This window comes from Aethalodelphis obliquidens, unplaced genomic scaffold (assembly GCF_003676395.1).
Source record: "Aethalodelphis obliquidens isolate GAN/ISIS:26980383/991018 unplaced genomic scaffold, ASM367639v1 scaffold115, whole genome shotgun sequence".
Classification (NCBI taxonomy): Eukaryota; Metazoa; Chordata; class Mammalia; order Artiodactyla; family Delphinidae; genus Aethalodelphis; species Aethalodelphis obliquidens.
The window spans coordinates 1,176,938-1,249,026 of NW_020838059.1; the positions used below are offsets into that span (position 1 = coordinate 1,176,938).

Here is a 72,089-nt window from a genome sequence, read left to right on the forward strand (position 1 = left end):
GAAATTATCACAATGAGCAACAAGGTCAGAGTAGAAATCTGACCTCTTGAAATCTATGGATTTGGTTAATATAACACAGTATTCCTAGGGTGCAGGAAAGATGGGCAGCCATCAAGCGCACTGCTAAATCTATACAATTAGAAGAAACCAAGGATAGATGATCAGGAGGCTGCAGGAAGCCACCTCAACAAAAGTCACTATCTTTTGTCCAGTTTCTGGATCTGAGCCAGTTTATAGACCCAGAACCCATTGATGGAGAGAGAAGATTAGTTTCCAGGAGAAAGGGCTCTGAAACATTACAGAAAGTGTGTCATAATGATTTACCCAATTCTTCTCCAAAGAGACCTATGGCCATTTGCTCAGGTATCTGTACACTGGGAAAAGAGGGACACCTAGATATTTCAAGGACTGTTAGGTACAAGGTCTGAGTGGAGATTAATACCCAGAGAATTGAAGCATCTTCATGCACGACTTTTAAGTGTGGGAGCATATGGGGACTAAGTATCAAATGAAGTCCATTTCATTTACCAGTTTGGCTTCTACAAAAACACATGGAGGATGAATATGTTTGGACTACTACAAACTCAACCAAATAGTAGCTCCATTTGCAGCTGCTGTGGCAGATATGGTATCTTCACTACAGCAGATCAACACTATTTTGGGCACATGATAAATCTCCAATTATCTGGCTAACATATTCTTTTCTGTCCATATCAGAAGAGAGGATCAGAAGCAGTTTGCATTCACTTGGGGCAGACAACAATATACATTTATAATCCTGCACCAGGGCTAGAGCATCTAGCCATTTCACAAAACATTACATTGGTATTGTATATCTATGAAGTCATGTTGAGATGAGCTGATGAGCAAGGAGTGACTAGTATGTTAGAGACCTTGCATAATACTCATGAACTCCAGAGGCACAAGATTAATCAGGGACAAGGGAAATGGCATTTGGATGTATCAATGAAGTGATGAACATCTTGATTCTACATAATCATTTATTGAAGTTTATTTTCATGCTCCTTTCTTCTTTTCTAATGTAAGCAGTAGAGAGCTCAGAAATAAACCTGTACATATATGGTCAACTAATCTTTGACAAAGGTGCCAAGAATACACAATGGGGATAGGATAGTCTCTTTAATAAATGGTATTGGAAAACTAGATATCCACATGCAAAATAATGAAATTGGACCCTTATCTTACTCCACATAAAAATTCAACTCAATATAGATTAAAGACTTAAATGTAAGACCTGAAACCATAAAACTCCTAGAAGAAAATATAGAGGATAAGCTCCTTGCCATTGGTATTGGCAGTGATTTTTTGGTATATGACACCAAAATCACAGGCAACAAAAGCAAAATGAAACTAGTGGGACTACATCAAACTAAAAAACTTCTGCTCAGCAAAGGAAACAATCAGCAAATGAAAAGGCAACCTATGTGTTGGGAGAAAATATTTGCAAACCATGTATCTGATAAAGGATTAATATCCAAAATATATAAGGAACTCAACTCAATCGCAAAAAAAAAAAGAAAGAAAGAAAGAAAGAAAAAAGGCAACTGACCTAAATAGACATTTCTCCAGAGAAAACATACAAAGCCAACAGGTACGTGAAAGGATGCTCAACATCACTATCAACAAGGAAATGCAAATCAAAACCACAATGAGATATCATCTCACTCCTGTTAGGATGGCTAATATAAAAAAGACAAGAAACAACAAGGTTGGCCAGGATGTGGAGAAAAAGAAAACCTGTACACTGTTGGTGGAGGTGTAAATTGGTACAGTCATTATGAAAAACAGAGTGGAGATTCCTCAGAAAATTAAAAATAGATCTACCATATGATCCAGCAATCCCACTTTTGGGTATATATTCAAAGGAAATAAATACAGTATCTCAAAGACATATTTGCACTCCCAAATTCTTTGCAGCATTGTTTACAATAGCCAAGATATAGAAAAGACCTAAGTGTTCCTCAACAAATGGATGGACAGGGCACTTTCCTGGCTGTCCAGGGGGTAAGACTCTGCGATTCCAGTGAAGGGGGAGCAGGTTTGATCCCTGGTCGGGGAACTAAGATCCCACACGCCGCACGGCGTGACCAAAAAATAAAATTAAATTAAAATTAAAAAAAATCCCAAATGGATGGATAAAGGAATTGTGATATATATATATATATACACACATACATATATAGATATATATATATATATAATGAAATATTCAGCCATAAAAAGAAGGAAATCCTACCTTCTGTGACAATGTGGAAAAACTTGGAGGACATTATGCTTAGAGAAATAAGCCCAACATAGAAAGGCAAATATTGCATGATCTCTCACTTATATGTGGAATCTAAAAAAAAAAGTGGAACCTAGAGAAACAATAGAACATTGGTTGCCAGGGCCTGTGGGATGGGGGAAATGGGGAGATGTTGGTCAAAGGGTATAAACTTTCAATTATAAGACGAATAAGTTCTAGAGATGCAATGTACAGTATGGTATCTTACAGTTAATAATAATAGTAATGTTTTGTATACTTGTAATTTGCAAAGAGAGTAGATTTTAAGTGTTTTCATCTCACACACGATGATAACTATGTCAGGCAATGGATATGTTAATTAGCTTGATTTTGGTAAATATTACGCAAGGTATACTTATATCAAAACACCATGTTGTATACCTTAGATATATACAATTTTTAATTTGTCAATCATACCTAAATAAAGGTAGAAAAAATCATTTAGACATATAACTTTCCCTCCAAACACTGCTTTAGCCACATACAATTTTTAATATATTGTTTTTTTTTAACATCTTTATTGGAGTATAATTGCTTTACAATGGTGTGTTAGTTTCTGATTTAAAACAAAGTGAATCAGCTATACATATACATATATCCCCATATTCCCTCCCTCTTGCATCTCCCTCCCACCCTCCCTATCCCAACCTCTAGATGGTCAGAAAGCACCGAGCTGATCTCCCTGTGCTATGCGGCTGCTTCCCACTAGCTATCTATTTTACATTTGGTAGTGTATATATGTCCATGCCACTCTCTCACTTTGTCCCAGCTTACCCTTCCCCCTCCCCATATCCTCAAGTCCATTCTCTAGTAGGTCTGTGTCTTTATTCCTGTTTCGCCCCTAGGTTCTTGATGACCACATTTTTTTTTTTAGATTTAGCACACAGTATTTGTTTTTCTCTTTCTGACTTACTTCACTCTGTAGGACAGACTCTACGTCCATCCACCTCAGTACAAATAACTCAATTTCATTTCTTTTTATGGCTGAGTAATATTCCATTGTATATATGTGCCACATCTTCTTTATCCATTCATCTGTTGATGGACACTTAGGTTGCTTCCAAGTCCTGGCTATTGTAAATAGTGCTGCAATGAACATTTTGGTACATGACTCTTTTTGAATTATGGTTTTCTCAGGGTATATGCCCAGTAGTGGGATTGCTAGGTCGTATGGTAGTGCTATTTGTAGTTTTTTAAGGAACCTCCATACTATTCTCCATAGTGGCTGAACCAATTCACATTCCCACCAACAGTGCAAGAGGGTTCTCTTTTGCCAGCACCCTCTCCAGAATTTATTGTTTGTAGATTTTTTGATGATGGCCATTCTGACTGGTGTGAGATGATACCTCATTGTAGTTTTGATTTGCATTTCTCTGATAATTAGTGATGTTGAGCATCTTTTCATGTGCTTTTTGGCTATCTGTATGTCTCCTTTTATTTTTAACATCTTTATTGGAGTATAATTGCTTTACAATGGTGTGTTAGTTTGTGCTTTATAACAAAGTGAATCAGTTATACATATATATATGTTCCCATATCTCTTTCCTCTTGCGTCTCCCTCCCTCCCACCCTCCCTATCCCATCCCTCTAGGTGGTCACAAAGCACCGAGCTGATCTCCCTGTGCTATGCGGCTGCTTCCCACTAGCTATCTATTTTACATTTGGTAATGTAGATATGTCCATGCCACTCTCTCACTTTGTCACAGCTTACCCTTCCCCCTCCCCATATCCTCAAGTCCATTCTCTAGTAGATCTGTGTCTTTATTCCCATCTTAACCCCAGGTTCTTCATGACCTTATTTATTTATTTACATCTTTATTGGAGTATAATTGCTTTACAATGGTTTGTTAGTTTCTGCTTTAAAAAAAACTGAATCAGTTATACATATACATATGTTCCCACATCTCTTCCCTCTTGCATCTCCCTCCCTCCCACCCTCCCTATCCCACCCCTCTAGGTGGTCACAAAGGACCTTTTCTTTTTCTTAGATTCCATATATATGTGTTAGCATACGGTATTTGTTTTCTCTTTCTGACTTACTACGCTCTGTATGACAGACTTTGGTCCATCCACCTCACTACAAATAACTCAATTTCGTTCCTTTTTATGGCTGAGTAATATTCCATTGTATATATGTGCCACATCTTCTTTATCCATTCATCTGTTGATGGACACTTAGGTTGCTTCCATTCCCTGGCTATTGTAAATAGACTGCAATGAACATTTTGGTACATGATTCTTTTTGAATTATGGTTTTCTCAGGGCATATGCCCAGCAGTGGGATTGCTGGGTTGTATGGTAGTTCTACTTTTAGTTTTTTAAGGAACCTCCATAGTGTTCTCCATAGTGGCTGTATCAACCTACATTCCCACCAACAGTGCAAGAGGGTTCCCTTTTCTCCACACTCTCGCCAGCATTTATTGTTTGTAGATCTTTTGATGATGGCCATTCTGACCAGTGTGAGATGATATCTCATTGTAGATTTGATTTGCATTTCTCTAATGTTTAATGATGTTGAGCATTCTTTCATGTGTCTGTTGGCAATCTGTATATGCTCTTTGGAGAAATGTCTATTTAGGTCTTTTGCCAATTTTTGGATTGGGTTGTTTGTTTTTTTGATATTCAGCTGCATGAGCTGCTTGTAAATTTTGGAGATTAATCCTTTGTCAGTTGCTTCATTTGCAAATATCTTCTCCCATTCTGAGGGTTGTCTTTTGGCCTTGTTTACGAATTCCTTTGCTGTGGAAAAGCTTTTAATTTTCATTAGGTCCCATTTGTTTATTTTTGTTTTTATTTCCATTTCTCTAGGAGGTGGGTCAAAAAGGATCTTGCTGTGATTGATGTCATAGAGTGTTCTGCCTATGTTTTCCTCTAAGAGTTTGATAGTGTCTGGCCTTACATTTAGGTCTTTAATCCATTTTGAGTTTATTTTTGTGTATGGTGTTAGGGAGTGTTCTAATTTCATGCTTTTACATGTACCTATCCAGTTTTCCCAGCACCGCTTATTGAAGAGGCTGTCTTTTCTCCACTGTATATTCTTTCCTCCTTTATCAAAGATAAGGTGACCATATGTGCGTGGGTTTATCTCTGGGCTTTCTATCCTGTTCCATTGACCTATATTTCTGTTTTTGTGCCAGTACCATACTGTCTTGATTACTGTAGCTTTGTAGTATAGTCTGAAGTCAGGGAGCCTGAATCCTCCAGCTCCGTTTTTTCGTTCTCAAGATTGCTTTGGCTATTCGGGATCTTTTGTGTTTCCATACAACTTGTGAAATTTTTTGTTCTAGTTTTGTGAAAAATGCCAGTGGTAGTTTGATAGGGATTGCATTGAATCTGTAGATTGCTTTGGAGAGTATAGTCATTTTCACAATGTTGATTCTTCCAATCCAAGAACATGGTATATCTCTCCATCTATTTGTATCATCTTTAATTTCTTGCATCAGTGTCTTATAATTTTCTGCATACACGTCTTTTGTCTCCTTAGATAGGTTTATTCCTAGATATTTTGTTCTTTTTGTTGCAATGGTAAATGGGAGTGTTTTGTTAATTTCACTTTTAGATTTTTCATCATTAATGTATAGGAATGCCAGAGATCTGTGCATTAAGTTTGTATCCTGCAACTTTACTAACTTCATTGATTAGCTCTCGTAGTTTTCTGGTGGCATCTTTAGGATTTTCTTTGTATAGTATCATGTCATCTGCAAACAGTGACAGTTTTACTTCTTTTCCAATTTGTATTCCTTTTATTTCTTTTTCTTCTATGACTGCCATGGCTAGGACTTCCAAAATTATGTTGAATAATAGTAGCGAGAGTGCACATCTTTGTCTTGTTCCTTATCTTAGTGGAAATGTTTTCCTTTTTTCACCATTGAGGACGATGTTGGCTGTGGGTTTGTCATATATGGCCTTTATTATGTTGAGAAAAGTTCCCTCTATGCCTACTCTCTGTAGGGTTTTCATCATAAATGGGTGTTGAATTTTGTCAAAAGCTTTCTCTGCATCTATTTAGATGATCGTGTGGTTTTTGTCCTTCAGTTTGTTAATATGATGTATCACATTGATTGATTTGCGTATATTGAAGAATCCTTGCATTCCTGGGATAAACCCCACTTGATCATGGTGTATGATTCTTTTAATGTGCTGTTGGATTCTGTTTGGTAGTATTTTGTTGAGGATTTTTGCATCTATGTTCATCAGTGATATTGGCCTGTAGTTTTCTTTCTTTGTGACATCATTGTCTGGTTTTGGTATCAGGATGATGGTGGGATTGTAGAATGAGTTTGGGAGTGTTCCTCCCTCTGCTGTATATTGGAGGAGTTTGAGAAGGATAGGTGTTAGCTCTTCTCTAAATGTTTGATAGAATTCGCCTGTGAAGCCATCTGGTCCTGGGCTTTTGTTTGTTGGAAGATTTTTAATCAGTTTCAATTTCAGTGCTTGTGATTGGTCTGTTCATATTTTCTGTTTCTCCCTGGTTCAGGCTCGGAAGGTTGTGCATTTCTAAGAATTTGTCCATTTCTTCCAGGTTGTCCATTTTATTGGCATAGAGTTGCTTGTGGTAGTCTCTCATGATCCTTTGTATTTCTGCAGTGTCAGTTGTTACTTCTCCTTTTTCATTTCTAATTCTATTGATTTAGTCTTCTGCCTATTTTTCTTGATTAGTCTGGCTAATGGTTTATCAATTTTTGCAAAAGAATATATAGCAATGGCCAAAAAGCATATGAAAAGATACTCAACGTCTTTAGTCACTAGGGAAATGTAAGTTAAAGCCACCATGGTATACAAATATAAACCCTTTAAAATGAGTAAAATTTTTTTGGTCTTTTTTTTTAATTGGAGTATAGTTGGTTTACAATGTTGTGTTAGCTTCTACTGCACAGCAAAATGAATCAGCCACACATATACATATATCTCCTCCTTTTTGGATTACCCTCCCATTGAGGACACCGCAGTGCATTAAGTAGAGTTCCCTGTGCTATACAGTATGTTCTCATTTGTTATCTATTTTGTACATAGTATCAATAGCATATATGTGTGTCAATCCCAATCTCCCAATTCCTCCCTCCCCACCCGTTTCCCCTTGGTATCCATACATTTGTTCTCTACGTCTGTGTCTCTATTTCTGCTTAGCAAATAAGATCACCTATACCATTTTTCTAGATTCCACATATATGCGTTAATATACAATATTTGTTTTTCTCGTTCTGACTTACTTCACTCTGTATGACTAAAATGAGTAAAATTTAAAAAGCCTGAAAACTCCAGGTATTGACAGGAATGTGGAGCAACTGGAACTCTCCTGCATTGTGGTGGGATTGTAAAACCACTTTGGAAAAGAGCTTGCCAAATTCTGATAAAATAATATACATTTACTCTTTGACCCAGCAATTCAATTCTTAGGTATTTACCCAAGAGAAACTAAAACATATGTCTTCACAATGAATTGTATGTGTATGTTCATAACAGCTTTGTTGAAAATGGTCAAAACTGGAAACAACCCAAATTTCCATCAACAGCTGAACTGAAAAAATTGTGATATATCTATATAATGGAATCCTACTTAGCAATTCAAAGTAATAAGCTGCTTCTGTAGGCAATAACATGGATGAATCTCAAAAATATTATGTGAAAGAAGATAGACACAAAAGAGTACATAGTATATACTTCTGTTATATGAAACTCCAGAAATGATAAATCTATTCTAGATGATGAAAGCATATTCATGGTTGCCTGCGGCTTGGATTGGGGTGCTAGTTGACTGAGATCAGCACAAGGGAACTTCTGGGGGTAATGAAAATCTTTTATATTTTGGCTATGGTAGTTGTTACTTCCAGGGGGTATATAAACTTGTCAGAACTCTTTATAAAGTATACTCAAATGGGTGAATTTTATTGTATGTAAACTATATCTCAAAAAAATGATTTTTAAAAGAAGCAATGCTTTGCCAAGATGATCTGACAGGTCCTGAATCAATAGGTGTGGTCAGGAGCTTATTGCCATGAGGCTGAGGTAATGCCTGGAAGAGGCAGAACTCTCCATTTTGTATAAGACTAGTACAGGGGTCTGACGTACTTCTCCTATAAGTTATCTGTATATTATTGGAAGGACTTGGCCTTGGGCTTAGAGAAACTATTCAAGTGCTTGACATAATAGTGGGCCCCAGGTCCCAGATTAATCATATTCACATGTAGTTTTGCCTTCAATTCTGAAAGTGCCTTCTGGTAAGTGGCAGACTTGTCTGGAATCTCAGGCAAGGAAGTGACAGATGGTGTAGGGCCATAGTGGGCAGAGCTAGAGAACTTACGCAGAAGTGCAAAGTAAGATGAAAAACAAAGGTTTTCTTAAGGTCCGAGGCACTTGGATCTCTATCTGTAAAGGCAATAGACCAGGGAATGGGTTATGAGCAATAACACGCTGACAATACTGGGTTTTTTTGCATGTTATCTTATGAGCATGTTAATTCAATTATCTCTATCCCTCCCAACATGGGATATTTAAAAGAGTTTCCGTTTAAACTAGGATAACCTTGGATCTTGTCACCAGTGTAAAGGCCAGAGCATACCACCCAGAGTTCTATGTTATGAAATGCCCTTCCCACTGCCCTTGGCAGGTAAGAGTAAACGGTGAACCTTCTACTCTTACCCTGGGACCCTGGTTAGTAGGAGTTTCCAATGGTGGAGATGGTACATATGGGCAAAGTTGTTAGCTCTACTTTGGTACTTATTCAGAGATTAGTGTGTCCAGGAGTCCTCTGGCATGGGTTCCTCTATTTCTCTAGTTTTGTGGACACATTTGTATTCATGCCCTGGGGCTTATTATTTTTTTAATTTTAATTGAGGTACAGTTGATTTACAATACTATATTATATTGTATACCTTATATAGTGATTCAGAATTTTTATAAATTGTACTCCATTTAAAGTTATTTTAAAATATTGCTATATTCCCTGTGTTGTACAGTATATCCTTGTAGTTTATTTATTTTATACATAGTAGTTTGTACCTCTTAATCCCCTATCCCTATCTTGCCCCTCCCCTCCCATCCTGAGGCTTATTATTTCTGAAAAAATAATACTATTCTGACTGATCCATCTAGTAGTTTCCCCTGAGACTCTCTGAGAACTCAGAATAAAGGGCCTATTCTTTTTAGTCAACCAGTGGCACTATAAGCTGTCTCCTAACTGGTGGGGCTACTGAAAAAAAATTATTGCCTAAGAGAATTGAGCTTGCCAGACTCTTTTCATGTTCTGTCAGAATCGGGTCTCTAGAGTCCTTCCTAACCTGGGGTTGCACGTTGCTGGTGAAATTTCCCCTGAATCAAGAGCAACAGGGCAATGATGCTGGTTGAAAGCAAAGGTTCCCAGCTCTCTTCTCTTTGCCCCTGAATGCACCGTGTGGAACACTGGAGGGCACTCTTGTGCTATTAGAAGTTGAGAGCTGTGGGAATCATTAGATGCCGCAATAACCGTGTGGGATGCAGAGAATTTTGCTCAGCCTCCTGAAGGATTTATCAGAGGGTGCCACCAGGGCCTGGACTGGGTTTGGGGACATAAGGAAAAAGATTAAATACTGATTAGGAATTCAGGCAGTGGTGGCTTAACTTTTTAGGCAGACCTCACTGAGCCACGGGCATGAGAGGAGACATTAAAGAAGTCAATCAAAAGGAATATATACTTTCAACTATCATCTGCATGCAGATTCGCAAATGTATATTTCCAGATTTTTCTTCTACGCTTCATATATATATATATATATATATATACACATATATATATATATATACACACATACAAACACACACACACACACATACATACACACACAACATACAGACACACAACTGGCTACTTGATATATAGCCAATTGAATATCCATCAGACACCTTAAACTCAAAGTTTCCAAAAGGGAACTAATATTTTCCTTACTCTCCTTGCCATCGACTCTCCTCACATTTTCATCCCACGTCAAAACCCCTTCTTTGCCTCCCAGACTTAATCATTTCCCAGTATTCCCCATCTCATTAAACAGCACCACCTTGTTCAAGTCATCAAACTGGTGGTATCATCTCTGACACATTCTTCCTTCTATCTTCTTTTTCATTCAGTTACCTCTTCCTGTTCATTCTATTTCCTAAATATCTCTTGAACTTACACAATTTTCCACATTCCTCATTCCGGGCTACCATCTCCTCTCACTTGGATTACTGCAGCGACCTTATAGACACTCTGCCCGCATCCTGTGTTGATTCCTCCCATTTATTCTCCACCCAGCAACCAGACTCTATCTAAAATCTAAATCTAACCATGTTACTTCTCTGCTTGAAAACATTTAATGGCTGTTCTTAGCCTTCAGGATGATGTGTAAATGCTTTAGCATAGGACTCCTTCATGTTTCTTTTGGACAATCTGTTCTGTGCTATGTACTATGTACTATGTTGGAGACATTGGGGATGAATTCATAAATGAAACGTATACGGTCTCTTCTTTCATGAAGCTTAATTATTAAAGTCATAACGTATTTGGAGCTTACAGTATAGTGCCACAGAAGGCCATGCATGATCTGGTTCCTGCTCCAGCCTCTCATCTTGCCATTCCATCCTCTGCCCTATCTTGCCATCTCTTCCCTACCCCTTCAAACCCTATAGTGCAGCCAGGCAGGGCTACTTCCGGCTTGCCCATGCTTCTGTTTAATGCTTTCACTCCTCTGAACAGGCTGTTTTCGTTCTATGTGGAATACGTGCCACAACTTCTTCATCCAATAAAATCCTGTTCATCCCTCAAAGCTCATTTCAGATGTCATATCTTACAGGCAGCCCTCCCTGGTACCTTTATCCTCTAAGCCTGTGTTAGGTGTCACTATAACCCCATAGAATCTTGTGGTTATCTCCTTTACAGCATTTTACATACTGTATTATAATTGTTTGCTTCTTTGTCTCTCCCTTTTTGGTGAGAATCCATTTCACAGAAACCTTACCCCGGAGTAAAGTAGAGGGCCACATTAAGTTGCTTATGTTTGCCATCTCTCAATTTCTCTGTTGCCGGCTAGTGCTGACTCAAGGGCTTTAGCCCAACTGTAACCTGTGGCTCTTTGTTCAGTGTCTTTCATTTCAGCTATTTCTTCCAGCACTCTTCTTTAGAAGTGCCAGGGATAGACCAATAAAAAGCTGAGGAAGAGGTTCATCTGCCTGCCTTTCAACATTCCATGCTGGGGATACTTTACCCATACACTAGAAATTGAACAATGATGATGCAGGACTGAAAATGGCACTCCCTCATCTGACTTTCTAGACAAGCCCTGGGGCACCCAGTTATTCTCCAATCTGGATTTTCAGGTAGACATACAGTGACTTACTGTACTGAAAAGACTAAAGATGAAAGCAGACTTCACCGTTTCAATTACAGTGTCACACCCTTTGGTTTATGTAGGGTTCCAGTTATGTTTTAATATTTCTTGAACGATGGTCTACATGACCTCCTAGAATTGGGACAAAAGTTATGTTTGAATTATATACGCAAACTCCCGTGGATACCCTCATACCACCTTCTGTTTCAGTTGATTCCATCTAGTTCACCATGAGAGCAACCAATTTTATGTCTGCCATTAGAAGTAAATTGGTGTTTAGATAGTTGTATTTCTGGGGTCCAGCTACTCAAGCCAATGCATTCAGAAAATGCTGGTAAATTTTTGACAATTCTAGAGTGGAAGTGCTATGTAATATCATAGATATTAGTGGTTATTTAACCTCAGTACACAGGAGGGGCACATGATTCAGCCTGGAATGAGGATAGAGAGTCACACTCAGCACTCATTGCTCTAGTTCCTATAGCACACTGCTGTGTTTTTGCTTTTTTGCTTGTTACTTACTGTTTACATACATGCATGTAAACATGCACACACACAAACACACATGTGGATACCAGAAAAGCTAGAAGGGCCCATTTTACAGTGAAACACAACCACGAGGTTGTGTTTACTACTGTGCATAAATGCTTAAAATTCATTATCATGCACAGGTGCTTTGCACTGTACACTAGCAGGAGATGAAGTTAAATAACTACTGGAAAAGTGTTAGGCAGTGATAGTCTGGGCCAGATGTGCCTCAAGGGCAATGAAACACTGGGAGCTGGGGGCAAGTGGCATAAACCTTTGTAGGACTAGAGTGGAGATATTCCTTGCTGTAGCTTACCTGTCCCTGCCCCTGAAATTAGCCTTGTGGATTTTTTTTTTTTTTTTTTTTTTTTCGGTACGCGGGCCTGTCATTGTTGTGGCCTCTCCCATTGTGGAGCACAGGCTCCGGATGTGCAGGCTCAGTGGCCATGGCTTACGGGCCCAGCCGCTCCGCAGCATGTGGGATCTTCCTGGACCGGGGCACGAACCCGTGTCCCCTGCATCAGCAGGTGGACTCTCAACGACTGCGCCACCAGGGAAGCCCGTGGATTGTTTTTTGAGCTGTTGTTTACATAAATGTGTTAAAATTATTTAATTAATTAATTATTTAAATACAGTTTACATTAATCTTAAACTCCATAAACATTCAGTCAGCTGCTCTTCAAATAATGAGGTGACTGGGTGCTCTTGTCCTAAATGTCCTTGAAATCCGTAGGCTAACAGAAGGTCTACCTGCTTTTACCTGAAATATATTCCTAATTTGTCGCTACAAACTCCTTGCTCCTTCTGTCATAGCCAAGCAGACTCTTCACACTTGTTAAAGGTCTCCACCATGTGGAGAGCAGCCTTGTGAATATTTGAGGGTGAGATGAAGTTAGGACCAGTATTTGATAGACCACTTTTCTCTCTTCCTCTCACAACCCCATTTTGCTACATTCTGGGTAAAGTGGTTCCACACTACAATCAGGAAAACATAAACATGGAGAATGCCACTGAGCCTACTTCTAGCTTCGGCAGCAGAATATTCTAGAATACTTGATTGAAAACACTGTCAAAAGCACCTAATAAGGTCTTATCAGAGGTCTTAATAATTTAGGGCCTTAGGGCTGATGCTGAAGGGAAATTTTGGAAAATCCCTGATAGTTTGGATCTCTTTGCATGCACAAGCTATTTTGTACGCCTAACTCAGGTTATCACTTAAAGTTGAACCCTAGTTCTGGAAAAGTGATCCCTTGGAGCAACAACCTAGTAGATTTCTGAGGAAAGAACCCTAAATGTGTTACTTTGTTAAAGGAACCATATTGGATTTATTTAGAATAAAACAGTAAGCTATTTTGATTCTGTCTATACACCTATAACCCAAGGAAAGCTACTATGTGGCAGGATTTCTGTCATTCACAGGATGTAACTAGAGGCACAACCCCATACCAAAGGTTATTTGTAGGGCAGTCTCTGTGGACAGCCATCCAGTTTGGCAGATATCATTTCAGGGACAGCTGCCCATGATGCAATTAGAGGGGTCTTGGCTGCTATGATTTTGCTTTTGGAGGAGCTCCTTAAGTAATGAGACTCGAGGGGCTTCTTCCAATTCATACTTTTTCAGGTAGCTGATGTGAGGCATGACTGGGACAATATGAATATAACATATTCACATATGACATATAGAATGATATGATATTTATTTGTATATACAATATGGCAGCAACAATTAAACACATGATTTGAGAAGCCATCTTTATATGGTACGGTTTTATCTGCCAGCCAAATACAATCTGATTTCAGGGACAGCCTCTGCTATTGGTGTGAACCAGGTACCAGCTGACTCATTGGTGGACAAGAAGAGGGGAGGGTCCTCCAAACCATGTGACCTGAAGCACGTAGGGTACTTAAAGCACAATGGCTTATTTAGATATATTTGAGGAGTCACCTATCTATAATGTATGAATGTATGTATGTATAATGTATGTATGACTTCAGTGTAAAGAAGGCAGGAGTAGCTTGTGACATATGAAACTAGCCCTGGAGGGGACAGCAGAACCTGGCAAAAGGACTACATGAATATTGAAGCAATAACAGAGATACTAATAATATCAGAAACAATGAAAACAGAACTAGCCACCATTTATTGAACACTTACTATGTACCAGGAAGTATTCAAACCACCTACCTTCTATACATTTTTTCAGTATTTCATTTTAAATATTACAACTTTGGAAAATAGGTATGATCCTCATTTTATACAGTAAGAAACTAAGGCTCAGTGAAGCTAACTGTGCAAAATCATGCAGATATTAAGTGGCAGAGCTAGGTTTAGAGCCCAGGACTGTCTGACTCCAAAGTCCATGCTTTTTTCATTAGACTGCTCAAGTTTCAAGAATACACTATAAGCTTCAGATGCATTTAGTCCTAAGCTTTTTTTTTTCTCTTGGCTTCAGTCAGAGGAAGGATCGCTTATAGCTATCAGCTACAGAGTGGAGTAATGAAGGATCTTTAGGAAGAAATACGATTCAAATAAACTAAAATCCCATTTAGTCACCAAGTTTTCTCAAATCTATCCTCAACCAAATGTCTCTGTAGTTCTCTCTAATCCATTTCCTCCACTCTGTGCCCACTTTGGGTAGGTCCTCTCATCTATATTATTGAAAAAACTCCTTAAATGGCGCCTTTGCCTCCAATATCTCTTCCCAATCCATCCTCCGCAGATATTGCCTAGAGAGGTTTTCAAAACACAAATGTGATCGAATCATTCTCATGCTCAAAACTCTTCAATGGATCTCCATTGCCAAAGGAATGTGAGAACATCAACTCTTAGGTCCCTGATTAACTTTTTCAGCCTCAGTTACTATGCTTTCAGCCATAACAAACTCCTATAGTTTTTCAAGCACAGCATACTCTCTTGGGACATTGGAATTCATCCCTATCTCAATTTCACGTGAATTAATTAAACTCTTTTCCTACACATAGGCCTTATTCAGGCCATCTTTTACTACATGTAGACTGCTAAATATTGCCAAGACAAGATCTCACACCTTTGTGAATTTATGCTTCTACATATTTATGGCTTTTAAGCTCTCATTGACCCTCCATGTCATGATAATGTGATGTTTTCCTAGACTGCTCTCTTCTCCATTTCTCACAGTAGCTTACTGGAACCTCCATGAGCCTCTCCTTATCTTCTCTTTCATCATTTCTATCTTCACTCTCAGTACCTGACTTCTCTAATACTCCAAAAAATAGAAGTCATCAGGTTAGAATTCTTACACTTCCTGTCCCCTCCTCCTACAAACAGGTATATGTTTGATTCATCACTGACTCCTTCCCTCCTGCCTTGGTGGAAAAGAATCCTCATTATGCCTAAGAAAAATTCTTCTACCTGTGCTCTGGATTCCATTTCCTTTTATTTGCTGTAGAATAAAATAATTTACTTTGTTTTGTATTAACACCTCACTTCCCTTTTCTACTGACTCTTTTCCCTTATCCTGTAAGCATGTTCAAGTTTTTTTTTTCCCCACTATGCTATCCCTTCTCTGGCTATCACTTTTTATCACAGTTCAACCTCTTGAAATATGTAGTAATCACTAGCTATAGTCTTCACACGTCAGGAAAGGTCTGTATGAAAAAGAGAGATTCAGGGACTAATATGTGTGGATGATAGGTTTATGTTGAAGGGAGGAATAAAAATGGATGTTGGGAGGGGTAGAGAAAGGAGTAAAGGAAAACAGTAAAATGAAAGTGCAGCAAAAAAAGCTGGGGTAAACTGAAGGAAAAAGACAATGTGGAGTTGCTACATAAAACATCTACAGAGTGGGGAAAGAAGGACCACAGAGACATACACAAGAAAATAAATACCACAGATTTCCTGAAGATGGACTTCAAGACACAGAAGTACAAGGAATAAAGAAATGGGTAATAGAAATTTAGATTGATCAAAGAGGAATAATATCTGTTTGCGCCTTTCTCTCCTTTCAATTTTAACTCTTTCCTATATCCGAAACTATACTTTTTTCTGCCTCTAAGAAAGAAGCTCCCATCTGCCTTCTTGTCAGAGCTAACATATACATGGTTAACTGATTTCACTTCCTCTTGATTTTTCAGGATCTTGCTTTAGTAGTTATCCTCATGTTCCATGCTACCAATTTTACTATATAAATATAAATAAATAAATAAATAAATAAATATATATATCTCCCAATTTGTACCAAACTCTATTCCTTATGCTTACAGTCATACAGAGGATTCTCCAATTTTAAGATCACTCATCCCTTAATCCTGCTAAATTCATGAGCTATCTCATTTCTTCCCTTCCCTTTATCACCAAACTTCACTAAAGAGTAGTCTACAATTGCTGCCTCTACTTTCTCACTTCCCCCCCACCGTCTAGCTTCTGCACCATCCTGTCTACTGAAATACCTATTTGAAGGTTTCCGATCACTTCCTAATTGCCAAATCTAATGCTTCTTAGAACACATTTTCATCTGTATCTCTGAAACATTCAGCCTTGTTAATCAACCCCTTCCTTTAAATTCTATATTCCTTTGACTTCAGTAATATTTCAGTCTCTGGATTCTTCTTCTAACTCCCATACAATGCTTTTTCTCCTTAACCTCCCATCTTTCTCTTCCTACCCCTGTGGGTATTCTCCATGGAAACTCCTTCTGACCTTTTCTCTGACTTTAGGCATGGTGATTTCACTCACCCCTATAATTTTAACTATTCTTTCTATGTGGTAGAATTTCAATCTTTATGTTCAACAAACCTTCATATCCATGTTTTTGATGAATAACTTGATTTGGATGGCTTTCAAGCACCTTATGTTCACTTATATCCAAAGCTGAGCCCATTTCCCTTTGACCAAAGCCAGCAGCTCCCCTTCCTTCTTTCCTTTGTTAACAGCGTTGCTCTCTTCCTACTCATCCAAATAAAACATTTTGGATTTATCTTTGATTCACTCATTCACTCTTTTGGTAAAGATTTGAGAGTCTACTTTGTTACTCCTTTTTAAACTTCCAATGGCTTACTCTTTCCTATAGAATAAAAGATAAACTTCGTAGGTCAACAATATGCTCTACAGCATATGCCCACCTTACCTTTCCTGATTTATGACTCTTGCAGCCCATCCTTCGGCCAACAGGAACTAGCCATTCTGAAAATACACCCTATGACATGATACGCCCTATTTACACTTGTGTGCAATTTTTCCCTGCCGTTTGGAATATGATCATATCCCATACCATTAAATGCTATCCATGCTTCTAAACCCAGCTCAAATTCTTCAATGTTAAAGAAATATACTACATTTCTTCTTACCCATAGATAATTTATCTATTTACTTTATATCCATAGCATACTGTTGTTTGCTTATAGTACACATCCATTATTCACATGACATGGCTTTGTTTGATGTTCTTGTTATTGAAAAGGAGAAAGAGACTACAACAGAGAGGAAGATTTTTGGTAAAATATCACCATGCAAATGTTTGAAAGATAGGAGATCTGAATTGGAGGGCATGATCAAGGATGTCAATTAAGGAGTAGAAGAGCTTGGATTTGTAAATTAAGGATGTGGTGCCCTTTCTTCATTCTTCATAAAGTAGAGTTGTTTTGGAGTGGAGGGACATTTCAGTTACATCTCAGAAAAGGGAAAAGGGCCAGAGATAATTGGAAATTGACCAGTGAAGCTGAATACTTAGAAAATTGTGTGCAAAAATGTAACTTGAGAGATTATTTGGAAGCGTATGCTAACACTTTGCAATATGCTTACATAAAAGGGAAGTGATCCAGTAGGGTTGACCGGATTTACATGCAAGAGACAGTAGAGGTCCGACATATAAAATGAAAGATAGCACTTTTTCTGATCGTGCAAAGGTAATAGCCTAAATTAATTTCTTAAAAGCTTGGAAATTTGGCAGAGGTAAATGGAGGATGAGCAAATTCATATAAGTAAGAGAAGGCATTGAAAACGATGAGGAATGGTCAAGGGGAGAGAAGCCCAGCTTTCATTTCAAGCTGTCAGAAAGGATTGATACAGATGAAAAAATAATTTGGAGAAAGCTCTCAAGGAAAGAAATGAAGCCAAATGCTTTGAAGAGAAAAATAGGTATTTTGAATTTTAGAACAAATTAATGTAAAGCACAGAAAAAAAAATAAAGAAATTAGAACAGAAATAGGGAAAATCAAAGAGCAAGTGATAAATGTCTGCAATAGACAGAAAGACTGGGTAATACAAGGAAGAAGCAAAGGCAAGCAAGTCTACTGGCATTTTCTCATGTGCATGAAGAGAAGAAGGTTGCCACGTGCTTGAGAGGTTATAGACAGGTAGGTTAAGGTGACTTTAAGTCAGTTATGAGAGTCCTTTATGGATTTATAATGCAGGAAAGGATATAGCCTAATATGGGGGTGTGAAAAAACAAGCAACAAACGAAAGAGTGACTCAGCAACAGACTTCACAGCTCAAGTGTGAGGAGCATCATGAACAAGTTGTTGATGAGAAAACATGAATCTGCTGCCTTATGGATGCAGCACAATGGAAAATCTGCAAGCTTTGGGGTTAGAGATGGGTTTTAGTCCTACTTTACCTTAGGCAAATCTTTCCAGCTTCCAGATCCTTGAATTTCTCATCTGTAAAGTGACTTCACACTGTTGTGAAGCTCAAATGAAACAATATTTGTGAACATATCTTGAACAAAATTTAGATATTATTATTCTAGGACTTTTATTTGCATGGGCTGAGCAAGTATTTATTTGTGGGTTTCTTTCTTTCCTCCCCCATCTTTATTGAGATACAACTGACATGTAACCTTGTGTAAGTTTAAGGTGTACAGCATAGTGATTTTATATATGTATATATTACAAAATGATTATATCTGTGGTTTCTGTGGTATATGGGATAAGAAAGAAACAACCAATATGATAAAACAAGGCGGGTTAATGGCATTTGAGCAAAGAAAAAGAAACTGGGAGTCACTGACATTACTAAACACTATTTTTAGAAATCTTTTTATTAAGGCTCATGGTGGCACTGTTCATAATGCATGAGATGCAACACTACGTCTAAACGAGTGGCAGGTGATCAGTGAACTTCAGAGATCATATGAGAAGCCAGAGGATATTTATTACCTTTAAATACATTTTGTTTGAACAAAATGCAATTTTATATGCCTTACAAAGCTATTCTGGGTCAGAGAAAGGGCTGTAATATATGAGTAAAACACACAACTAAGTGACTTTGAACCCTGCTCTCTTCATATTTCTCTGTGCTCACGGAATGTTAGGAAAGAAATGAATGATGTTGTGGATGAGATCACCCAACCCCAAGGCCCCTTATTATATTTGTGCTAAAGATCTTGCTTCTGAGAAAATGAATGTTGAATGTGAATGAAATTGCATGTAAAAACGAAAAAGGAAGGTTTACTCTAATGACCCAAGTTTCTTCCAAATCCGTATTGCTACAGCCTTAGTTTGGGTCTGCATGAGGTCTCAGATTATTGTTAACAGCCTCCTAATTGGCCCTATGTCCAATCTGCTATCTCTTCAATCAATTTTACACATTTGCTGTAAAATTGAGCTTTTAAAAACAATTCTGGGGCTTCCCTGGTGGCGCAGTGGTTGAGAGCCCGCCTGCCGGAGCAGGGGACACGGGTTCGTGCCCCGGTCCAGGAAGATCCCACATGCCGCGGAGCGGCTGGGCCCATGAGCTGCTGAGCCTGCGCGTCCGGAGCCTGTGCTCCGCAACGGGAGAGGTCACAGCAGTGAGAGGCCTGCGTACCGCAAAACAAACAAACAAAAAACCCACAATTCTGAACATGCTACTGATCTGCCCCAAATTTTCAGTAGTTACCCACCACTTATAGCAGGGCTTAGAAAAATTTTTTCTGTAAAAGGTCAGACAGTAAATGTTTTAGGCTTCACAGGCCACGCACAGTCTTTGTCAATAGTCTTCTTAGTTGTTGTTGTTGTTGTTTTTTTACATCCATTAAAAATTTGAAAACCATTCTTAGCTCACGGGCTATACAAGCCAACAGCTGGCTTTGGCCTTTTAGGCTGTAGTTTGTTAACCTATAGAATAAATAAAGTGCAAGCTCCTTAATATAGCATAGCAATCTTCCCATAATTTGGCCTTCTGCTTTCTTTTCAAGTTTTATATTTTGCTAAAACACTTCCCACACCCTCTGCTGTGGGAATTGAATTGGCAGTACCTGGAAGTACAGCAAACTGGGTTTTATACCTCTGTACCTGTTCACATTGCATCCACTAAAATGGTCCTTCTTTATCCAACTGGCAAACTATTCCTCTCTCAAGACTCTACTAGAAGTGTCATCTCTTCTATTAAATATTTCCTGACTGCCAAGTTAGAACTGGTCTCTGTAACTTGTACAAATACGGATTGCAGTATCTGTAGCACTTCACTATGCTTATTTACTCCCCAACTCAAATGTGAGCCTCTCAAAGGCAAGAAAATGACTTACCTGGATTGTATTCCTAACATACGGTAGCCACTTTTTAAATCTTTATGGAATGAATGACCCCAGGCCTTCTGTTAGCAAGTCATTCAACACCAGCACTAACATAAAAAGCAGTCCTCTGAATTGTGCATGACCCATACATAGAAGCAAGTTACTACATTTTTAGTCTGTAGAAAAGCTCCCTGAGTCTCACTCTTACATCTTGTGGAGATTTCCTCATACACCCAGCAGGTCATGAGAGTGGTTACACAGATCCTCATGGCAGACTTTTTTTTTGATCATTAATGCCATCTTACAGTGCCTGTGCTTTTAGAATCCAAATGGGGACTCAAAACCTATCTTCCAATAAACATACTTTAAAAAATTCTCCTAAGGCCTTTAGTATTATTAGTGATAGAATGATGACCTAAATAGGTGTTGGTGAACTGCCCTTGGAATGTTGCTATCCTGTCTCAGTGGGGAAAACGTGCTCAGAGTTCCAAGCTGATGACTTATGAGTTAACTTTTGGACATAACTCATTCCTAAGTTTGAGGCTGTCTCTACTTAAAATATATCAAGCATAGGTCAGAGGAACTGGAATAGGAGTCAACCAGATTAAGAGTAAAGCCATAAAAGTGAGAGCCAAAGGGAAATATGATATTACTGTGTTTCTAAAATTAGAGAATGGTCTGGTGAGGCTCCTCATTGCACACCCTGGAGAAAATGATGCATAAATGAAATTGATTTTAGGAAACAAAGACTAGGAGTATTTGGAAGCTTTTAGAAAATAGCAATAATATCTACATTTATTGAACGCTTACTATGTGCTAGGAACTGCTCTAAGAACTTTAAATAGACTATCAATTTCATTTTCCAATGGCACAATAAGAAGGGTACTATTATTATCTTTATTTTATGGGTGGGGAACTTTATTTTATCTTTATTTTATGGGTGGGGAACACAGAGCAGTTATTTGCCAAAGATGCCGTAGCTAATAAATAGTGGAGCTTAAATTTGAACCAAAGCTTTCTGAATCCATTGCCCACAATCCAAATAGCTTCAATTATATACATGGAACCACCAACAAAGTGCAGTGTGGAATATAATTACATTATATTATACCTTTATAATATATTTTATATAATTTATATATTTACTTTAAATTTATTTTAATTTTTATTAAATATTTAATTTAATTTACTATTAATTAATTTATATAAATAATATATATTTATATATATTACACATAATATATCTAAATATATGTATACATGTATATATATAATTTGTCAGATAATATACCTTCAGAATAATCAACCTTTAGAAAGTGAAGAAAAAGGCTAAGGATAGAAAATATTGTGACCAGATAGTCATCTACCCAAGAGAAGGCTCTGGGAATAAAGGAAATTTTAGAAGCAAGACATAACTACCTTCTGAATGTGCTATGGCAGAAGGTTTCTGGAGTCAACCAACTTAAGATGAGAAAAAGAATCAACAAGTTACCATAATACAAAGTGTAAAATAAATGTTGCTTGACAACGATAGAAACTGCATATGGCATCTTATTAAATTGGGAAAAAGGAGAAAAATAATCACAATCTTGGCCCTGAACACTTTTGAGTAGAGCAGAAATGCTGAAGCTCGTGAATGTGTATGAGAAGTGGGAGTAGAAATGGCCAGAGGGTCACTAAAGCACACCACGGAAAAGAAGGCAGAGAAATAGAAGAAGGCAAAAGAATAACAATTTCAGTTTAGACATTTTTATAAGAAATTGGGGCTTCCCTGGTGGCGCAGTGGTTGAGAGTCCGCCTGCCGATGCAGGGGACATGGGTTTGTGCCCCGGTCCGGGAAGATCCCACATGCCGCGGAGCGGCTGGGCCCGTGAGCCATGGCCGCTGAGCCTGCGCGTCCGGAGCCTGTGCTCTGCAACGCGAGAGGCCGCAACAGTGAGAGGCCCGCGTACTGCAAAAAAAAAAAAAAAAAAAGAAATTGATATGATGGAAATTTAATGTTTTCAGAAACAAATGTTGGTTGAGAAAATATTTATTAATATGTATAATATGCAAACTATTTTAAAATAAGAAATTATAAGTATAAACTAGAATAATTTATTTAAAAACACTTTTTAAATGATAAAGTGTTTTACAAACAAAAGATATTTCTTGGCATGAGATATTATCACCTAAATGTGGGAAGTGAGAGGTCATTTGTCTCTTAGGTTCAAAATTGGGTCAGACATCTATAAAATGTGATGTGAGGAGCAAATGCTATATTATGGTTGCATAACCACTGTCCTATATATGAATTCTATCTATCTTGTGTGGCAAATACAAAGATGTTTGGTTGCAAAAATCTTGTGGTTTATATCCCAGAAGAGAAACTTCTTCCTGATGGGCTACTATGGCTGTAGCAGTCACCTTTGCCTACCTACTACTATTATTCTCTTTGTGAACTATTTTGCACACATTCATGGCTTTAGCTCTTAATATGGCTTGACAAAATGTTAACATTCACGGTAGACTTGATGAGTGCCGAGTGATGACCACGGAAAGAATGCTTGCTAAGATTTTCGTTGTTGTTGTTTGTTTTTAAAAACGTAAATTGAAATTTTATGGGCTGAGTTTCCATTTTTATTCTTGCACATTGGAGAGGCTTATAAAGAGAGCCATTAGGATTTTTCATTTCCTTTGGCTAACTTCCTAAGTGCACCGTTTACATCCTTATTTCTCAGAGTATAAATGAGGGCATTTAACATGGGGGTAACTGCTTCATAAAATATTGAGATGACTTTGTCTTCTTCCTGATATTCCTTTGACTGAGGTTTCAGGTACATTTAGATGACTGTCCCATAAAATACAGTGACCACAGTTACATGGGATCCACAAGTGGAGAAGGTGTTAAGTCTGGCCTCCGCAGAACGGATCTTCAGCATGGCAACAACAGTGCAAAAGTAGGAAATGAGGATGAAGGTGAATGGCAGAGGCAGTGTGAACACACTGATAACCAGACCCAGAATTAGACTGACAGGGGTGTCTGAGCAGACAAGCTTCAGCAGGGCCTGAATCTCACAGGTAAAATGGTTGATGATATTATGCCCACAATAACGAGCAGGGATTGCAATGATTGGTGTGACTGCTACTAAGAAGGCACTGGCCCAGGTTTCCAAGGCCAACTGTATGCAAACCCGGTTGTTCATAATGATGGTGTAACGCAGGGGATTGGAGATTGCAACAAACCTGCCATAAGCCATGATAGCAAGGAGACACTGTCATCCCCAGAAAGAGGGATGTGGTCATCTGGGCATAACAGCTGGTATAGGAAATGATGCAGAAGTCCCTGAAGCATTGGGCCAACATATATGGCTCCGAGCTAGTGGAGTAACAGATATCAAGGAAGGATAAATTACTGAGAAGAAAATACGTAGGGGTATGAAGTCGAGAATCCCATCTCACTACAACAACAATAGGTTGTTCCCAAACATTGTGACCAGCTGGAAAAACAGCAGTCCTAAGAAGAAGGCAGCCTGGATTTGAGGCTGTTGGGAAAATCCAACAAGGATGAATTCAGTCCCCTCAGAGGCATTGCCTCTCTTTAGACTGCCCATTTAATTGTCTCAAGTACTAGGAAAGAAGACAAAACATAATGTCACCCACATGAGGAAAATAAGAAGAGTAGCATCTCAATAGCCTGTTAAGAATTCCTGTTCTGCAGCTCTGATTATTGTGTGTCATTTGTTTTACTGGGTTAGACTCAGCTGTTCAAGTATCCAATGGTGGAAATATAGGTTTTCTCTTTGCTTTCCTGTCTTGTAGAACCGTATATCAGGAAAGGCTTATTAAGTTGTTTGGACTGTTAGATACTTATATTTGATTAAGTAAGACAATCATTAACAGTGGGTTAAACAGAATTATTACTCTCATAAAGGGGCGTAGCTAGATGATTGACTTTATTCTTGACCAAAAAAAAAGAGGCAAATATGCTACATCTCCCCACCTAAAATGCTCGTTTATAGTCGAATTTATTTAAGCTGGTTCATTAATTAGCAAGTAATAATTTTTTTTTACAACTGGATCATTGAGCTTAAACTTGAAAATTATTACTTGGAATATTACTCAGCAAGTAATAAGTTTTAAGTTTAAGCTCAATGATCCAGTTGTGAATGCTTGAAATACTTCAAATACTTCTTTGCTTTTCAACCTTTTTTTTTTTTTGGTTGTTGTTCTTATATGTCATATTAAAACCACCTATGCATGTTAAATTAGACAGTGTATATGTAGCTAAAGCTATCAGTCAATTCAATGGAAAAACATCACTAGCCAAAATGACATGAAATAAACCAAGCAACTGGTGGATTTATTGAAATCTCACTCTGTTTAATTGTTCTGACATCCGTTTTCAAATGACAGAAACTTACTATGTGCAGATCCTCCCATCTCCATATAGTTCCAAACAAGAGCTTAAAGGGTGATGGGAAAATCTTATTAGATAAAAGGATTTCATGAAGACAACAGTTACCAGAAATTGTGAAGAGGGACAAGGCAAATTTTGGAATGCATGTTTCCAGAAGTGTTTAAAAATAAAAGAAAGGAAAAGACAGAGCCCTGTCAGTTTTATATGCTTTCAGTAGGGAGTAAAACAGATGACCCATTGAAGACTCCTTTGGCTTTAAGTGGCATGGACATATATACACTACCAAATATAAAATAGCTAGTGGGAAGCAGCCGCATAGCACAGGGAGATCAGCTCGGTGCTTTGTGACCACCTAGAGGGGTGGGATAGGGAGGGTGGGAGGGAGGGAGACGCAAGAGGGAAGAGATATGGGGATATATGTATATGTATAGCTGATTCACTTTGTTATAAAGCAGAAACTAACACATTGTAAAGCAATTATTCTCCAATAAAGATGTTAAAAAAAGATTTCTTATTTAGACACAGAATCAAATCTCTCCTTATTGTATAGTTATATTAGTGCTGCATATAATTAGGTAATTCTTCATGCTTAATAGGCAGAATGTTGAAATACAGATCAAAAGCAAGGGAGTCAGCTGGATCAAAGTCTAAATTCTGGTTCAGCTTCTAACAAGCTGCATAATCTTGAGAAATTCAGTTTTCTCATACGTGAAATGGGAATGTCACCTAGCCTCTGGCAGGACTGTTCCAAGAATTAGATAAGATTATTTCTATAAAGAACCTAACACAGTGCCTGGCACAATTATACCACCCAAGAAACTTTAGCTCCCTTCCCACTTTCACACCCCACATAGACCTTTCCTTCAGCTTAGATTTCATCCTTGTAAACATGTGCCGAAATGTTATTTCATCCTACCTTTCCTTGTAAGGTTATCATGTTACCAGAAACAATACCATCTGAAGTTTTCAGTTTGAGTAACAACTAAAGAAAGGTTGACTGTGTAAGTCATTAAAATTTGTTCCTGATGGTAGGTGGGAAAAGACATATAAAGAGATGAAAATTATTCACTGACTTAGGGCTGGAGGACAGTAACAGAGAAGTGCACCTCATTCATAACAGAAGCATTTTGCAGTTGGCGACACCCCCACAAATGACTAATCTCCAAGAAGAAATTTGATTCCTTCAACTGCAAGGAAAAGAGGTTTAACACAGGCAGCTGTGGTGATAAATCTTCCTATCGGTTGTGGTTATAAGGTTGGAAAATCTTGAGTTAACTGTGCTGGTGAATCATGCACATTTATTTCTACTTGTTAAATATCTTTTTCTTTTATTTACACAGAGTTGGCTTGTAATAAGGCTACCATGAAAGGTTGGTGTCTAAAAAACAATAAAAAAATTCATTTTCTAGCCTTATAATAATAATATAGTTGCCAGTTCACGACATGCAGTTTTTCTTTGCCTGTGCAAATATTAGAATGATATTTCTTCTAGAGGTGTCCAAAATTCTGTTACTTTGTTCCCAGCCACAGAAAAATAAATTGAGGAGATGTCCTTTCTGAATACATTGAGATATTTTTAAAGTATTGGTGTTTGCCAAAAGTGTATAGTCTACTTCCAGACCAAAAATATTTAGGTAGTATTAAAAGAAGCCACACTTCAAATGCAAGAAGGAACTTTGGAAATTTGGATAATCTTGTGGTGGGTTTAAGAACTTATAACCTCAGACTTGAAGAACAGTTTCCACTTTGGGGATTTAGGAGATATCCCTGCTTTGTAATTAAGTTGCCTAATGCAAATAGGGAGAGAGAAAACGAATAAGGAGGAGGAGACATCTGCTATATTTAGCTCATTAAAATAATGTTCACTTTCCTCCTAGCTTGGTTAATGAGCATTTCAGTGACTGTTCCCTATAGCAGTGATTCTGGTCAGTAAATATGGTGGTGGTCGGGAACCAGGGCTGGTTTTCCTCAAGGAGAAGCTTTCTTCTGTTTGGGCAGTTCTTCATTTACTTTCTCTTCTGATAGCAAGTTAAATGTTCAGGTAGTGCTATTAAGAATTTATATTGAGGAAATTTGGGGATTAAAATGTACATCATAGTATGATTGTATAACTTAATTTTGTGTTTACTGGGTCTTCCAAAGATATGCTATGTTTGTCAATCCAATTCTCTCCCAAGTATGATTGTGAGTTCAATTTTTATTTAGTTTTGTTTTTAACTTGAGGGACTTTTGACCCTGTATAATGGAAGTAAGTCTGAGTGTACATTTTGGAAGCTGTGAGCTCCTAGATTTAGCGACCATATCTGAGTCATCTCCGTTTTCTTTGGAACTCTACCTTGCACAGAGGAAACTCTTGAAAGATTTTGCTGAAATAAAAGCTCTTGATGTCACTTTCACTAAGTGGATTTTTCCATTCAGGTATTTTTATATTGCATTTAATCATACTATCTGTTTTTGGCTATCTGACCCTGAACAATTTTTTTCCTGAAGTTTTTACTTGTCAATTTCTTGGTGCAAAAAAATGTATTGATTGATAGAGCAGTGCTCTGTAGAAAGACAACAGAAAAGGAGAACTTTCACCCAGATAGTCACTTCATATCAGGCTTTTGTGGGTCACTCCTTCCACAGAGGGTTGATGGTAAGGTTCTGCTTATGTGAGATACCCATTCCTCAAGAATTTTCTGTGTGATTCTATCCTAGGGACCTTCTCACACCCATATATAAAAAAATATATTAAACCTATGTGGAAATTCACAAAATGTGAAGGAGAATAAGATGATGAACATTTGTAGTAGCGTACAAATTGAAAGAAATTGCAGTGCCATCAGGGAAATATTTCATGGAGGACATGGTTGATGCTTCCCTAATGAAGATTACAGAACTGGCATAGAGGCAAGCTACAGTAGGAATGGAAAGCTTCAGCTGTCCAGGCATTTGATGGAAGTCTCAGTCTGGTAAAAGCAAGGCATCTTATAAATTTGGTATTTGCCTTGCTGACAATTTCATTTCTCAGAAGGTTAAAGAAGCATTGAGGGGAAATGATGCTGTGGACTTAATTATGATGGAATGGACCAGAATCTTGGGAGAAAATAACCATATCATCTGGGAGTGCATAATAGAAAGAAAGTCTATAGCCAATATTTCCAAAAGGGAAGTTGGCTATGAGACCATAGATATCTTTTCTCTCAATCTTTTAATTTCAAATTTCTTAAAGGCTCTGATGATAGTTTGACCAGAGGCAGAGAATCATGAGATTTAAGGTGAAAATAGACCTTTTCCACTTCAAGAGCACAGCACACAACATGCAAACAGCCCAGACTCGGATCTCCTGGGTGTAGACAGTACTTACGTAGCAATCTCATAAGGCCTAATTGACAGCAGCTTTCTTGCCTTGTAGTCAGATTCTACTAGACCCATCCCTATAGCGTCCTGATCTGTGTGGCCTAATCTGAAAGTTTACTAAGTACCTGGATTTTATTTATCTTGTGGATATTTTTCTCAGAGCTTTTTGGTGTGTCTATGAGAGAATTCAATATAGGCTTTATAGTCAGGCAGAATCATTCATTTGTCCATTCAACAAATATTTATTGAGTTCATACCATGTGTCCAGTTCTGTTAAAGTTGCTGAGGATACAACAATGAACCAAAAGAGACAAGGCTTACCTTCTTATTTGACTTATACTCTATTGGGATGATAGTGAGAACAAGAAGTAGCAAATAAAGCAATTGATATAGTAATAACGGTTATGAAAGAAACAGAGTGATATGAAAGAGAGTGCTGGAACAAGATTGTTATTATACAGTAAATGTTAGCTTTCAAGGAAGGTAATGTTTGAGTTGAGATCAAAAGGACACAAAGGCTCTTGCCTTCCAAGATGGCCCACACTCTGTCTATGGAGCGTGTATCTCCCTGAATAAACCTTCTTTCACTTTACTACGTCTTGCTCTTGAATCCTTGCCTGCACAAAGCCAAGAACCCACACTGGGCGGCCATCCCAGGGACTCAGACATGACTTGGGATGTGACCATCCTCTGGCACCCCACTCTCTTTCCTGCAACATCTTTTCTGGCACCCAATGCGGGGCCTCCAAGGCCATAATCTCGATCCGCCTATTGGGCTATGGCTCCCCTCTGAAGGGTGGCTGGGCCTTATCCTGAGCCATGGAGATTCAAGTAGCCCGTTAAGTGGCAGCTGACGTCGCCTGCAGGATCTGGCAGAGACCAGTTCTCTGGCCGCGAAGAAGCGCACTGAGGCCAAGGCTTTTTCCTTTCAGTCTTTCTCATTCTCCTACTGCTCTATCTCTTTGGGCTTGAAAACATCCACCCAGACGACCACCAAACATCCAAATTAAGACTGCGCGGCAAGTAATTGACAACTTGGTTGGGTCTAAAGAACTCCTGCCAGGGGGCTTATCTGGTGGCGCAGTGGTTGAGAGTCCGCCTGCCGATGCAGGGGACACGGGTTCGTGCCCCGATCCGGGAAGATCCCACATGCCGCGGAGCGGCTGGGCCCGTGAGCCATGGCCGCTGAGCCTGCGCGTCCGGAGCCTGTGCTCCGCAACGGGAGAGGCCACGACAGTGAGAGGCCCGCGCACCGCGATGAGGAGTGGCCCCCGCTCGCCGCAACTAGAGAAAGCCCTCGCACAGAAACGAAGACCCAGCACAGCAAAAATAAAAAAATAAAATAAACAAAAGAACACAAAGGAACTATGTGAAAATTTAGGTGAAGAGAGTTCCAGGGAGAGGGAACAGCAAGTGCTAAGACTCTAGGGCAAGAACAGGTTTAACTGTTTGCTGAATAGATAGCAGATAAGTGTGGCTGAAGCATAGTGTAGGGTAACCAATCATCCTGGCTTGTCCCAAACTTTCTGGGTTTTACCACTTGAAAGTCTCACGTCCTAGGAAACCCTTCAAACCCTGTGTGGGACTTAGTATTACCGTAGAAACTCACTAATGACACTAACCTCACGGAGTATTTTTTTCCAAGTTAAGCATTCTGTAGTCCTTCCATCTCAACTTAGATGATATAGTTAGTTCTAAGACCTCTCAATCACAAACCCAGTACTACTCCTGAGAATATACTTGATTTTTTCCCCCGTGTACTCTTGAAGAGTGGCCCTTTGAACCAGACACCCTTCTGAAAACATGGGATGACCAATGTCCATTATGGAGAAACTACAGATTGTGGCAGCATTCTTCTAATAAGTCATCCTAGGATAGCCAGCTATTTTTAGTAGTATTATGCTTAGCAAGGAAGTAAGTCCACTAGCCCTGATTTTTCCACACAAACTACTCTCAAACCAGTTAGTCCACTTCCTGTAACTGTAAAGCTGATTTTCTTTCAACCTCAAGGCTCAACTTGACCATTTGCTAAGCAATGCTCATTCTTGTTCAGTTTAGCTCAGAATTCCCTTCCTTTTGAGGTCTTTTTGAATGCTAATTCTGGTATCTGAAACTTTACCTAAGCACTTCTTACTTTCTTTGTGTCATCAAAAATTTGACAAATGTGCCTTCTGGGTTTTTATCGAGATCATTTGATTAAAATGTTGGACAAAACATGGCCCTGGGCATGTCACTGGAGACCTTCCAACATAGCATTAATTCATTAATCAATACGTTAGGAAAATTTTGTTTAAGCAGATACTAAATTTTAAAACTTCAGGTATACTCTGTTGCTCATGATTTGGGATATGGCATGTAATCATGAAGCCAAAATATTGCCTGAAGATAAAGCCCCTTTTATTCGTCCTTGCAGATTACTGGGAATAATGGATGATAAGATTGGAAATGAGGCTGGAACAGCTGGAGAACAGTCGGCAAATCTAGCATGGAGAAAAAGAGCCCTTAAAGCTGATTCAGAGGTCTTACAATTTGGGAAAGACCAGAAGAGGAGGGGGCTTGAGTATAAATGAAGAGTTAAATGTCTTAGACAGTTACTGAATTCTTTTTTTGTAATGATGCTACAGTCATAGAAAATATATAAATGACTGGGTGTGATTGTGTTCCAATGAAACTTCAATTACAAAAACACATGGTGAGCCAGGTTTGACTGGCAGGGTGTAGTTTGCCAACATCAGCTTAGATGATCCAGAATCACCCTTATAGAAATATCCTCATACACAGTCCAGGAATATACAGTTTTCCCCGACCTTCCTTCTCTATGTTAATCTCTTTTATTACTAAGCTTCAACACTGTAGGTTGGGATTTCTTTAACTCCCTTTTATCTTGGCTTCCTTTCAGGATTATTTCTTCCAACTTTTTTCTTTCATGATCTAGAACAGGGGTTGGCTAAGTTTTTCTGTCATCAGGAATATTTTAGATTTTGGAGGCCATAGGTCTCTGTTGCAACTGCTCACCTCTATCATTGTAGCACAAAAGTAGCTACAGGGGTTATGAAAAAGAATGGGCATGGTTGTACTGTAATAAAACTTTACCTACAAAAACAGGCAGTGGGCCGGTTTGGGCTCTCATGCTGCAGTTTTGCCAACTGCTGGTCTAGAAGGGATGGTGATTATTCTTGAAATCCTATCCGATAGCCTAGCTGCTACCTTGCATTTGCTTTTTGCATTATACTAATTGGAGATTACCTGTGCCCTACAGGTCACTGCAAATAGTAGTCCCTCAGGCATCTGGAGGTCTTGTGTCCTGTGGCTAACAGCACTAATTTGTGGTCGTCTGTGCCCTCTGAATCCCTCATAGAACTAAGGCCTGGAAACATGCCGTTGATCTCACAGTCCCCAGGCTCAGAATCCTCTGAGAAGGCTGCTTTTAAACCTACCAGTTTTCATATCCCCTGTCCCTGGAGTGAAATGTCTGCCAATCTAATTATGAGGTGATAGCAATTAGCAGGAATTAGCACCCCTCATGTAAAAGTTCAGATTCCTTTCACTGAAACTAATTCATATCCAGAGCATTGGCAGCCCTTTACCAAAGCAGTCTAATCTCCTTTTGCACCAGAGGTTATGAGCATCCTTGGATGACTGAAGCCACTGTTGGCAACGGGCAGTTGGGTAGAGCAAATGACTGAGAACAGAAACTAGAGCAGGGCAAGGGGGGCCCTGTAAGACGACGAGTCCAAATGACTGTTCCATCTAAAAGAGAGTGGAAGTCTAGTAAGCATATCCATTGCTTATGTAAAACCACGTTTCCTACTTGACTCTAGAATGAGTGCCAGGTTTTCAAATGCATAGAATTCTTATTTTACTGAAATTCTAGAGTAATTGAAAAATGGAATTCTATGTCTGCCAAATCTCAAGTCAAGGAACAGCTTACTCTAGATGTCCTGTGGCCAGATTTCTTGTCCTGGTTGTGCCGGAACACCCGGGACTTTCATTTCTCCTGTGTAAAGAAAGTGACTCTCACTGGACAATTACTCTTTTTAATCAACATTTTTTTCCAATCAAAAGAGAAAACATGAAAGCCACAGAAAACTGTAGGTAATTGAACTAAAACCACAGAGAATTGTACTGTTCAGTCATGGTCATTAACAACATTTGGGCTCTTTCCCTACTCCTATGCCTATTTTCACAGTCATGTCAAACTGTAGAAAATGCTGGGACCTGTTTCCCACTCAAGCATTTTCCCATGGCAGTAGACAATTGTTAAGGACTCTTCTTGCTCTTTGATTTCAGGTATGTTTGGTTTCTTATGGTCCATGTGAAATAGACCATCAAAAATCATGGTAAATAACATTTGATTTTTTGACCAATAAAGAAGTCAATATAAAGTTTTTCATAGAAAATAAATGTAAGAATAGTAAAAATAAATTCTTTATAAACTTAGAAAGAATTATTACAATCCTTTATTTACCCTTGTTGGCCCTTGATTGGATTGTACCCTAAAGAACGGTCCAGTGTGGTAAATTAAAGAACCAATTATACCATTCCTTTCTCCTCCAGGAGAAGCATATGGTCCCTAAGCCCAGAAGTCAGATTTTATGAAAATTACTGGAGATGAACAGATATAATGTTTTTTAAAAAAACAGAAAACTCCTCTGGATTAAGGAGTTTAGAGTATAACTTTTAGCACCCTGTAAAAAAATGAAGCAATATTGATGCCATATGGAAAAGAATGAAGATGGCTGACTTTGAGAATGAATTATGGCAGGCCATTGTAAAGAAATAATACTCCAATAAAGATGTAAAAAAATTATACTAGGTTTTGCAGACATGGATAAAAAACCAGTATCTAGAGACCAATAAAGCAACATTGGAAATTTGGATGTTGGCCCAATATTGGATGAGCACCTCCTCATACAAGGTATTGGCCCTTGGCACATAGCACCCCAGGAAACCCAAAACACTGTTGTTGCCTGCAGGGACTCACAGCTGACTTGCGCAGGGGAGGGGTGACCCTTGGACACAAGTAACTATAAGGTGAGGGGCAAAGTGGTAGGTATCCTTGCAGAGAGGCATCTGAGGTGTTATAGGAATTTCTTTCTTCTGTTGACCTGGAGCAGTGTCCCAGTGGATCCTTCCACACCAGGAAAGAATCCTTGGGCTGAGCAGTGTCATGTATGAACACAGAACATGCAGTAGCAGTAGGTTTTTCCTTTCCATTTCGTAGAGACCTGAAGTGAATTCCAAATGTAACTCAAAGGCAGCAGCACCTTTAGTAAATGGGGAGAGGAACTCTCCAAAGTCCATTTATTAAAACGGCCAGGGAAGGAGTGGAATCGCACCTGCCAGGGGACACAGTATCAAAGGTTTTAAAGTTGCAAAGGGAAATCAGTTCAAACCCTCCAGGATTAGGTCCCAGAGATGCAATTAGAAGGCTGTTCACATGAAAGAGTTCAGGAGTATTTACAAGAACAGGCCCAAGAGAAAGAGCTTATTTCTAGATTATTAACGCTAAAGTTGCTTTCCTCCTTAATTAATTCTCTATCTTTGGAAACATAAAAGATTTCATTGCCTCTTGGCAACTTTTGGTTCTAAATGGCCTGGGAATCCAACATGTGGGTCTAAGTGGTACCGAATGCCAGGATGAAAGGCCAGCAAATCTGTGGTAGTCACCTGGATGATTCTAAATATCTGGATGGATGATAAAACACGTATTAATTTGGTGCCAACATCACTACCTTGGGGCAGCCTACCTTGACTCCTCAGGAAGAAATCTGGTTCCTTTTCTTATGTTCACACTCAGCCTCTATATTTTTATTATCTGTGCACTCGTGTGTCTCCAACTCTGGGCCTAATTTTGGGAGGAGAGACACTGTGTCCTTCCTGCCCACCGTTGTCTCCTTTCCACCATATGTAGCACAGGGCCTGGAATGTTACTACACACCCACAGATGTTGGATAAATGGAAGAACACTTGGGCAACCTGTGGTGGGCCGTCACTAATGGAATGTTCTGTGGTGGAGGCAGTAGGGAAAGGGCTCTGTCAAGGGTCGGCCAATACCTGGAGATTTGTCTAAGTGGGCGGTGGCACAAAGGCTGGAGCTGTACCAATGTGCAAGGTTTCTTCCTCATGTCAGTTGATGAAGGTCAGGAATGGGGCTGGGAAGCCGGTGTGATATTCTGATATGATTTTCGTATCCAAATGAGGACTTTGGAGCCCATCTGATACAGTGCCCACATTTTATTTTATTATTAAAAAAAGTTTTTTTGACTGTGTTGTGTCTTCGTTGCTGCACGCAGGCTTTCTCTAGCTGTGGGGAGCAGGGGTTACTCTTTGTTGTGGTGCACGGGCTTGTCATTGCGGTGGCTTCTCATGTTGTGGAGCACGCGCTCTAGGCGTGCAGGCTTCAGTAGTTGTGGTACACGGGGCCAGTAGTTGTGGCTCGTGGGCTCTAGAGTGCAGGCTCAGTTGTTGTGGTGCACGGGCTTAGCTGCTCCGCAGCATGTGGGATCTTCCAGGACCAGGGATTGAACCTGCGTCCCCTGCATCAGCAGGTGGATTCTTAACCACTGAACCACCAGGGAAGTCCCTGCCCACATTTTAAAGATGGAGAAATTGCAGCCCAGAAAGGAATAGAGTCTGCCCCTAAGGCACTAGCTAGCAGAGGAGACTTTCATACCTGTATCTCCAGATGTCCTGGTCAGTGCTCTTCTCTCTGTAATCAGCTGCCTCTCCTAAGAGCTCTGAAACTCAACAGTTTCAATGGCAGCTCCACAAAGGAAGTAGCTACGTGGTCTTAGGAGATGGTTTCCCCCTTTTCCGATGTCAATTTCCCGATTGGGAAATTGGCCTTATAACATGTGACTCCTAGGGCCATTGTGAGCTGGCCTTAGAGGAAAGAGTGTGTGTGATGGTCCTGGCAGAGTGCCTCTTACGTAGTTGGTTCTCAACTCTTAATTCCCTTCTCTTCACCCCTTGCACACGAAGTCTTCCAAGACAAGCAAAGGTGAAGAGTGTCCTTAGTGGTTCCAAGGGTCAGCTTTGCTGGGGGTTTGACTGCTCTGACCCATCTCATCCCTCAGGAAGCAAATTCAGAACTGAACCTGGCATGGATGTGGTCTTGCTCTAAAGAGACCCTCCCTGCTCACTCCTACATCCCCCAAAGAAACACAGCCTTCAAAACACAGACTTTCCAATTTTCCCAGTAAAATGAATGAAAGACGCTTTTGGGGGATGAAGTGATTTCTTTTTAGCTCCATTTGTTTACTTTTCCATAAGCTCCCAAGATGGCTTACATGTTAGCTGTTAATCACACCATCTGTTCAAACAGTACTTCACTAAATGATTCGATTCATACTTTTTCTTCTAAAATAATCTTTTAAAAGACAGTGTTTATGTCTGTTATCCTTCACTTGGCAATGTAGCATGAGCTATTTTAATGTTGCTATCATTGTAAACACATATTGAATTCTCCATTTCTTAACTGCGCAGAAAATAGGACAACTTCTCTGCGTTTGTTCCACTTGACTCTAGGCTTAGGGATGAAAGAGTGCTATTAGACAGAGATGTTATATTTCTAAAAAGAGAAAAAAAAGATGACACAAAGTTCCAGCCAATATTTCTTCTGAAAGCTTGAATTTAGTGACAATGAGTAGGTTCCAGCCACTTGAGACTTTTCAGGCCAAGAAGCTGTGAACAGAGTGTCCTTAGTGGTTGGGAAGGGTCAGCTATATTGCAATCCTGGCTGGTCAGACTCATCTCATCTCTTAGGAGGCCAAGTTGCCACTGAGGGACACCTGGAAGAAGGGCCTCAGTCCCACCCAACAAAAGCTTGGGTGATGCAAGGCCTGAGGAGGAGGTAAATGGGCTGTTGATGCTTCTGAATAAGAGAGAGTCCCTTGAATTAGTAGAGTGAGAAGGATACAAGCATAGAGGTAGACTTCTTATTGTTGCAAGCTGTTCTGTGGATCTCTGGAGGCCCCACATTCATGTGAGCCTCTGCAGAAGTTCATACAGCAAAGGATATGTCCTGGTGCTGGCTCATATGGATGTCATTGTCTCTTGCTTTCTAAGACCTGCAACCACATGGAAAGAGTGCTACATTGTAGTCATGTACAAAGTATAAGACATGTACAAAATAGGCAAATATAGATTTGTGTGTGGGGGCACTGATAAAGAAGGGATTCACTTTCCAGGCCTAGAGATAAAAGTTAAATGAAGAAGGCTCATATTAAAGGATACAGTTTTGTTGGGCTTTCAGGGTTGGATAGCTTACTAGTTCAGTATACAAACATTTTACAGAGACCACATCAATCCTATGCACAGAACTGTAGAAGAATAAAGTGTTTATGGGAATGGTAATCAGTTTGTGTGGTTGGATTAGCAAGTCAGGACACCCATGTGAGCTGGGTCCAGATCTCAGAAAGTCTTAAATGTCACACTGATGAATCTAGCTTTTTGCCTCCATGTGACTAAATATCATTGAGGATTTTTAAACAAGAGAGTGACATGCTCTGACATGTCTTGGAAAGATGGGTGACACTATAGTGTGGAGCCTAGTTGCAGTGGATTGTTGAGGAGACCATGTCTGAAGTCATTGCAATAGTCAAAGCAAGAAATGATGAGTGCTGGAATTAAGAGAGAGACAGTGGATGAAAGACTAGGGATGAACTTGAGATTTATCACAGAAGTAGAATAGGCAAAGCTTCAAAGATGATTGGATTGTGTAGTGAGGGAGGAGGAAGATTATAGGATGTCTCTCAGATGGATGGTGGCACCATTAAATGACATCCAGAAAACAAGAGGAAGGGGAGATTTTAGGGGAAATATGAAGCTTTCTGATTTGGAATGGTTCCATGTGCGTTGTCTGTGGAGCTTTGAGGTAGATACATGTCCATTTTTCGAGAACACATGTAACTGGAGCTCAGAAGAGATGTCTGAGCTATAGATAGAGCTTTGGCAGTTATTACTCTAGATAATGATTTGTGACAGTGTTCATGAGTTTGAACTTGCTCTTACTAATATCTTCTGCTCTAGTTGTCTAGTAGAAGTCATGTTTCACCCATGCCATGGTATATCCTCTCCCTTTATGGTTTGGGGTAGAGAATGAAATCAATATAAAGCAATAATCTCCAAGTATACGACGAATAATAAGAAATTGGTATGTAGGCAGTAAAGGAATGAACAGTACAGTTAGGATTGAAATGTTGTAAATATCCATGTACCATACATATATGGAGAGGTATAATTAGTTAGGCATGTTGAGTATTGAAACATTGTGGGGTAAGGCTTAGTTATTTTCAAATGGACGTGACAAACTGGAAGGGACCATGTATCAGTCAGAATCAGTTTCAGCTTCAAGAGACAGAAAACTTAATATATAGTGGTTAAAAAAGACGGATGATTTTTTGTACCTCACATAATAGATAACTGAAGATGAGAAGTCCAGAAAAGCTCTGGTAGTTCTACAATATTTATGGACTTGCATTCCTTCCAGCTAAACATTCTTCCCTCATTCTCATAGAGCAAGAAGCTTGGTAGAACTCTAGATATCACATTTACATTCTAAACATCAGGATAGAGGAAGAGGAAAATAAGGAGGACTCATTTTCTCCTTTTTAGGGCTTTCTAAAAATATACCACAACATTTTTACTTATATTTCATTGATAAGAATTTTGTCACCTAGATTCAGGGGAAGTTGGGAGTTGTAGTTTTTTGTTTGTTTGTTTGTTTTTTAGCTAAATATGTTGCTACCTAAATAAAATTTGGTGATCTATTACCAAAGAAGATTGGGAGAATGGATAATGGGGTAGATAACTAGCAATCCCTGCCGTAGGACATAATCTCAATTTGGACCCGTTTGGTATAAAGAAGACCTAAAAGAAAGTACCATGCGGCATGCGGGACCCTCCTGGACCGGGGCACGAACCCGTGTCCCCTGCATCGGCAGGTGGACTCTCAACCACTGCGCCACCAGGGAAGCCTTAAAAATGATATCTTTAAAAGCATTCCATGTCAATACATAAAGAGATTCCTAATTCTTTTCATGTCTGCATAGTAGTCCGTTGTATAGGTTTACCAAATTTGCTTAATAGCCTTTTATTAATGGACATTTGATTATTTTTAACCTTTTGCTATTATGAGCAGTGCTTCAGTAAACTGGCTTAGAACACTCTTTGAAATGAATCTAGTTATGAACAGCTCATTACTTTGCTTTCATTTCTTTTCATTTCAACATAGACTGGTAAAAATTTTACCACTACCAGCACCATTTTATGTACTGGTCTTTGACAAACACTTTTCCACTACATCCTTGAAGTCATTCAGGCTTGTGAAATGGGCCGTTTGCTTTTGGCTGTCAGGTACCTCCTTTATAAAGTGGAATCCATCCAAAAACTTGGTCTATCTCACTAAGCGGGTACTGAGTTTATGTTTCCAGCTGATTTCTTCATACTGTTTTCCCCATGGTGAAATGTTCTTCCCATTTGGTTTTGCCTATTGTTATTTGTAACCAAACATAGAAATTTGATATGGCTAGACATGGGCTAATTAAGGATGCTAGATGTATCAACAAAAGGACAAGAATTTGAATACTACTCAGGCATTTGGGTGGATCTGGCACAGGGAGACAAGAACATCCTCAGGTGTTGGGATATATTAACATCTCTTTTGTACATCTTGGCTTCACCTGTATATTATTTTACCTGTCATTATGACAATCAGCTGTGTGGATTCCAACATACTTCATGCAGGTGCAACCTGACAATACCTCATACCCTCTTTGTACGCCTCTCAACTCCTGGGCTGGGATTTACCAGTGAACACTACTATAAGACCGTCACTGATGCCTATATATCTACAATCTGAAAGCATGAATGACTGATGAATGAACCTTTTATCCATTGGGAGATAGGAGATGGTGGCTAAATTCATCCATCTTGTTTTCACCCATGAATAGGATTGAGTTTATACAACTTCTTGAAAAATCCAATGAGATTAAGCAAACAGTCTCACTTAGCTGAGGTCAGCTCAGTAACACATCCTTGAATTGGCTTTCCCTGTTTCTTTGATTCATTATCCATTCCCTCATTCTTGTTCTCTGGAATTGTACTCCCAATACAACAACTGCACATAAATACTGTGCCTCAAAGCAGGGTAGTGGTATGAGATAAGACCTTGTATATAAGATATGATTTAGGCAAGCATGGCCAAAACAAACAATAGAGGATACAGATCAGCAGTCAGAATCAGGGATTTAGTGGTAATGAAATCTTATCCAGACATGTATATGGGACCTGGTGATCAGAAATTCATTGTGTATGGGTACTGGGTACTGTATTCAGTAGACTATGCATGTAATCATCACTCAGGAATTTTGATATCATAAAGTTGTACTCCAGGTCAGGTAGGATTCTAGTTTCTGGAAGGATGGAGGGAACACTACTTGCAAGAGTAAGACTACTCATGAGTCCTAGAGGACCGAGAGTGCTAGATATTTGACCATGACCCAAAGATTTAATTGGAAAAAAGGTAATGGAGGTCAACTGGTGCACTGGGTCAGGTATGGAATAGAAGCTGTATGTCCTGATATTGAATCACGAAAGTATTTAGAGTTTCCTGCATAACCCTTGCCTAAGTTCAAGCTTGAAATTGGAGTGGGACTTTGTATGTAGGCAGGAGGGCAAAGTAAAACTCGCTATGTGGAAAGAAGTGTTTCAAAGACTGGGAATGACACAGAAATTGACAGGAAAGTCAACATTTCTACACTTGATGACCCTGGTAGGTGGAGTGAAACAAGTAATATACTCCTAATACAGACCCCATGCTGCTTGGTTTAGCGTTTCACTCTATGACACATTAATTTCTTCACCTATTTGATGAGAAAGCTTGAACGTGCCACCAAAATGAGTGACGATCAGGAGTTCACCTTCAACAATTTACTTTAAGACGCACTGTTAAATGTACAATAGAAACTACGCTGGATTATTAGTCAGGATACCTGACTGTAAATTGTGCCCTTAGTGAGTCATCTGACTTCTCTGATTCTCTTTTCTATTCTGAACAAAAGCCTACTATTTTTGCCTTCTCTACCTCATAGATTTGCTATGAGTATGAAATATGATAATATATGTGAAAACAATGTGTAAATGTTATGCAAATGCTAGTTATTATTATAAGAAATTATCTTTAGTGCTTAGGAGAATAAAGCTCTTTATATGATTTGCCTTAAATTTTGCATATGATACAAATGCAGTAACGTTGGCTTCAGGGTGGTTGAATTTCTTATTTATGATGTTAGGTTCCTGGGCCACTGCTCTGTCCTTTCCAGTCTAATGCCAAAAATATAGCTTACAAACCCCTGTCTATGCAGCAAATGTCTCATTATCCTCTGCGGAAGTCTCAGTTTAGATGTCATTTTGTAAACAACATCATTAAAGATTAAGAAAAGCATCACTGAGTCATTGTCATGTAAGCTATAGAGTTCTGAATGATATCTAAGGCAGAAATGTGTTCTCTGTGAAAAACTTTTTCTTTATTCTCAGTGTTATAGGAAAACATAAGAATTATAAAACAAAATGTCTAAATGTTTAACGATTTCTGTGTGACGTTATGCATGTAAATTTTCTCTCCACTATCCCCATTCAAGTGTTACTTGATATCCACATTACCATATCAGTGTTTTCTAGATGGAATTATCTGCACTCTTGATACTCAAATGTGTGGTCTATACACTAGCAGTGTTAGAATCACCTGGGAGCTTGCTAGAAATCCAGAATTTCAGATTCTAACCCTGACCTGTTGAATCAGAATCTGCATTTCATCAAAATTCCCCAGGTGATTCATAAAGTTTGAAAACCAGGGGTCTACACTAACCTGTTCTTTTGAGTCAACTCACTTCAATCTTCTTAACTTTTTAGGCTCTGTTCCTGTGCCCCACTCTGCTTTGCTTTGGGATCCTTACATCAATCCCTGACTCTAGCCCTATGGACTTGCCTTTCTTTATAGTATATGTGTTCTCTCAAGTGTCTGAAATTCCACTTTTTCTTATGCACATTGGTTTGACTCACCAACTTGTCCCAGTTGCTTTTAGTATATAAATATATATATTGAAGCTCTACTTCCTTACAACCTAATTCCACACCCTTACCCATTCAACTCAGCCAGTACTGAATAGGCCAGGCCAACTCCTTAGGAAGGAAGGGAGTTGGAGAAAGTTAGTTTAGCAGTACCATAGAAGTTGCCTAGATTAGATAGTGTATGCACATCTGAGTCTTGTTAAAAGTTCTTATTCCTCTAGTCTTAGTTTTTCAGTAGTCATCTGGTCCTTTTCGTGGTATAAGCTTCTGGAAGATAAACAGATTTCTACCTTTACTTCCTGGACTCTCATTTCTGTATGTAGGCAGGGACGTACTAGGGTAGGCAAAACAAAGCAATGGCTGATCCAAAAGTTATTCTCATCTGGCTCTGGAAATTACAAACTTGTTGTAGCAAACATATCAACATAAATGGCATACCAGGGAGAATGTGGAGAGCGTGCCTTCCTGCCACATCTTTTTATTCCATCAGGTGAACACCGTGGCTACCTAGCTGCTTCAGAGCTAGTGTGTGAAATTTGTTGCTGTTAGTGAGTTAGCAACACAATTGTTTGTGGCAATCTCTTCTTTGGGAAGGGACAGTTTATAAGCAAGAGTATACTGTGTAGTTTGTATATAAGAGACCAGTTCTCTTCCATATGTGGTACCACAGAGACTGGACTGTCCACTCTACCCCAAGATCTAGCACCTGCTTTTTCTAACGATTATAATCAGTGAGAAATAAATTCATAAACTGGAGAACTATCAAGATCCATTTTCTTAAAGATGAAACTGTCATGGAAAAGAGTCCTTTAAAAACAACTGACTCCCATTTGATTGGGTCTGAGATAGGTTCATCTTTTATTCAATTCTTCTTTGTGGACAATTGTGAAAGAGCAAAAGACTGGTGACTCGTTGACAGAGATGCAGGACAAGATATCTAAGGCCATCAGACCATTATCCTTCCTTTGACCACCTTCATTAGGGCATCTTTCACATCCTTGTTCCTCAGAATGTAAATGAGTGGGTTCTGCATGGGTTTTACTGCCCCGTACAACAATGTAACAATATTATCCTCATCCTGGGAAGATTGAGAGTGTGGGCACATATACACTGATTGCTCTCCCATAGTAAATTATGACCACAGTCAAGTGGGAGCCACAGGTAGAAAAGGCCTTGTGTCTGGCCTCTACAGAGTGGATCTTCAGGACAGCCACAGCAATACGGAAATAAGAGAGCACAGTGAACCCAAAAGGCAGGAACAGTACTACTGCACCACTAGCAAACATTAGGATCTCCTTTACTAGTATATGAGAGCAAGTGGGTTTGAAGATTACTTGGAGCTCACATGTAAAACGGTTAACTACATTGTGGCCACGAAATTGGATTGGTGTGACTAGGACAGGAATCACAGCCATTAAGAAAGCACTGGCCCAATCTCCTGCCACCATCCAGATACAAAAATTGTTGTGCAGGCATTCTGAGATGGCAATAAACCTGTCATGGCCATAACAGTAAGAAGGAAACACTCCATCACTCCCAAGTAAAGAGAGATCGTCATTTGGAAAAAGTAGTCACTATAGGATATAGTGGGAAAGTCCTTCCAGCAGTTCACCAGAACCATGGGTGTGGAGCTTGTAGACTAGCAGATATCTAAGAAGGATAATTGGCTGAGAAAGAAGTACATGGGGGGTGTGAAGATGGGAATCAATCCGGATAATGACAATGATGAGAATATACCCACCAAGGTGACAGATTAGATGAACAACATCGCCCAGAAGAAGGAGCTGAGATGCAGGCTGTCTGGAGAGCCCCATCAGAATGAATTCCATCACATTTGGATTATTTTCTTCAGTTGGGTAAATCATCATCCTTTCTATGAAGAGAAAAAGGAGGAAAGTATGACAAACATGATGTAATCCTAAGAAGGCACTGGAAAAAGGGCAAGGCTGAATGATGAGGAAGAACTTCACTTCACCAGAGGGAGAAAAAAAAAAACAGTTTATGCCACTCTATAATCCTTTGGATCTTCTCATAGCTGTGGTTAGGTCAATGAGGCCTTGTTTTTAGCTCCTCATCCTCTCACTCAGCATTCAAACCTGAAGACGCAGAACCACACCCTCCTTATAATTTGTATTACAAGGGGGTATTTTGTATAGAGATTTGTTTGGGGTGGCTATCCTTGATTTCATGTCTGTAATGAGTGTTTTCATGGTGAAGTGCAGCTCTTCAAAGGAACTTCTATACTTGCTAAGGCGTTTACTTGGCCCAGAATGATGATAGAAGCCATCAGACACAAGGGCAGGCATCTCAAACCCTAAACAGAACATTTCCCTTGTCTTTGCCTAGGTAACAAAATCAAAATTATTTTGCTTACAGTCAGATTTCAGGTCTTGAACATCTCTTGTCTTTTTTTTAACATTTTTATTGGAGTATAATTGCTTTACAATGGTGTGTTGGTTTCTGCTGTATAACAAAGTGAATCAGCTATACGTATACCTATATCGCTATATCTCCTCTCTCTTGCGTCTCCCTCCCTCCCACCCTCCCTATCCCACCCCTCTAGGTGGTCACACAGCACTGAGCTGATCTCCCTGTGCTATGCAGCTGCTTCCCACTAGCTATCTATTTTACATTTGGTAGTGTATATATGTCCATGCCACTCTCTCACTTCGTCCCATCTCACCCTTCCCCCTCCCCAAGTCCTCAAGTCCATTCTCTACGTCTGCGTCTTTATTCCTGTCCTGCCCCTAGGTTCATCAGAACCATTTTTTAATTTTTAGATTCCATATATATGTGTTAGCATACGGTATTTGTCTTTTTCTTTCTGACTTGCTTCACTCTGTATGACAGACTCTAGGTCCATCCACCTCACTACAAATAACTCAGTTTTGTTTCTTTTTATGGCTGCATCTCTTGTCTTTAGAGAAAAATTTCTTAGGTACAAGAGGGTAAAAGATACAGTAGAAATTAAAGATCTGATAATAGAATTCAAGGAACTTGAAAAAGAACTTGATCATAAACAGAAGTCGAGAATGCCAAGGGCAGCTCTGTGCCAATTTTGGGTTTTGCTTTTTGTGAAATTGCATGCAACTCTTATACAGGATAATTGTATTCTCCTGTAGCTGAGTTATAACTGAAAGAACCAGAGTAAATCATAGGAAAGAATACTGAAGTAAGGGCATTTTAGTTTTGATTTGACTATTTACTTGCTGTGTGACCCAACTGAGCTGCAGTTTCATTACCTATAGAATGAGGAAAAATATATGCCTTTCCTATGTCACAGAAATATTAAGTCCCAACAAGATAATGGATTGGGGAATGCTGTGAAAATTATAAATGTATGAAAACATAAGTGATTATTGTTTCTGGAAGAAGGAATACAACCAAGATATCCCCTTATCCAACCTTCTTGTCTCTTTTCAAGGTGTAAGGGATCCTAGGAATTCAGTAGTTGCATTTATAAACACCTTAGGTATAGGAAGCTTTTTCCTACTGAGGATAACTGACTCAACTCCCACATATCAGTCAGGGGCCATACATAAGTAAAAAGTAACTTCAAAAATTTTAATGGTTTTGTTTGTGAAGAAAAGAAGATGATTTTTTTTTTTTTTTATGTGCTGTTGGATTCTGTTTGCTAGTATTTTGTTCAGGATTTTTGCATCTGTGTTCATCAGTGATATTGGTCTATAATTTTCTTTTTTTGTGTGATATCTTTTTTTTTTTTAAACATCTTTATTGGAGTATAATTGCTTTACAATGGTGTGTTAGTTTCTGCTTTATAACAAAGTGAATCAGTTATACATATACATATGTTCCCATATCTCTTCCCTCTTGCGTGTCCCTCCCTCCCACCCTCCCTATCCCACCCCTCTAGGTGGTCACAAAGCACCGAGTTGATCTCCCTGTGCTATGCGGCTGCTTCCCACTAGCTATCTATTTTACGTCTGGTAGTGTATATATGTCCATGCCACTCTCTCACTTTGTCCCAGCTTACCCTTCCCCCTCCCCATATCCTCAAGTCCATTCTCTAGTAGGTCTGTGTCTTTATTCCCATCTTACCCCTAAGTTCTTCATGACATTTTTTTCCTTAGATTCCATATATATGTGTTAGTATATGGTATTTGTCTTTCTCTTTCTGACTCACTTCACTCTGTATGACAGACTCTAGGTCCATCCACCTCACTACAAATAACTCAATTTCGTTTCTTTTTATGGTTGAGTAATATTCCATTGTATATATGTGCCACATCTTCTTTATCCATTCATCCGATGATGGACACTTATGTTGTTTCCATCTCCTGGCTATTGTAAATAGAGCTGCAATGAACATTTTGGTACATGACTCTTTTTGAATTATGGTTTTCTCAGGGTATATGCCCAGTAGTGGGATTGCTGGGTCATATGGTAGTTCTATTTGTAGTAAAAAACGTAATTTAAAATACACAATAATCTAAGTTGTTTGCATAGCTAGAAATGTGGTTTTCTAACTCTCCTAAATACTGATATCTATATTTACATTTATGTATATTATTAAAAGTAAGGCCAATTTATTTAATAACTTGATGAAACTAAGGATATTAAACATAAAACTAATGTTAAGTTTGTAGTTCAGGGTAAAGACTGAGAGATAGGAAGTGAGAGATGAAAATAAGGAATGGAGAAAAGAAGGCAGAGAGAAGAGAGAAGATCAATATCAAGAATGAGGTATAGAAGAGAATAATTTTGTTGTGGTATAAGAGGGTAGAACTAGAACTGGAAGACAGTTAAAAGAGAGGCAGATTTCAGCTGAGTAGGAGGACAGATTTTCTGTCTACATCAGCGATCCCCAACCGTTTTGGCACCAGGGACTAGTTTCGTGGAAGGCAATTTTTCCACGGACTGGTGGGTGGGGGATGGTTTCGAGATGATTCAAGTGCGTTACATTTATTGTGCACTTTATTTCTATTATTACTATATTGTAATATATAATGAAATAATTATACAACTCACCATAATGCAGAATCAGTGGAAGCCCTGAGCTTGTTTTCCTGCAACTAGATGGTCCCATCGGGGGGTGATGGGAGACAGTGACACCCGAAGTGTGTTGCTTATGTTCAGTCTTCTCCGTGATCTCGTTTTGGTTGCTGTCACTACAGAAAACCCTGCTTCACAAAGATAGGATGTTGGAAATGGAAGCAGGCTTTTCAGTGCTTTCGTGGCAATCTCAGGATATTCCGCCCTGACTTTAATCCAGAACGTATGGAGATTTGAAGTTGTCTCAGACATACTTTTAAGGTCACAGTCATTTGCGATCTCAAGCAGTTGATCCTCTTCTAGTGTGGACAAAGTCGATTCACCTGGCTTATTCACAAATGGGTCACGGATCCATTCCTTCCCAGTTCGGGGGTCTTTTGTGGTTGTAAAGTAATGCTCAAACTCTTGAAAGCTGAGATAGGTGGTCATGCACCAGCTGGGAGAAAGAAGGCCCTGGCACAGTCTCTTCCAAAATCTCTGCTAATGTTTGAAACATGTCAAAAATCCCAATGTTCATATTCATCGCCCCCATAATTACAGTTTGGCTTTGAATGCAGCCACTTTATCTGCAGACTTGAACACAGTTGTAGTTCTTCCCTGAAGTGACAGATTGAGTTCGTTGAGCAGGTTGAATATGTCACACAAGTAAGCAAGTTTTGCGACCCATTCTGTGTCACTGAAATGTGCTGCCAGTGGTGACTGTTTTTCTAAAAGAAATCTGTGCAGTGGCTCTTGTAGCTCAAAAACTCTGGCCAGTCATCTACCTTCAGAAAGCCATCTCACTTCTGCGAATAAGAGATGACATGTGTGCTCTGCGTCCATCTCCTCACAGAGCTGCACAAACAGATGTGAGTTAAGGGCATGTACTTTAATGTGGCTGATAATTTTAATCACATCCTGCAAAATGTTGTTAAGTTCAGTTGACATTTTTCAGGTAGCCAGCATTTTTCTCTGGATGACACAGTGCATAGACCCACATTCAGAAGTGACCTCTTTGACCTGAGTAGTGAAACCAGAAAGCTGTCCAGTCATGGCAGCCATTCTGTCCGTGCATATACCGACAGAAATGACTAATTCAGTTTTCTTGATATGTAATCATTCAAAGACTTGAATAGTTCTGTAGCTGTGGTGTTGGTTGGCAACAAAAGTGCACATTACATATCCTCATGCACATCCTCCTGAAAAATATATTGCACAAAAACAAGCATTGTTGCCTTGTTGTCAACATCAGTAGACTTGGCAACCTGGATTGCATACCACAGTGACTCATTAATCTTCTCCAACAAGCGTGCCTCAGTATCCTCTGCTATTTCATCAATTTGTCTAGTTATAGTGCTAGCCAAAAGAGAAACACATGCCACCTTTTGAACTGCATCCTCTCCTAAAAGTTCACGACAAATGTCTTTATCAGCAGGCAGGATCAACTCTTCACCAATAGTAAAGGACTTCTTAGCTTTAGCAATGCGGTTAGCCACTAAGAATGGTGCTCTCAGTGCAGACACATGTGATAAAGTGGTGGCCTTCAATAATTCTTCTGTTCTTTGTGTTCATGTTTTTTCTTTTGAAAAACTCCAGAGGCTTGTCTTTTAATGCAGGGTGCTTGGTCTCCATGTGGTGAAGCAGTTTTGAAGGCTTCATGGCTTCGTTGGATAGCCGGTCACTGCATATTATACAAGGTGGGCTTGGAGAATGTGAATCACCTGTTGCAATGAACCCATAATTTAAATAGGACTCTTGGTATTTTCTTTTCAATGCAGCTTTCTTTTTGTTGGCAGTCTTAGAGTCTTCCACTGTCTCATCATTGTCTCATCATTCTCTTTTCAAAGAAGCTCTCCAGCGACGTTTGTTTTTTATTCATTTTGGCTAGGGTTAGCTTGTGGGCTTAGCAAAACTGTGACAAGTGCACAGTGTGGGAAAGAGGTGAGGACGGAAGTGGTAAATAAAATAATGGGTGGGCCACCACGTGGAGTGAAATTAAGTGTCAGATTCTGACTTAAAGCCTGCCACCAGATGCAGCTGTACAATTGAAGTACATCAACTCACTTGCCACTAGAAAGCCTGCCACCAGATGCAGCTTAATTGTCACTTGCCACTCACTGATAGGGTTTTGATATGAGTCTGCAAGCAATTGATTTATTATGTTCTCTGTGCAGTCAAACCTCTCTGCTAATGATAATCTGTATTTGCAGCTGCTCCCCAGCGCTAGCATCACTGCCTCAGCTCCACCTCAGGTCATCAGGCATTAGATTCTCATAAGGAGCGTGCAACCTAGATCCCTCGCATGTGAAGTTCACAGTAGGGTTTGCGCTCCTATGAGAATCTAATCTGATCTGACAAGAGGGGGAGTTCAGGTGCTAATGAGAGTGATGGGGAGTGGCTGTAAATACAGATGAAGCTTCGCTTGCTCACCCACCGCTCACCTCCTGCTGTGCAGCCCGGTTCATAACAGGCCACAGACCAGTACAAGTCCATGGCCTGGGGGTTGGGGACCCCTGGTCTAGATAACTAGAGTTATCTAATATGATGGAATAAGCAGTTTCATGAATTAGTGAGCTCACTCCTTCACTGATGCAACACTCAATTTCAGCCTGGTTATCAGTACAGTAGGGGGATCTCCCATATTAGACCATAGCCTGAACTAGGCCAAGTCTATACAACTGTGAGAATCTATAATGCCATAATTATGAGAGAGAAGAAATGGAAGAAAGAAGCAAGGGCATAGAGAAGGCAGGAAAGAGAAGAGACAGATCTAGGAGAGGGACAGATCCAGGGAGTTAAATTAGGGGAATATGGAGGAAGAGAGTAAGCAAAGAGAGATGGAAAGAGAGAGAAAGAACCATGCCCTCAAAGGGCTGCAGGGCACTAGTTAAGTAACTTCCTCTCCTCACCAAGCTTCTAACTAGGGTTATCTTTATTACTTAGCTCCATTTCCACCCTTCCTGTTAATGCTGCTTTTATCTTTAAAACACTTTATTGAGGTATAATCGCTATACAAAAAACTGTACATATTTAATATATACAGCTTGATGAGTTTGGAATAAGTATATACCTGTGACGCCATCACCACAATCTAAGCCATAAATATATCTATCACCTCCAAGAGTTTTTTCCTTCCCTCTTTATTATTATTATTATCAGTTAGTATTTGTGATAAGAACACAAGTTCTACCCTCTCAGTAAAGTTTTAAGTATAAAATACACTATAGGTTCTATGCTGTACAGTAGATCTCTAGGAATGATGATCCAGCAATCTCAGTTCTGGGTATATATCCAAAGGAATTTAAATCAGTATCTTGAAGAGATAGCTGCACTCCCATTTTCATTGCATCATTATTCACAATAGTCAAAACATGAAAGGAACCTAAATGTCCACTGGTGGATAAATGGATAAAGAAAATGTCATATGTACACATGATGGAATATTATTCAGCCTTGATAAAGAAGGAAATCCTGCCACTTGCGACAACATGGATGAACTTGGAGGGCATTATGCTAAGCGAAATAAGCCAGACTAGGAAGACGAATACTAGGTGACACTGCTTATATGAGGAATCTAAAATAGTCAAACTCATTGAAGCAGAGAGTAGAATGGTGGTTGCCAGGGATGGGGGCAGGGAAGGAGAAATGAGAAGGTATTAGTCAAAGGGTACGAAATTCCAGCTATACAAGATTAGTAAGTCAACTCAGAGCTTCGATTTCCATCACACAACTGTACCTACTAGAAAGTGACCCAATGGACTACTAAGGACCAAATCCAGTGTTATTTCTCTGTCTTTAATTTCATCTAACACTTCTTACCATTCCCACCTCTTGACATTTTTTCTTCCTTTGTCTTCTAAGATCCATTTCTCTCAATTCACCTCTCACCTCTCTGATTATCCTTTTACCATGTTAGCTTCTTCTTTCTAACTTCTAAATGTATGTATTTCTAAAGTTTCTGTAGCATTCAAGATAAGCTAGCTTGCTCTATAGCAACAAACAACCCTCAGATTTTGAGTGGCTTGAAACAATGAAAGTTTACTTCTTGCTCATGCTACTTTTTCATCTGTGGTGGGTCTCTGCTCATTGAAGTCACCCAGGGACCCAGACTTACTGAGGAGTCTTCTTTATGTATGCTTTAATGATTGCTGAGGCAGGAAAAAAGAGGCATATTGAATTGTGCATTGCCTCTTTAACCTTCTGCCTGGAAGTCACTTTTACTCATGTTTAGTTGGCTAAACAATCACATGGCAATGATGTCATGTATCTGGAAGGAAATAAGAACTGGATTACTTGTGAAAGACTCTAATGACTACCATATATTCCTTCCTAATTTCTGTAACTTTATTCTGTCCGTGGATAGTCATGTCTAGTTTTATGACTTCATCTAACTCTTGGTACTCATGACTCCAAAAACTTATAGCTAGAGGCCAGATAGCTTTGTTTTTAGCCCAAGAGTCACATGTCCATTTGGCTTCTGAAGCCCCAGACTATTGGAAAGTAAAATTTAAAAAATTAAAATGTACTTGTCACCATCCTATTTAAAACTGTCATTGTTTCTTCCCTACTTGTACTAATAGCATCTGAATTTTCCCAATAAAGCAGTGAGAAACTTAGTCATCATCCCTCTTTCCTTAAGTTTCCCATATCGGCCACTAACATATCACCGAACTGCACTCTCTCTTTAATGTGGCTTTTCTGCTCCATCCCTGATAGAGATTCCCTTGTCAGAGTCTTTTCTGTACCTTTTGCACGGACTCTGTCAATAGGTTCCAAAATAGTTTTTTATCCTTTTCATCTGTCCTGGACATTTTTGCCAGAGTAATCTTATAGTTTGATTATATCACTCCCTTATCCAAAACGCTTGTTTCATTCTCCACTGCCTATGAAATCAAGTCATAACTTCTTAGTCTGACATTCAGTACCTTTCATTATCCTTCATTATTTGTCCTCAACCTAACTTTCTGTCAGTTATGTTCACTGATCCTTGGTTTTCCCTTTGTTTATTTGCTCCCTATGATGTATGTACTCAATGTCCTACACCAAAACTCTCTGCCCAGGACTAAGAGGGTTCCTGGAATGGAGGACTTCAAGTGCCCAAACCTGGGGAATCCAGGCAAACTAGGATGAGTTGGCCTCCATAGATTTTCCATACTCACCATTCCCCAGACATGCCACTTTCTATGACTTTGGTCACACAGCTCTGACCAGAATGGCTAACCATCCTATTCTCTCCATTAAAATTCTAGACATTTGTTGATCAATCTCTTCCAAGAATCCTTTCTCCCAATTCAGAATTAATATTTTCCTCTAGTGTTCTCTCACAGTATTTTTGGTTTTTTCTTCCTCTGTTATAATACATATCACTCTTTTCAATAAATTGTAGCTAATTGAGTATATATAGTACATGTTTATCTCCCTCTCTATGTTGTAAGCTTTCTGAGGGCAGAAACCACGTATCATTTATTTCCTTACCTGGTATAATGCTTTGTCCACAATAGGGGTCAATAAATACTTGTTTGACAGAAATTAGGGAGCAAAAAGAAAGATGAGAGCAAGGAAAGAAAGAAATGTGAGCACAGAGGGGGTATGGAGGGAGGAAGAGGGAGGAAGAAAGGGGAGATAGGAAAATCTCATACACTTCGAGCTCTTTTTTCCTGAGGTGATAGCAGATCCGTTCCTTTCCTACTGGTATGCCACCCAAACATTTTTCCTGCTAACCATCCCCAAATAATCTATAATCTAGTTTAGTAATTGGTTTTCATTACTTCAGTAAGATTACCTAGTCCTATTTACTGTTTACCTCTTCTGGAAACATCAATTACTTACTGTTCTCTACCAGCCAACATTATACAACTGTCTATTCCCAATTTCCAGAGGCTCTTACCTCCATATCACTTTTAGCTTGTTACTATTAATCCACCCATGGTAAGCATCCTTCACCCCACCCTCTCTAACCCTAAAGCTTTAACCAGTACTAACACAAGAAAGTTTGGGTTACATCACTTCTGCCACTACCATCAGTTCCAACCCACTCATAACTTATTTCTGGGCCATGTGATACTAGGATACTCTCCTTTAAGATTACATTTGCAGAGTGAAATATTGGTGGTAAAACACTAAGGATAGAGAATTTGTTCTTACATTTTAATATCCTTAGCCTCTGTGTGCTTAATTCGGGGAAGTAAGTGGGAGGCAAGGAGGAGTGTACACTGAGAAACCATTGGTTATAGACACTTTTTTTGGCCTTGATCCACCTCATGGTTCCTCTCTACTGAGCTAAACTCTCCTCCTATTTAAGTAACTTAAATTTAACAAATGAATTTTGAGCATCTGTAATGTACATTCTGTGCTACCTGTTGTGTTCTTGTAGGACTCTGCATATACTTCTATTAGAGCACTCTGTGTATTAAACTGCAGCTGTTTGTTCAGAGTTTGGTTTCCTCGCGAGACAGAGAGAGTATGTCTTTTAAAGTGTATCTAGTGCTTAGTACAGTGTCAAGGACAAAAAGGGTGCTCAATAAATGTTGGAAAGATAAATATGTAGATTCTTTAAAAGAAACAGAGATAAGTGTAAGACATGGTCCCTGCTCTGGAAGTGGTCACCACCTAGCAGGTAGAAGAGGGGAGGACCTCTGAATACAAATAACTTTAAACAAGTCAGACAAACAAGTCTTGCCACTCTATTATAGAACCCAGTGAACAACTGAGAGATGTATTTTGACCAGGGGATCTTGAGTTCACTTGACAGATTTATATTTGGTTCCAAATTTCCTGTATTGTCTTCAATAGAGGCTTTTATTTTGTCTTGGAATTTCATGATTTGATGACCAGCTTCATTTTCCTGCTAGCTAATTTTTTTTCTCACCATGAAAAGGGACTAATATTAAAAATCAAAGTAGAGTTGTTTTTGTTGGGAGAAGAGGAAAAATGAGACGATAGAGGAATGGTAACTGAATTTTCTGAATCTGAAACTGATACGGATGTTCTGACAATTGCTAGGCAACTTTCAGGAATATCATGATGGAGTATTAGAAGTTGGAGTTATCCTAGATAATTGAGTTATGAGGGACAATGTGGTGTTTAAGGGTGTGGGCTCTGCAGACAGACATGGGTTTGAATCTTGCCCTTGCTACTTCATGTGACCTTGGCCAAACCATCTAACTTCTCTGAGTTTTAGTTTTGTCATTTATAAAATAATTTCTACTCTAGAGTGATGTTATGGATATTAAATGAGATGGTTGATAAAACATTATCCTTGGTATACAGTAAGTACTTGATAAATTTATTTCTATTCTATTAATATTACAGGGGCCTGAATATGATGCTCAGGTGATGTAGGCATTGACTAGAAGTTGGACAAAATGGCTTTTTAAGTTATTCCAGGCCTGAGACTCTGAGTTTATAATTCTTTGGCCGAGGGGAAAATAAACTTTACTTACCATTGCCTGTGCTGATCAGATAACCTCAAAGCCCAGACACACTGCATAATTCTCCGACAGCAATAACTCAGCTGGCAGTTCCCAGGCAGAGATGTAGGAGAAAGTCCAATATCCGGGAAGCGCTAGGATCTACAACTTCCTGTGGTCTGCCTAGTGAAATCTGACCAGATAAGAACAGTTAATAAGAAGCTCTCGAGATATAAAAGCTCCCCTTTTATCTCTGAATGTGAATATTATTGATGTTAAATACCTGAATGGATGAGGTTAATTTGAATAGTCTTCTATTGTTGCAAGAAATATGGAAAACTGTTCAGGGAAACTTGAAAAACTCTTCTTCATACTTGTGGCATGAACTGAAAGAAATTATTTTCTTATTCAAAAAAATGATGGCTCCACTGCCTGTGTGAGGTAGAAGCTTTTAAGGACTGGACCCAGAGACACCCCACTGTGGTATCTAAGAAGAGATCAAGTCTCATATTCTGGACCTGCCTTCTGTAACACTTTGCAAGTCATGCCAGATTCCTATCAAGGCCGAACAATTTACCTTGAGGTCCCCAGATATTTCCAACTGCCATTAATGTCTTGAATAAGAAAGCATTGCATTGCAATGAAAACATTTAATGGCTATAAATTCAATTTCCAAGAAGCTTTTCTCTTTTGGATACTCAAGGGGCAGGGTCCCTGGGCAATGACTTATTATTTCCCTTACCTGCTCTGCAATGATTACAGAGACTATCCAGGAAAATATTTTGATAACTTGATTCTCCTAGTAATCCCTCCCCCTTTTCATTTCTTGAAACAATTTTCTGAGTGTGATCACATACCCTCTTTCTCCTTCCATCATACAGGGGTGGATTTACTATAAAATATCAGATGTTGCTTTCATGTCTCAAACTCCTTTTGTGAGCAAACCCAGGCTATGGGCCTGATAAATGTTTAGCAAGAAAGCAGCATAGTATAGTATTTGAGTGAGAGCTCTGTTGTCAGGCAAACCTGAGTTGAATTTCCAGATCTGCCACCTACTAATTGTGTGACTTCTCTGCATCTCAGTTTCTTCATCTGAAAAATAAATTGAATACAGTAATACTTATCTAATAGGGTTGTTTTGGGGATAAAATATAACAATGCACAGCAGTGCCTGATTAAAGTGTTCAGTAAATGGTAGCTACTATTATCGAGGAGCAGATCTCTTCATCAAGTTCGCAAGATGAGAGGATGTAGCTAAAGTGGTAAATGTGTATGCAAGTACTTTATGAAGTATTAGGTCATTCTGAGGGTGTACTATCAATTATTCTGTTGAGTTGGCATATCCTAAGATTAGACGTATTTATGAAGGGCTGCAACGGTAGTCCCTTAATACCCCTTCAACTTCTGGGACTATAGCTATATCAGGGTATGCTTAGACAGTAGCAATCGGGAAACTAAAATCCTAGGTCATTAAAGCAAACAGGTAGAAAAATAGCCTTTAGTTATGGTACCACAAGACAGGATAAGCAGTGGGGTATAATATCTTGTGCCTATCTTACTGTTTCACTTCTCTAGCAAAAGGTTGACAGCTCCATATTTGGCTTCTCCAAAAAACATAATAAACCCGATGAGGTGGTTGAAATGCATTTATAATTCTTGCTTTGGGGGATATGGCTTGGACAAGTTGGAAAGCAAAGTTGAAGTATTCTATGAAGAACTCCCATTCTTTTAGGAGTTGGAGACACATCTGAGACCTGCACCTGAAGGGAGAAAAAGGGAGGCTGGAAGACAGTGGGTTAGCTTCTCATACACCTGGGACTGGACTTGAAGTGCTAAGAGTATGGAATTGCTCATTTTTGTTGTTGGAGTATCAGTTGCCTACTATAAAGGTGTTTGCTGAGACAGTGAGATCTAGGTCTGAAGACACCTGCATAAACTTGAAATAGAACTTTAGGCAATCCATTAGCCTCTCTGAGACTTTTTCTTTTTCTTCCTTTAAAATTGAAGTGAGATTTACATATAGTGAGATACACTAAATGTAAAACTGAGGAATTATGAAAAATGTACATACCTATGTAACCACAACCTCAGTAAAGATATAGAATATTTCTACCACCCCCCCAAATTCTTTCGTGTTCCCTTCCAGTCAATCACTACTGCCACTGGCAGCCACTATTTTGTTTTATATTCCCCCATATTAGTTTTGCCAGTTCTTGAATGTCATATGCATGGAAGCATATAGAATGCACATTTTTGTATGTAGCTTCTTTTACTTAATGTAATGTTTTTGAGATTTATCCATGTTGTTTCATGTATTAATTGCTTATGATTTCTTTTTTTTGATTTCTTACTATTGAGGAATAGACCATTGTATGAATATATCACAATTGTTTTATCTATTCCCCTATTGATAGAATTTGAGTTGTTTCTGATTTGGAGCTATATTGAATAATGCTGCTATAAACATTCATGTACAAGTCATTTTGTCGACATTTGTTTTCACTTCTCCTGGGTAAATACCTAGGAGTCTAATGGCTGTGTCAGAGTAGATATAGGTTTAATTTTAAAGACGTTTTCAGATGTTTTTTGAAATTGTTTATAAAATTTTACATGGCCACCAGCAATATATGAGTTCCAGTTGCTTCATATCCTTGCCAATATTGGTGTTGTTGGTATTGTTAATTTTAACCATCTGGTGGTATGTGGTAGTATCTCATTGGGTTTCTAAAAAAAACTATTTTGAAATAACTTTATATTTAGAAAAATTATAATGATAGTACAAGAGAGTTCCCATACACTTTTCACCCTAACATCACCCTCCTATTGTGGTTTCAATTTACACTTCACTAATGACAAATAATGCTGAGTACATTTCATATGACTATTGGTGATTTAGAATCTTTCTTTGTGAAGTATGTGCTCAAGTCCTTTGCTTATTTTTATTGAGTTGTCTTTTTGTTATTGATTTTTAGGAGTTTCTTATATATCTCAAATGTAGTATTTTGTCAAATGTGAACATTGTGAGTATTTTCTCCCAGTCAGTGGTTTGCCTTTTCCCTTTCTTAATGGTATTTTTGAAGAAGTTTTAAATTTTGATGAAGTTCAATGTATCCATTTATAAATGATTAGTGCTTTTTGTGATCTGTCCAGGAAATCTTTACCACTGCCAATGTCATAGAGATATTCTATATTTTCTTCTAGAAGCTTTACAGTTTTAACATTTACTTTGGTCTATGATCTATCTTCAATTAATTTTTTAGTATGGTGTGAGGTAAGAGTAGAGGTTCACTTTTTCCCCATATGGCATCTGTATTAGTTTTCTAGGACTGTCATAACAAATTACCACTATCTGGGTGGCTTAAAATAATAAAATTTGTTGTTTCACATTTCCAGAAGCCAGAAATCCAGAATCAAGGTGTCAACAGGTCTCTAGGGAAGAGTCCTTCTGTACCTCTTCCAGCTTTTGGTGGCTCCAGGCCATCCTTGGCTTGTGATAGCATAACTGCAAACTCTGCCTCCATCTTCACATGGCCTTCTTCGCTATGTCTCTTGTTCTCTCCTCTTCTTGTAAGAACATCAGGCATTGGATTTAGGGCCCATTCTAAATCCAGTATCATCATCCTGAGATCCTTAACTAATTACATCTGCAAAGAAACTTTCTCCAAATAACATCACATTCTGAGGTTCTGAGTGAAGATAATTTTTTTGTGGGGGAGAGATACTAATCAACCCACTGCAATTTCCAATTGTTCCTCCACCATTTCTTGGAAAGACTATCTTTTTACCACCAAATTACCTTGTAATCTTTGTCAAAATTCAATAGCTCTTGTAGGTGAGGCTCCAGTTCTGTACTCCGTATTCTAATCTGTTGTTCTATTTGCTCATGCTTAAAGCAGTACTTAGCTCTAGAGTAAGTCCTAAAATCAGGTAGTGTGAGTCATCCAACTTTGTTTTCTTTTTCAAAATTGTTTGGCTATTCTAGATTCTTCGTTTTTGATATATATATATATTAGAAAAAATTGTTAACTTCTACAAAAACGCCTTTTGGGATTTTGACTAGATTGTGTGGAACATATAGAGGAGTGTGGGGAGAATTAACATCTCATAGAAATGAAATTGATTTTTGTATATTGACCCTGTAGTTGGTAAACTTTATAAATTCACTTTTTTCTACTAGCTTTCTATATCCACAAATAGTTTAGAATTTTCTACATACAAGATTATGCTATTTGCAAATAAGGACAGTTTTCCAGTTCGATGGCCTTTATTTTATTTTCTTGCCATATTTTGCTAGCAAGAACCTCTAGTACTATATTGAATATAAAGTGGTGAGAGTTAACACCTTTAACTGCTTCCTAAACTCAGCTGGAAATAATTCAGTATTTCACCTGATGGTGGTAACTGTAAAGGTTTTGTTGCTGTTGTTGTTTATTTATTATTTATTGTGTTATTTTATTTTATCATTATTATTTGTAACATCTTTGTTAGAGTATAATTGCTTTACACTGGTGTGTCAGTTTCTGCTTTATAACAAACTGAATCAGTTATACATATACATATGTCCCCATATCCCTTCCCTCTTGCGTCTCCCTCCCACCCTCCCTATCCCACCCCTCTAGGTGGTCACAGAGCACCAAGCTGATCTCCCTGTGCTATGTGGCTGCTTCCCACTAGCTATCTGTTTTACGTTTGGTAGTGTATATATGTCCATGCCACTCTCTCACTTTGTCCCAGCTTACCCTTCCCCCTCCCCGTATCCTCAAGTCCATTCTTTAGTAGGTCTGCATCTTTATTCCCGTCTTGCCCCTAGGTTCTTCTGACCATTTTTTTTTTTAGATTCCATATATATATTAGCATACAGTATTTGTTTTTCTCTTTCTGACTTACTTCACTCTGTATGACACTCTTAAGTCCATCCACCTCACTACAAATAACTCAGTTTCGTTTCTTTTTATGGCTGAGTAATATTCCATTGTATATATGTGCCACATCTTCTTTATCCATTCATCTGTCGATGGACACTTAGGATGCTTCCATGTCCTGGCTATTGTAAATAGAGCAGCAATGAACATTGTGGTACATGACTCTTTTTGAATTATGGTTTTCTCAGGGTATATGCCCAGTAGTGGGATTCCTGGGTCATATGACAGTTCTATTTTTACTTTTTTAAGGAACCTCCATACTATTCTTCATAGTGGCTGTATGAATTTACATTCCCACCAACAGTGCATGAGAGTTCCCTTTTCTCCACAGCCTCTCCAGCATTTATTGTTTGTAGATTTTTTAATGATGGCCCTTCTCACTGGTGTGAGATGATATCGCATCATAGCTTTGATTTGCATTTCTCTAATGATTAATGATTTATTCTTTTGGATATTAAATCTAACTTGCATCCCTGTGCTAAACATACATAGTCATTATGTAGTACCCTCTTAATATATTAAACTGTATTCAAATTGCTAAATATTTTTGAGGATCTTTGCATCTGTGTCCTGGGGGAAGATTTGTCTGTTGTTTTTCTTTGCAGTGTCATTGTCTGACTTTATTATCAGTGTAATAATCATAAAAATATTTTGGAAATATTTTGTACTCTTTATTTTCTGAGAGCTTGTATTGCATTGATTGCTTTTCCCCCTTAAAAGTTTGGTTGAATTTACCAGCAAAGTAATCTGATCCTGGAAATTTCTTTTTTTCAGCTTTATTGAGATATAATTAAAATTTAGCATTGTTTTAGGTTAAGGTGTACATGTGTTAATTTCATACACATATATGTTTATCACCATAGGATTAGCTAATATCTCCATCAGGTCACATAATTAACATTATTTTTGTGGTTCAGGAGTTTTCTTTTTTGGAAAGTTTTAAACTACCAGTTCAATTGTTTTAATTGATATAAAGTTATTCAGGTATCAACTTCTTCTTTGGTTAATTTTGGTAATTTGTGCCTTTGAGAAACATGTACATTTCATCTAAGTTGTCAAATTTATTTGTGTGAATGTTCATAATATTTTGCTTTTTCTCTTTTATCATTTAGGAACACAATACTGTCTCTTCTCTTATTCTTGGCTGTTATTTCTGTATTCTTTCATTTTTCTTGGTCAGTCTAGATAGATATTTATCAATTTTGTTGATACTTTTTAAAATTAGCTTTTGGTTTACAAGTTTATCTCTAAGTACTGCTTTAATTTCTCCCACAATTCTATTTAAAATATATTCTTATTTCATTTGTGTTTTCTTCTATGAACCATTGCTTATTTAGAACTATGTCCTTTAATTTTCAAATATTTGGGGCTTTCCTAGGTATGTTATCATTACTGACATATAGTTTAATTCTGTTGTTGCCAGAGAACACAGTATATCATTTCAGCCTTTTAAATTTTATTGTTTTGTACCACAGCATATGCCCAATTCCAGTGAGAAGAATGTGCATTATGCATTTATATGGATTAGCTTTCCATAAATATCAATTAGGTTAAGGTGCTTTATAGTATACTGTACAGAGCTTCTCTTTCTTTGCTAATTTTTTTTTGTCCAGTGGTTTTTATAAATTCCTGAGAAAGAGCTGTTAAAATCTCTAACAAGGACTGTGAAAGTGTCCATTTCTCCCTTTGATTTTGTCAAATTTTACTTCAGATATTTTAAAATTCCATTGTTAGGCACATATATATTTATGATTGCACTTTCTTCCTGATTAGTTGAGCCTTTTATCATTATGAAATACCTCTATTTCTTGTAACCTTTCTTATCTTGAAAGAAATTTTATCTGCTATCATTATAGCCACTCCAGTATTCTGATTTTTATTGTTTGTATATATATTTTACAACTATTTATTTTCAACGTATCTTTGTCTATATATTTTTTAACATCTTTACTGGAGTATAATTGCTTACAATGGTGTGTTAGTTTCTGCTTTATAACAAAGTGAATCAGCTATACATATACATATATCCCCATATCTCCTCCCTCTTGCGTCTCCCTCCCACCCTCCTTTTCCCACCCCTCTAGGTGGTCACAAAGCACCGAGCTGATCTCCATGTGCTATGTGGCTGCTTCCCACTAGTTATCTATTTTACATTTGGTAGTGCATATATGTCCGTGCCACTGTCTTGCTTCGTCCCAGCTTAACCTTCCCACTCCCCGTGTCCTCAAGTCCATTCTTTACATCTGAGTCTTTATTCCTGTCCTGCCCCTAAGTACTTCAGAACCTTGCATACAGTATTTGTTTTTCTCTTTCTGACTTACTTCACTCTGTAGGACAGACTCTAGGTCCATCCACTTCTCTACAAATAACTCAATTTCGTTTCTTTTTATGGCTAATATTCCATTGTATATATGTGCCACACCTTCTTTATCCATTCATCTGTCGATGGACACTTAGGTTGCTTCCACGTCTTGGCTATTGTAAATAGAGCTTCAGTGAACATTATGGTACATGTCTCTTTTTGAATTATGGTTTTCTCAGGGTATATGCCCAGTAGTGGGATTGCTGGGTCATATGGTAGTTCTATTTGTAGTTTTTTAAGGAACCTCCATACTGTTGTCCATAGTGGCTGTATCAATTTACATTCTCACCAACAGTGCAAGAGTGTTCCCTTTTCTCCACACCGTCTCCAGCATTTATTGTTTGTAGATTTTTTGATGATGGCCTATCTGACTGCTGTGAGGTGGTACCTCATTGTAGTCTTGATTTTTTTTAAAATCACTTGATTCATTTTATATTTATAGGAAGTAATTTGAGGTACATATAATTTTATTTTACAAATATCACAAATCAGGACATTGAGTCTCAGAGAAATAGACCATACTAAGTCATCCAGCTACCACTACAAGAACCACATTTGAGATTTCAGGAAAGGGAGGGATCACGATGGCAGAATAGGAAGTCCCTGAGCTCACCACCCTCCACCAACACACCAAAACTAAAACTAAATATACAGAAACTCTTTTCTTTGGGGGGGGATTTATTGTTTTTTTACATCAGTATGTCTTACTTTATTTATACTTGGCAGTTGTCCAAATAATGTCCTTTATAGCAAAAAAGGGGAAAGATTCTGGTCCATGGTCCAATCAAAAATTACGTCTTGTGCTTAGTTTTTATGTCCCTTTACTCTTTTTATTTTTTTACATCTTTATTGGAGTATAATTGCTTTACAATGGTGTGTTAGTTTCTGCTTTATAACAAAGTGAATCAGTTATACATATACATATGTTCCCATATCTCTTCCCTCTTGCGTCTCCCTCCCTCCCACCCTCCATATCCCACCTCTCCAGGTGGTCACAAAGCACCGAGCTGATCTCCCTGTGCTATGTCGCTGCTTCCCACTAGCTATCTGTTTTACGTTTGGTAGTGTGTATATGTCCATGCCACTCTCTTACTTTGTCACAGCTTACCCTTCCCCCCCCATATCCTCAAGTCCATTCTCCAGTAGGTCTGTGTCTTTATTCCTGTCTTACCCCTAAGTTCTTCATGACATTTTTTTCCTTAAATTCCATATATATGTGTTAGCATATGGTATTTGTCTTTCTCTTTCTGACTTACTTCACTCTGGATGACAGACTCTAGGTCCATCCACCTCATTACAAATAGCTCAATTTCGTTTCTTTTTATGGCTGAGTAATATTCCATAGTATATATGTGCCATATTTTCTTTATCCATTCATCCAGTGATGGACACTTACGTTGTTTCCATCTCTTGGCTATTGTAAATAGAGCTGCAATGAACATTTTGGTACATGACTCTTTCTGAATTATGGTTTTCTCAGGGTATATGCCCAGTAGTGGGATTGCTGGGTCATATGGTAGTTCTATTTGTAGTTTTTTAAGGAACCGCCATACTGTTGTCCATAGTGGCTGTACCAATTCGCATTCCCAAGAGCAGTGCAAGAGTGTTCCGTTTTCTCCACACCCTCTCCAGCATGTATTGTTTCTAAATTTTTTGATGATGGCCATTCTGACCGGTGTGAGATGACATCTCACTGTAGTTTTGATTTGCATTTCTCTAATGATTAATGATGTTGAGCATTCTTTCATGTGTTTGTTGGCACTCTGTATATCTTCTTTGTAGAAATGTCTATTTAGGTCTTCTGCCCATTGTTGGATTAGGTTGTTTGTTTTTCTGTTATTGAGCTGCATGAGCTGCTTGTAAATTTTGGAGATTATTCCTTTGTCAGTTGCTTCATTTGCAACTATTTTCTCCCATTCTGAGGGTTGTCTTTTGGTCTTGTTTATGGTTTCCTTTGCTGTGCAAAAGCTTTGAAGTTTCATTAGGTCCCATTTGTTTATTTTTGTTTTTATTTCCATTTCTCTAGGAAGTGGGTCAAAAAGGAGCTTGCTGTGATTTATGTCATAGAGTGTTCTGCCTGTGTTCTCCTCTAAGAGTTTTAGAGTATCTGGCCTTACATTTAGGTCTTTAATCCATTTTGAGTTTATTTTGGTGTTTGATGTGAGGGAGTGCTCTAATTTCATTCTTTTACATGTAGCTGTCCAGTTTTCCCAGCTCCACTTATTGAAGAGGTTGTCCTTTCTCCACTGTACATTCCTGCCTCATTTATCAAAGATAAGGTGACCATATGTGCGTGGGTTTATCTCCGGGCATTCTGTCCTGTTCCATTGATCTATATTTCTGCTTTTGTCCTAGTACCGTACGGTCTTGATTACTGTAGCTTTGTGGTATAGTCTGAAGTCAGGCAGCTGATTCCTCCAGCTCCGTTCTTCGTTCTCAAGATTGCTTTGGCTATTTGGGGTCTTTTGTGTTTCCATACAAACTGTGAAATTTTTTGTTCTAGTTCTGTGAAAAATGCCAGTGGTAGTTTGATAGGGATTGCACTGAATCTGTAGATTGCTTTGGGTAGTAGAGTCATTTTCACAGTGTTGATTCTTCCAATCCAAGAACATGGTATATCTCTCCATCTATTTGTATCATCTTTACTTTCTTTCATCAGTGTCTTATAATTTTCTGCATACACGGCTTTTGTCTCCTTAGGTAGGTTTATTCCTAGATATTTTATTCTTTTTGTTGCAGTGGTAAATGGGAGTGTTTTCTTGATTTCACTTTCAGGTTTTTCATCATTAGTGTATAGGAATGCCAGAGAGTTCTGTGCATTAATTTTGTATCCTGCTACTTTACCAAAGTCATTGATTAGCTCTAGTAGTTTTCTGGTAGCACTTTAGGATTCTCTATGTATAGCATCATGTCATTGGCAAACAGTGACAACTTTACTTCTTCTTTGGATTCCTTTTATTTCCTTTTCTTCTCTGATTGCCGTGGCTAAAACTTCCAAAACTATGTTGAAAAGAGTGGTGAGAGTTGGCAACCTTGTCTTGTTCCTGATCTTAGTGGAAGAGCTTTCAGTTTTACACCATTGAGGACGATATTGGCTGTGGGTTTGTCATATATGGCCTTTATTATGTTGAGGAAAGTTCCCTCTATGCTTACTTTCTGTAGGGTTGTTATCATAAATGGGTGTTGAATTTTGTCGAAAGCTTTCTCTGCATCTATTGAGGTGGTATGGTTTTTCTCCTTCAATTTGTTAATATGGTGTATCACATTGATTGATTTGCATATAGTGAAGAATCCTTGCTTTCCTGGAATAAACCCCACTTGATCATGGTGTATGATCTTTTTAATGTGCTGTTGGAATCTGTTTGCCAGTATTTTGTTGAGGATTTCTGCATCTATGTTCATCAGCGATATTGGCCTGTAGTTTTCTTTCTTTGTGACATCCTTGTCTGCTTTTGGTATCAGGGTGATGGTGGGATTGTAGAATGAGTTTGGGAGTGTTCCTCTGTCTGCTATATTTTGGAAGAGTTTGAGAAGGATAGGTATTAGCTCTTCTCTAAATGTTTGATAGAATTCGCCTGTGAAGCCATCTGGTCTTGGGCTTTTATTTGTTGGAAGATTTTTAATCACAGTTTCAATCAGTGCTTATGATTGGTCTGTTCATATTTTCTATTTCTTTGTGATTCAGTCTTGGCAGGTTGTGCATTTCTAAGAATTTGTCCATTTCTTCCAGGTTGTCCATTTTATTGGCATAGAGTTGCTTGTAGTAATCTCTCATGATCTTTTGTATTTCTGCAGTGTCAGTTGTTTCTTCTCCTTTTTCATTTCTAATTCTATTGACTTGAGTCTTCTCACTTTTTTTCTTCATGAGTCTGGCTAATAGGTTATCAATTTTGTTTATCTTCTCAAAGAACCAGCTTTTAGTTTTATTGATCTTTGCTATCGTTTCCTTCATTTCTTTTTCAGTTATTTCTGATCTGATATTTATGATTTCTTTCGTTCTGCTAACGTTGTGGTTTTTTTGTTCTTCTTTCTCTTATTGCTTTATGTGCAAGGTTAAGTTGTTTTCTCGAGATGTTTCCTGTTTCTTAAGGTAGGATTGTATTGCTATAAACTTCCCTCTTAGAACCGCTTTTGCTGCATCCCATAGGTTTTGGGTCGTCGTGTCTCCATTGTCATTTGTTTCTAGGTACTTTTTGATTTCCTCTTTGATTTCTTCAGTGATCACTTTGTTATTAAGTAGTGTATTGTTTAGCCTCCATGTGTTTGTGTTTTTTACAGATCTTTTCCTGTAATTGATATCTAGTCTCATAGCGTTGTGGTCGGAAAAGATACTTGATACAATTTCAATTTTCTTAAGTTTACCAAGGCTTGATTTGTGACCCAAGATATGATCTATCCTGGAGAATGTTCCATGAGCACTTCAGAGAAAGGTGTATTCTGTTGTTTTTGGATGGAATGTCCTATAAATATCAATTAAGTCCATCTTGTTTAATGTACAATTTAAAGCTTGTGTTTCCTTATTTATTTTCATTTTGGATGATCTGTCCATTGGTGAAAGTGGGGTGTTAAAGTCCCCCACTGTGAATGTGTTACTGTCGATTTCCTGTTTTATGGCTGTTAGTATTTTCCTTATTTATTGAGGTGCTCCTATGTTGGGTTCATAAATACTTACAATTGTTATATCTTCTTCTTGGATCAATCCCTTGGTCATTATGTAGTGTCCTTCTTTTTCTATTGTAATAGTCTTTATTTTAAAGTCTATTTTGTCTGATATGAGAATTGCTACTCCAGCTTTCTTTTGGTTTCCATTTGCATGGAATATCTTTTTCCGTCCCCTCACTTTCAGTCTGTATGTGTCTCTAGGTCTGAAGTGGGTCTCTTGTAGACAGCATGTATATGGGTCTTGTTTTTGTATCCATTCAGCCAGTCTGTGTCTTTTGGTGGGAGCATTTAATCCATTTACATTTAAGGTAATTATCGATGTGTATGTTCATATTCCCATTTTCTTAATTGTTTTGGTGTTGTTATTATAGGTCTTTTCCTTCTCTTTGTTTCTTTGCTAGAGAAGATCCTTTAGCATTTGTTGTAAAGCTGGTTTGGTGGTGCTGAACTCTCAGCTTTTGCTTGTCTCTAAAGGTTTTAATTTTTCCATCAAATCTGAATGAGATCCTTGCTTTGTAGAGTAATCTTGGTTGTAGGTTTTTCTCCTTCATCACTTTAAATATGTCCTGCCAGTCCCTTCTGGCTTGCAGAGTTTCTGCTGAAAAATCAGCTGTTAACCTCATGGGATTCCCTTGTGTGTAATTTGTTGTTTTTCCCTTGCTGATTTTAATATATTTTCTTTGTATTTAATATTTGACAGTTTGATTAATATGTGTCTTGGCGTGTTTCTCCTTGGATTATCCTGTTTGGGAGTCTCTGTGCTTCCTGGAGTTGATTAGCTATTTCCTTTCCCATATTAGGGAAGTTTCATGTATAATCTCCTCAAATATTTTCTCAGTCCCTTTCTTTTTCTCTTCTTCTTCTGGATCCCCTATAATTCGAATGGTGTGTTTAATGTTGTTCCAGAGGTCTCTGAGACTGTCCTCAGTTCTTTTCATTCGTTTTTCTTTATTCTGCTCTGCAGTAGTTATTTCCACTATTTCATCTTCCCGGTCACTTATCCGTTCTTCTGCCTCAGTTATTCTGTTATTGATCCCTTCTAGAGTATTTGTAATTTCATTTATTGTGATGTTCATCGTTGTTTGTTTCATCTTTAGTTCTTCTAGGTCCTTGTTAAATGTTTCTTGCATTTTGTCTATTCTATTTCTAAGATTTTGGATCATCTTTACTATCATTATTCTGAATTGTTTTTCAGGGAGACTGCCTATTTCCTCTTCATGTGTTAGGTCTGGTGGGTTTTTATGTTGCTCCTTCATCTGCTGTGTGTTTTTCTGTCTTCTCATTTTGCTTATCTTACTGTGTTTAGGGTCTCCTTTTTGCAGGCTGCAGGTTCGTAGATCACGTTGTTTTTGGTGTCTGTCCCCAGTGGCTAAAGTTGGTTTAGTGGGTTGTGTAGGCTTCCTGGTGGAGGGGACTAGTGCCTGTGTTCTGGTGGATGAGCCTGGATCTTGTCTTTCTGGTGGGCAGGTCCACGTCTGGTGGTGTGTTTTGGGGTGTCTGTGGACTTATTATGATTTTAGGCAGCCTCTCTGGTAATGGTTGTGTTTGTGTTCCTGTCTTGCTAGTTGTTTGGCATAGGGTGTCCAGCACTGTAGCTTGCTGGTCGTTGAGTGAAGCTGCGTGTTGGTGTTGAGATGGAGATCTCTGGGAGATTATTGCCGTTTGATATTATGTGGAGTTGGGAGGTCTCTTGTGGACCAGTGTCTTGAAGTTGGCTCTCCCATCTCAGAGGTATAGCACTGAGTGCTGGCTGCAGCACCAAGAGCCTTTCATCCACATGGCTCAGAATGAAAGGAAGAAAAATAGAAAGAAAGAAAGAGGATAAAAGAAAATATAGTAAGGTAAAATAAAATAAAGTTGTTAAAATAAAAAGATAATTATAAAGAAAAATGTTTTTTTAAAGAGTATAAAAATACAAAAACGAAAACAAAAAAAATGGATGGATAGAACCCTACGACAAATGGTGAAAGCAAAGCTATACAGAGAAAATCTCACACAGAAGCATACACATACACACTCAGAAAAAGAGGAAAAGGGGAAAAAATATTAAATCTTGCTCTCAAAGTCCACCTCCTCAATTTGGGATGATTCGTTGTCTATTCAGGTATTCCACAGGTGCAGGGTACATCAAGTTGATTGTGGAGATTTAATCCGCTGCCCCTGAAGCTGCAGGGAGCGATTTCCCTTTTGCTTCTTTGTTCGCACAGCTCCTTGGGCTTAGCTTTGGATTTGGCCCCGCCTCTGTGTGTAGGTTGCCGGAGGGCGTCTGTTCTTCGCTCAGACAGAACAGGGTTAAAGGAGCCGCTGATTTGGGGGCTCTGGCTCACTGAGGCCGGGGGGAGCGAGGGGGATGGAGTGCGGGGCCAGCCTGCAGCGGCAGAGGCCGGCGTGACGTTGTAGCAGCCTGAGGTGCGCTGTGCATTCTTCTGGGGAAATTGTCCTGGATCCCGGGACCCTGGCAGTGGCGGGCTGCACAGGCTCCCTGGAGGGAACATGTGGATGGTGACCTGTGCTTTCACACAGGCTTCTTGGTGGCGGCAGCAGCAGTCTTAGCGTCTCTTGCCTGTCTCTGTGGTCCGCGCTGTTAGCTGCGGCTCATGCCCGTCTCTGGAGCTCCTTTAAGCAGTGCTCTTAATCCCCTCTCCTCGCGCACCAGGAAACAAAGAGGGAAGAAGAAGTCTCTTGCCTCTTCGGCAGCTCCAGACTTTTTCCCGGCCTCCCTCCCGGCTAGCCGTGGCGCACTAACCCCTTCACGCTGTGTTCACGCCGCCAGTCCTCTCCCTGCGCTCTGACCGAAGCCCGAGCCTCAGCTCGCAGGCCTGCTCTCCCCGTTGGATGAGCAGACAAGCTTCTTCGGCTGGTTAGTGCTGGTCGGCACCGAACCTCTGTGCGGGAGTCTCTCCGCTTTGCCCTCCGCACCCCTGTGGCTGCCCTCTCCTCCGCGGCCCCGAAGCTTCCAACCTCCGCCACCCGCAATCTGCACCTGTGAGGGGGTTTCTAGTGTGTGGAAACGTTTGTTCCTTCACAGCTCCCTCCCACTGGTGCAGGTCCCGTCCCTATTCTTTTGTCTCTATTTATTCTTTTTTCTTTTCCCCTACCCAGGTACGTGTGGAGTTTCTTGCCTTCTGGGAGGTCTGAGGTCTTCTGCCAGCGTTCAGTAGATGTTCTGTAGGAGTTGTTCCACGTGTAGATGTATTTCTGATGTGTCTTTGGGGAGGAAGGTGATCTCCGCGTCTTATTCTTCCGCCATCTTCCTGGAAGGCCTCTACAGCAACTCTTGATGAGAATGACCTTAAGACTAGCAGAATGGCTTCTCCTTGCACATTTTGTTTCCTTCTCAGGTCATGGGCAATGTTTCTTTGAAGGCTTCTTACTCTCTTCCCCTTGCTAGTGTTGGAGGGTCTCCTGCAGAGGCAGGGTGTGGCTGTGGTCACCGTGAGGAAAAGGACACTGGCAGCAGAAGTTCTGGGAACTACTCCTTGGCGTGAGCCCTCCCAGAGTCCACCATTAGCCCCACCAAAAACCAAAATAAAACAAAAAAACTGTAGTCTTGATTTGCATTTCTCTAATGATTAGTGATGTTGAGCATCCTTTCATGTGTTTGTTGGCAATCTGTATATCTTCTTTGGAGAAATGTCTATTTAGGTCTTCTGCCCATTTTTGGATTGGATTTTTTGTTTTTTTTGATATTGAACTGCATGAGCTGATTATAAATTTTGGAGATCAATCCTTTGTCAGTTGCTTCGTTTCCAAATGTTTTCTCCCATTGTGAGTGTTGTCTTTTTGTCTTGTTTATGGTTTCCTTTGCTGTGTAAAAGCTCTTAAGTTTCATCAGGTCCCATTTATTTATGTTTGTTTTTATATCCACTTCTCTAGGAGGTTGATCAAAAATGATCTTGCTGTGATTCATGTCATAGAGTGTTCTGCCTATGTTTTCCTCTAAGAGTTTTATAGTGTCTAGCCTTACATTTAGGTCTTTAATCCATTTTGAGTTTATTTTTGTATGTGGTGTTACGGAGTGTTCTAATTTCAATCTTTTACATGTTGCTGTCCAGTTTTACCAGCAGCACTTATTGAAGAGGGTATCTGTTCTCCATTGTATATTCTTGCCTCCTTTTTCAGAAATAAGGTGACCGTATATGCATGTGGTTATCTCTGGGCTTTCTATCCTATCGATCTGTATTTCTGCTTTTGTGCCAGTACCATACTGCCTTGATTTTTATAGCTTCATAGTATAGTCTGAAGTCCAGGAGCCTGATTCCTCCAGCTCCATTTTTCTTTCTCAAGATTGTTTTGGCTATTCGGAGTCTTCTGTGTTTCCATATGAATTGTAAAATTTTTTATTCTAATTCTGTGAAGAATGCCATTGGTAGTTTGATAGGGATTGTATTGAATCTATAGATTGCTTTGGGTAGTAGAGTAATTTTCACAATGTTGATTCTTCCAATCCAAGCACATCGTATATCTCTCCATTTGTTTATATCATCTTTAATTTCTTTCATTAGTGTCTTTTAGTTTTCTGCATACAGGTCTTATGTCTCCTTAGGTAGGTTTATTCCTAGGTATTTCATTCTTTTATTTACAGTGGTAAATGGGAGTGTTTCCTTAATTTCTCTTTCAGATTTTTCATCATTAGTGTATAGGAACGCAAGAGATTTTTGTGCATTAATTTTGTATCCTGCTACTTTACCAAATTCATTGATTAGCTCTAGTAGGTTTATGGTAGCATCTTTAGGATTTTCTGTGTATAGTATCATGTCATCTGCAAAAAGTGACAGGTTTACTTCTTTTCCAGTTTGGATTCCTTTTATTTCTTTTTCTTCTCTGATTGCCATGGCAAGGACTTCCAAAACTATGTTGAATAAAAGTGGTGAGAATGGACATCCTTGTCTTGTTCCTGATCTTAGAGGAAATGCTTTCAGTTTTTCACCATTGAGGATGATGTTTGCTGTAGGTTTGTCGTATATGGCTTTTATTGTCTTGAGATAGGTTCCCTCTGTGCCCACTTTCTGGAGAATTTTTATCATAAATCAGTGTTGAATTTTGTCAAAAGGTTTTCCTGCATCTCTTGAGATGATCATGCTCTTTTATTCTTGCATTTGTCAATATGGTGTATCACATTGATTTGAGTATATTGAAGAATCCTTGCATCCCTGGGATAAATCCCACTTGATCATGATGTATGATCCTTTTAATGTGTTGTTTGATTCTGTTTGCTAGTATTTTGTTGAGGATTTTTGCGTCTATGTTCATGTGATATTGGCCTGTAATTTTCTTTTGTGTGTGTGTGTGTGTGTGTGTGTGTTACGTGGGCCTCTCACCGTTGTGGCCTCTCCCGTTGCGGAGCACAGGATCCGGACTCACAGGCTCAGCGGCCATGGTTCACGGGCCCAGCCGCTCCGCGGCATGTAGGATCTTTCCAGACCGGGGCACGAACCTGTGTCCCCTGCATCAGCAGGCAGACTGTCAACCACTTCGCCACCAGGGAAGCCCTGTAATTTTCTTTTTTTGTGATTTTTTTCTGGTTTTGGTATCAGGGTGATGGTGGCCTTATGGAATGAATTTGGGAGTGCTTCACCCTCTGCAATTTTTTCAAGAGTTTGAGAAGGATGGATATTAGCTCTTCTCTAAATATTTGATAGAAATAGCCTGTGAAGCCATCTGGTCCTGGACTTTTGTTTGTTGGAAGAGTTTTAAGCACGGTTTCAATTTCATTACTTGTGATTTGTCTGTTCATATTTTCTGTTTCTTCCTTGTTCAGTGTTGGAAGGTTTAGGTTTCTAAGAATTTGTCCATGTAGTCTAGGTTGTCCATTTTATTGGCATATAATTGCTTGTAGTATTCTCCTCTGATCCTTTGTATTTCGCTGGTGTCTGTTGTAACTTCTCCTTTTTCATTTCTAATTTTATGGATTTGAGTCTTCTCCCTTTTTTTCTTGATGAGTGTGGCTAAAGTTTTATGTATTTTGTTTATCTTCTCAAAGAACAAGCTTTCAGTTTCATTGATCTTTGTATTGTTTTCTTTGTTTCTATTTCTGATCTGATTTTTATGATTTCTTTCCTTCTACTAGCTTTGGATTTTGTTTGTTCTTCTTCCTCTAGTTGCTTTAGGTGTAAGGTTAGGTAGTTTGAGATTTTTCTTGTTTCATGAGGTAAGATTGTATTGCTCTAAACTTTCCTCTTAGAACTTCTTTTGCTTTGTCCCATGGGCTTTGGATCTTCATGGTTTTGTTGTCATTTGTTTCTAGGTATTTTTTGATTTCCCCTTTGATTTCTTCAGTGATCC

The 72,089-nt window shown here is 38.9% G+C and overlaps 1 pseudogene; it reads right to left on the reverse strand.

Moving 5' to 3' along the window:
- Positions 1-23,299: 23,299 nt before the first annotated feature.
- Positions 23,300-57,478, reverse strand: LOC113615320 (olfactory receptor 13H1-like; annotated as a pseudogene).
- Between the last annotated feature and the right edge of the window lie 14,611 nt (positions 57,479-72,089).